Below are 62,703 nucleotides of genomic sequence, written 5' to 3' on the forward strand. Positions count from 1 at the left end.
TCGTGCGTCTAGTTGGCTTTTTAGTGAATTACTATTAAAACACTCATATTTCTATTGAAAAAAAAAATAAAATGGAATTATTTCACAGTAGCCATAAAATATTTATTTGCAAGATTTTTAACTGTTACCAGTGGTAACAGTGGTTACATGGACGCTTCGCCAGTTTTAGCAGCACTAAAATATCACAAACCTAACCACATCATGGATGTCTGAAGGCACAAAATCTCGGTCATAATGCTCAAAGCTATCATCGCTTACTAGAAAATGTTGCTTAATAGTGTGAAAAACGCCGTTACCTACTAAAAATATCAATGGAAACAGTAAAATCCTATATTTATTCTCCACCCCACCTTCTTGCAGTAATTTAACAAGCCAGATTAGAGATGTGGCAATTTCTTGAGCTTTTAGCGAGAAGTTACTTTATGCCAAATACAAATATAGGCCTCATTCGTATCACCAACATGAACTCCTAAGTTATAGCAAGGTAACTGCGAGAGATAGAACATATCGCTATGGATCAATGATGAAACAAACATATTGCTATCTATTACTATATCGGATCTACGGAGCTTTACCCCACTAATCAATCACCCTGTATGGATAAATAGATTTTTTTTATTTCAAACTATTTTAAAAATGTGACTAGTGCAATGATATTTTAAAGTACGTTAATAGATCTATATCTACAAATTGATGGTGCGTCAGTGGCATTAGACTGCAGATCGAGAGTTAGTTCGAACGCGGCTGATGCTTATTTTTTTAAATAAATTAAAAGTTGATATACATATTTAAAATCCATATTCTATAAGTTAATAATTATATATAAATATTATATATACCATTTTAAACAACCGTGGTATTATAAAAAGTACTTTTTATGCTAGTGTAATTTTTGGAATTATAATTTTAACAATTAATACACTCACTAAAAATTCATATTTTATTCTTTCGAAACATGTTGTGTCCTGTATATAACAAAACCGTGTTATTATAAAAAGTACTTTTTTATTATAGTGTAATTTTTGGAATTTTAAGCATTTTATATAGTCAAATTATTTTATATTCTCTCCTATAAATAAAAAAAAACGTTTTATTATAAAAAAGTTCTTTTTTATAAAAGTGTAATTATTTATTCTTTACTTCTTGGAATCTACGTCACTGCCTTGGACTTACATCAGACTACAGACAAGAAACTAGCCAATTATATTATCATAAGAAACGATAATGATTTTTTATTAGTTTAATTTTTGGAGAAGCCCTCATCATAAGTTGACGTTTTGAATTATATTAACAACAATTAGGAATTATTGTAATTTTGAATAATTGGATAACACGGAGTTTGCCTAGTCGTAATTATTGTTCGTGAAAATGAAAATCTTTTTTAAATCTAAAAGTGTGGAATAAAATAATAGGCCTGGATCCCGGGTACCAAAAAAAGTTGATTATTAGCCAGCTGAAAATTTGTTAATAGCTTAACGGTGTCTAGTCGGATAAACTTTGATATATGGGAACACTGGAACAGGCGAAGTTTTAATTGTGGAACAGGTTAAAAATTTGGAACGTCAGACTACGAAAACGTCCCATGTAGGTATTTTGTCGGATAGAACTTCCAATTGATTTGTTACCCTTTCTTTAAACTCTCATGTAAAAATCAGACTGATATTTATCACCAACTGGGCATTTTAAAGTCCTACACGTAGAACATGTCAAATGACAGGAATTATGACAGGTGATAAATAGCAGTCTGATTTTTGCATGAAAGTTTAATGAAAGGTTAACAAATCAATTGGAAGTTCTGTCCGACAAAATACATGGGACGTTTTCGTAGTCCAACGTTCCAAATTTTTAACCTGTTCCACAATTAAAATTTCCCCTGTTTCAGTGTTCCCGTGCATCAAAGTTTGTCCGACTAGACACCGTTAAGCTATTAACAAATTTTCAGCCTGCTATTAATCAACTTTTTTGGTATGAGGGATCCAGGCCTATAAGCAAATATGACAAAGGTCACTAAGGTGGAATCAATTAATTTCATATTCGTCTAAAATTTCTTTTGTTTATTTTTTAAGTATGGATGTGCTAAAGATCAATTTTTTAAATCTTTTCATATCTCTAATAAGATGAACATAATGTCTAGTGGAAAATTATAGTTGATTGGTACTTAATACAGCATAGTACTAACACGTGTATTTTTATAATTAGTAAATCGCAAGAGTACCTATATACAACAAAAAAAAATTTGTTGCACTTATTGTGCTCATAAAAAAATAACTAAATAACTTTACTGAGAATCAATTACAACGAAAGCATCATCATCATTCTCTTTGTTTTTATGCCTATACGCGGTCGGCTTCCCTAATTATATTTCTTCAAAGTTTCTCATCATCATGCATCATTCTCTTTGCCTTATCCCTATGCGAGGTCGGCTTCCCTAATTGCATTTCTCCATACAATTCTATCTTGGGTCATATCAATATTAATCCCCTTTACCAACATGTCCTGCCTAATCGTCCCCCCCACGTCTTCTTTGGTCTTCCTCTCCTACTCCTTCCAGGAATCTGCACTTCACCAATTCTTCGTATTGGGTGATTAGCGTCTCAACGTTGAACATGACCAAACCATCTCAACCTATGCTCTCTCATTTTGGCATCAATTGATGCCACACCTAGACTTTCCCAAATATACTAATTTTTAATTCTATCCTTTTTTGTCACTCCACTCATCCATCTAAGCATTCCCATTTCCGCCACATGCATTCGTTGTTCCTCTTTCTTTTTTATTGCCCAGCATTCAGTTCCGTACATCATAGCCGGTCTTATGGCTGTTTTATAGAATTTTCCCTTCAACTTCATTGGAATTTTGTGTCACACAGCTCACCACTCGCTTCCTTCCACTTCATTAATCCAGCCCTAATTCTACTGCATGCATCTCCATCTATTTCTCCATTACTTTGTAATACCGATTCCAGGTACTTCAAACTATTGCTTTTTTACAATCAGTTCACCATCCAAAGATACCATTTTATTTGTAGTAGCTCCATCTTTAAATGAACATTGCAAATACTCTGTCTTTGTCCTACTAAGTTTTAAACCTTTTTCCTCCAGAGCTTGTCTCCACTGTTCCAGTTTTTGTTCTAAGTCTCTTTCACTATTTCCTACTAACACGACATGATCAGTATACATTAAGCACCATGGAATGTTACCCTGTAGTTTCGCTGTTATCTGGTCCAAAACTAATGAGAATAAATACAGATTAAGCACCGAGCCTTGGTGCAATCCTACTTTCACATGAAATTTATCAGTCTCTCCTACACCTGTCCTAACACTAGTCGTTACTCCCTCATACATATACCTCACAATCTTTACATATTCACAAGGGACTCCTTTCTTATTGAGTGCCCACCACAGAATCTCTCGAGGAACTCTATCACTATCATATGCTTTCTCAAGATCAATGAATACCATATGAGCATTTGTTTCTTTACTTCTGCATTTTTCCATCAACTGCCTTATAATGAAAATTGCATCTGTTGTTGATCTGCCCTACATAAAGCCAAATTGATTCTCGGATATTTCGGTTTCTTCACGTATCCGTCTATCAATTACTCTTTCCCATATTTACATGGTGTGGCTAAGCAGTTTTCTGTAGTTTGTACATTGTTGTATATCTCCCTTGTTTTTGTAGACAGATAGTAGCATACTGCTTCTCCATTCGTCTGGCGTTTGTCCAACTTCCATAATTCTATTAAATAAACCTGCTAGCCACCTTGTTCCTGTCTCTCCCAATGCTCTCCATACTTCCCCAGGGATATCATCTGGTCCTACCGCTTTTCCTTTCTTTATTTTTTGAAGCGCTTGATCCACTTCCTCGTTTGTTATTTTGGTGACCATTGCTCCTACTGTCTCCGTTGACCTTTCAATTGACTTTTCAATTTTTTGATCAAGTTCATATATAATTATTAAATGTATCATAATACTTCAGGATTCATTATAAAGATTTTGAAGGTTTTTTTTTTAATAAAGAAAAGAATAAAATAAAACATAATATCCAAAACTCAATGGAAATAAATAACTATTTATTTTTTAATAGCGGAGGCGAAAATATAATGTTAGGCACATGATTTGTAGTTAAACAAAAAGCTAAAAAATCTAATCGTTGACTTTAAACCAATTTCAGAGAGAATATGCATACTAAGAATAAGGGAAAAACACAAAAAAATAACATTTATAAACATACATGCACAGACTAAAGAGAAAAAAGAGATAAAAGAAGACTTCTACAGTCAAATAGATACAGTATTCGAAAATATTCCCAAATACGATCTACAAATAGTACTAGGTGATGCTAATGCCAAAATAGGAAAAGAAGAAATATACACACCCACCATAGGAAAATATAGTCTGCATGAAACAACGAATGAAAATGTTCACTTCTTAATAGATTTTGCAAAACAAAGAAACATGATCGTTATGAGCACGTACTTCCAACACAAAAGAATATACCAAGGAACATGGACATCGCCAGATGGGAAAACCATAAACCAAATAGATCATGTGCTCGTCGAAAAAGACATGGAAAAATGTATAAAGAACATAAGAACATATAGAGGACCAGATGCAGACACAGATCACTTTATAGTCGGAACACAACTGAAACAGTTTATACCACTTCCTAGAAACCAACAGAAAAAAAGGTACAAAGTAACTAAACCTATTAGACTACTGTCAGAAGAAGAACAAAGTAAACATGAAAGACTAGTCAGTGACTAGAGATCTGGAAAATATTGCAGAAAATGGAAACATGGAACAAAAATGGACGCAAATAAAAGTATGTATGACCAAAGGAGCGCAAGACAGTAACAGAAATATAAAAGATGGATACAAAGAATAATTTGATGAAGAATGTAAAATAGAACTGGATGAAAGAAATAAGTTAAGACTCAAAATGATGCAAGTAACAACACCAGAGATGGAGATATAGTACAATGAACCAAGAAAACGAACTAAAAGAATCATAAGAGCAAGGAAAAAAAGGACAACGAAGATAAATTGAAATGCATAGAAGAAAACTATAAAAATGGAGAAATCAGAAACTTATATCAAGCAGTAAAAAATAAGAAAAAGGGGTACCTAAGAAAACCTGTACACTACAAAAGCAAAAATGGAAGAAATTTAATAAGCGACGAGGAAATACTGAACAGATGTAAAGAATACTTCGAAGAGCTTCTAAATGAAATATGTACCCACAACCGAATAAACAGAAGAAGAAGAAGAAGAAGAAGAAGAAGAAGAAGAAGAAGAAGAAGAAGAAGAAGAAGAAGAAAAAGAAGAAGAAGAAGAAGAAGAAGAAGAAGAAGAAGAAGAAGAACCGAATGAAAATATTGATCAAGAAGAAACACAGGAAAGACCGCCTAATGAAAAAGAAAAATGAAAAAATAAAAGAAATAATAGAGAAATTAAAGAAAAACAAGAGCCAGGTAAGGATGAAGTAACAGCTGAAATGTTTAAATATGGAGGGCCAGTACTAATTAAGCATTTGGAAAAGCTGATAAAAAAATTTGGGAACAAGAACACATACCAAAAGAATGGACGGAAGCCACACTGTGTCCAATTCACAAAAAAGGCGACAAAAGTGTATATGCCATAATTACAGGGGAATAGTGCTACTAAACGTTGCATATAAAATACTTGCAGTACATATAAAAGACAAGATAACACAAAAGATAGATAATGACATACGAGAATATCAATGTGGATTAAGAAGAGGACGCAGCACGGTGGATCAAATTTTCCTGCTGCGTGAGATACAAGCGGAGAGCTACGAATACGGGAAATCTACAGTGGCCCTATTCATCGACTTTAAACAAGCTTTCGATAGAGTTAACGGAAAGAAAATATACAAAGCACTATGTGAAATTGGAATTAGTGGAAAATTAATAAAGATGATAAAAGTTATACTCAGAGAAACAGAGAACAGGGTTAAAATAAATGGAAAGGAAACAGATAAGTTAAGGTCGGTGAAGGGGTACGACAAGGAGACCCACTCTCATCATTGTTGTTCAGTATCCTTCTTGAAATGGTCATCAGAAAAGCCGAAATTAACAGGACAGGACTTGTATACCAACAAAAATACCAATGTTTGGCATTCGCTGATGACATAGTACTGATAGCCAGAAGTAAACAAGAATTAAAAGAAATATTAAAAAGACTAGAGGCGATAGGAAGAAAGAAAGGAATACACACAAACGAAGAAATGAGTAAATATATGGAATGGACAGAACGAGAATACATACAAGGAAAATACCAGACAATAAACACAGAAGCAAATATATATAATTTCGAAGAAGTAGAGAGTTTCCATTATCTAGGAGCGGCATTCATTAGGAGATCAAATATAAAAGAAGAAATCCAAGCGAGAATTATGGCTGGTAATCGTTGTATCTTTGCTCAAAACAACTTATTAAGAAATAAGAACATATCTAGAGGGGCTAAGATATGAATATACAAGACAGTGATAAGACCTATAGTATTGTATGCCAGTGAAACATGGACGATGAACAAATCCGAGCAAGTCATGCTTAAAGTGTGGGAAAGAAAAGTCATAAGAAAAATATTTGGTGGAAAGATATGGAATGGAATGTGGATAAGAATATCAAATGTAGAACTGGAGAGGATGTATGGTGAAACGAATATAGTGGGATCATAAAATCTCAAAGACTGAGATGGTTGGGACGTATTCAAAGGTAGACCAAAAACCAGATGGAAGAAAGATGTTGAAAGAGACATAGAAGAACTTAAAATCACAAATTGGGAAAATAAAGCAGCAAATAGGAGAGATTGGAAAGGAATAGTAAACCAAGGCATGGGCCTTCTAGGCCTGGAGAGCTAAACTATATAAATATATCCAATTCCTTTAATAATCGAATCTATTATGTACAATTACGGCACTTTTGTGATTATAATGTACCAACCTGGATTCGTGTTAAAACAATTATTGAATACACGTATAGGTCTTGGGTACACACTTACCTCCCTCATGAGACTTTTGTTATTCAGTTATTCATATCGAGTCAGATAACTTTTCTATTAAAGAAAATTTTCGGTAGGGGGCGGTTCATAAATATAGAGGTTTCTAAACTTTGGTGCGTCCGACAACTGAAGTAGCCGTAAAAATGGGTCGGACAATATTACCAGCAAATCGTAAGTATTTTTATCAAACAATCCAAGCCCTAACGTCTAATTTCCCTTATTCATTCCATCATTGGAGCGGCACCAATGCTAGTAATAAAATAAAAGAAGGATTTCTGAAATAAAGTAAATTGAACCAATTTTTAAGTAACTTTATTTAAAACAATACAAAATAACATTTGCAGCGCTTTTATCGTTAAAACACGAAAGTTTGGTGACTCAGACATCACTCTGACATACACAACTTACGTAAATGCAAATTATTATATGGCTTCAAAAGAAATTTATAAAAAATAGGTTTACATCATATTTACAGTCGTAGGACATTTGAAGAACAGACAATCAGACAATTACATGATACGAAAAGTAATACTTTTAATTTACAACTAAAATGTATTTTCAGAAATTATCAAATTTACAAAGGTACGTATTTAAAAAAAAATTGAGCAATCAATATATACCAGAATTACCTAATGTAACGTAACTTATTCCAGCTACCATTATTGGTGACAATATTTTCGAGACCATGTTACCATACCTTTATAAATCGGATGAATTATTTTGGACCTAACAGCTAAAAAATATCATATTTGGTCTTGTTTAGTTCTGGACAGGCATGTTGACTGATGGTCTAGAGTCTACTTGTCCTTTTCTCCATAAAGAAGTAACAGTCTTTGTCTGAGTGTAGAAGTTTAATCCTTGTTTGCCGTAGAAGTGAAGATCTCCGTGGAAACTGCCTCTGGATCCGGTGAAACTGAACATCGGCAGTGGAACTGGTATGGGCACGTTCACTCCAACCTAAAAATGAAGAAAAACAATTAAGAAGACAGACAATTCAGATGAAACAAGGTGTAGTAAAAAACACGTGAAGAGTTTTGTCAGTTCCTCCATCGGGCACGTCCCCAGTCTCCGACCTAGCCGGAGAGTAGTGAGGAAATCATATACTCCCCGCGAACCAAGAACCAAAAACTGAGTAAGGGAACAAACCCTGCTAATTCTGGCCCTCCAGTAGGGGTTTTGCTATGGGCAAGAAACCTATACATGAAAAAAGGCGCTATGAATTTTATACTATTGCCTCAGAATAGGAAGGAAACACGTAGCAGACCTAAGCATCGAAAATAAGGATATTGTATCTAGGTAATTAGAACGTACCAAGCTGGTACAAACCAGGAATCGCGATATAAAACAGCTACAGAAATACAAGGGTGCAACAGCTTATTCAGGAAATGCGGTGGAAAGGCTGGGGTAGCCTGCAGATGGAATTGGCTTTTTAGTCGGGAGAAGAAAAAAGACATAAATATAAATGTGGTTTCGACGCAAATTGAAAATGGAAGTCAGCCATAGTATAATTCAAGCCAATAAACAAACGCATGACTATTTAAGACCGAAAGAAAAGTGGGAAAATCTAATTCAATATTAGTGAACATACAGCTGTTAGAAGTAGCTCAGCAGTACATCAGAGTTTCAAATCGAAACCATAGACCCGTTTCACAAGGTGATCCACTTTCCCCCTTGTTATTCAACATCGCTTTAGAGCAGGCAGTTAGGAAAGCACAATCAGAATTAACAAATGGCTTCACCATGAAATCACGTTAGGAAATAGAGCATTTTACTCCATAGCAATGCTATGGAGTAAAATTGCTTTAAATCAAAATTGCTCTCAAAGACAGCTAGAAAAAAAGTATAGAAATCTATAATTCGCCCCATAATAACGGATGGAAGTGAGAAGTGGTCACTGAACCAGCGCAAAACAACAAAATTATTAGTTTTAGAAAGGAAGATTCTCTGGACGATCTTTAGGCCTTGTAGAGACGGGAACACAGGAAAATGGAGACGAAGACACAACTAGGAAGTCAAGTACTCTATAGATATGAAAAAAGTACGATACATCAAGGCAAATTGTATAATATGGGCAGGACATATAGTAAGAGCGAATGATTAAAGACTACTAAATACAACTTTCTGGAAAAAACCCGATGGCAGGTCAGTTTGTTGCCCAAGAAAAATATGGAAGGGTGAAGTTGTAGAGGCAAGAAAAAAGAAGATGAAGATGTAAAAAATATGTGCAATAACATTACTAGATCAGTACTGTAGATCTGTATTTACAATTAAAATATACAGGAGAGGGAAAGTTAAATAATAATGAACCACCTCATATATTTTCGTAAACGGATAGAGAAAAGAATAGGGCTAATGAACAATAATCTCTATGATATTCGCAATTGGTGGAGTATTCACTCGGGAGTGACCACGATTACACAGTAATTACTCAATCAACGTACAACCTGTCAAATCTAGTAATTAAAAGAAAAATAGTCACAAAGAGAGGCGCAGGAATAAGAACATCGTGATTCAAAATCGTAAGTAAAAAGTCGGCACAAACTACCAACAGTTTTAGAGCTGCTAGCTGAGTCTACTAGTCCAAGATGAAAATAATCTATTGAAAGCAAACTCAAAATTACCCTAATAAGAGTAACTATCTTACCTGTCCAACATCCGTTTCATGTACGAACTGTCTGGCATGGTTCCCGTTGGTTGTCATAATGGCAGTTCCGTTTCCGTATGGATTGGCATTAATGATTTTGATAGCATCGTCCAGAGTGTCTGCAGACATAACGCAAAGAACAGGTCCAAATAGTTCTTCTTTGTAACATACTTGGTTAGTTTGGACGTCGGTCAAGATTGTTGGACCTACGAAGTTGCCGTTTGGATATTTCTCTACTTTGATGTTTCTTCCGTCCAATGCACATTTGGCTCCCTAAAAATTTATTGAACAAAAATGACATTACGTACTGATATAAACTAACAACAATTATTAAAATATAGGATAGACCCAAACAGTTAAAACATAATTATCACCGTTGATTAAAATATTAATATCAATCAACGTTATCACACAACATATATTGCAAATCGTGTATTCACCGAAAGTGATGCGTTTATATGCGCAATCCACTATTTCGTCAATCATTTATCTCATAATTTGCCTTTTTACTGCAGAAGAAACTGTCATGATGATATTTTTGCAGAATTGGCTATTATCAATGCAGTTTGAATTTTTTTTATTTCTCTTTCTCGACCCCCCCCCCCCACCCACCCAATGCTCTCTCTGTACATTCACAACTTTTTGTGGGCCCTCCTTATCTGTACGATTTGTCTCCATATACTTTGGTCCATCCCCATCATATTTCTCTCTAATTTTATATTCTCATGATATTTAAATCTTTTGGTATGTTATTCTTCTATATCCGTTTGATCAGGATTTTCTGCACATGTTTTGCCTACCTGAGTCTCTGGGCTTTTACCTCGTTCATTATACTTGGGTAGCCATAATATATGCTTTCCAATTATTCATTTGCGCTATCAAGTATAGGACCCTGTATTTTTCTCAATATTTTGCGTTCAAAATATCTTAGTTGATTTTATTTTATGATGGTCTAGGTTTCTAAACCTTACGCTATAACGAGACAAATCACTGTACTAGATATCCGGATCTTCGATATTGTATATAACATCGTTGATTTCAAAATAGTTTCTGTCCTTGTGGGATCGGTACTCACCGGAGGGACCGCAGACGTTCGGATAAAATTAGCGTCTCTTTGCAAAGACAATGACGTCGACTTTGCAAAGTAACAAGACACTTACTCAATACACATTACTCCCCTGAGTTAGTGATAAGTTATGGTCTAAAAAATCATTATGAAATTGACTGGCCAGTTGGTTGTGAAATTAGTGCCAATAAAACACAAAACGCACACACACAGTATTATGTATCTTCAAATAATGAAATTATTTCTCACATTCAAAATTGTATGTGTCCCTAGTTATATTTGACTCTATTCTGCGTCTGTTTGCTCTGCGATTTTGTGGTTGTACTCAATAAGAAAGAAATTTTTAGTATGTAAAGATTGCGAGGGACACGTCGGAGAGAATACCAACTAGTGACAGGAGAGGTGTGGGAGAGAGATGTGATAACTTTCATGAGAAAATTGGATTGCATCAGAGCTCAGTGCTTAGTCCTTATTATTCTCATTGGTATTACCTTAAATAGGAAAAATTACAGGGCAAACGTTACGTGATGCTTAATGCACTGATAATGTAGTGTTAGTAGGACTGACTGAAAGGGGGTTAGAACAAAAACTGGAACAGTCGACATAAGCACGATTTCTATGCTCTGTATGTATTCTTTATAATACATATTGAGTCCTATCGTATATATGCAATTACATGTTATACATTAAACCAGAAATGTATAAAAAAAAAGAATGTGTGTACTTTGTACGCACGTAAGAAGTTATACTTCTATTATATGATTTCAACGATATCAATATACTTTAAACAGTTTCTCTACTACTTTCCAAAATTTTTTATTAAAACAATACCAAAAATAAAAAAATAAAAGAATAAAACAAACACAAACACATTGAAAAATGCCACAAATGATTTCTGAACAATAATTGTTGCCAAAAATTTTAATTAAATACGTATTTTCTGAAAAAAATTATATAATAATATACTTACAATCATAAAATCTATAAAAAAAATAAAAAAATGATATAACATGCATTGGGCTTGAACCTACTTCCCTTGTATCCCGCCGTACGAGAGTCGATTCGATTTCAAACTGCACCACCTTCGCGTGTACGTCATGTGGGAATATACACAAACTGAACAACTTTTTGACATTTTGTTTATATGAATTTATATTAGTTGGATTTTTGTCAAATTAAAATACAACAATATATAAGTATGAAAACGATACATTAGATGAAAATTTGTAGAAAGTTTGTTCGTAATCAGATTATGTAAATTAAAGCATTGCCTACTAGGGGTATAGCATAGCAAGTACTAGGTAAATACATTATTTTTTTTACATTTTTCAAATAGGTATGAAGATAATTTTTTATTGAAATACAACTGAAACATTTAAAATTTCGTACCTGTGGCTTTTCAAAACTATTTAAAAAGTCACTATAATTATAAATTTGATTTTATTTCTGTCCTCACAACAATAAAAACTAATATACTATACAACATTTTTGTTTACCGATAACCTCCATATTGAACAATTATTGACAGATCATTTCAACACCCAATCAAAGCCCGTATAAAGACTAATAGCAAACTGTCGGTGTGCGCATGCGCGCAGATCAATATAAATTCATCCTCAATCTCAATCGCGCCTAAAGAAGTATAACTTCAAAAATAACACTAACCTGTTCAATGCCTTGGGCTACCAATCGCAAGATTCTTTCTTTAGCTTGAGGGCTGATGACAGGTCCAACATCAGTTCCTGGTTCATGTCCAGCATTTACTTTTAGTTGTTTAGCTTTAGCAACTAGGTCGGGGATCCATTGTTGAGCTTCTCCGACCATAATTACTACGCTGAGAGCCATACACCTTTGGCCAGCTGCTCCGAATGCTGCTCCGATGATTTGGTCCAATGCAGATTCTTTGTGAGCATCTAAACAATACATAAGGTGAGATATGTAGTTTTACTTCTTGTTTATACGTATCAAGAGCCAAAACATTGAAAATTTACAGACTATAAAAGACTATAAACAATGTCCTACTACTTTTCTCACAGTAAATGTGCATAATATTGATTCTGTCCACTGAAAAATGCTATATTGACACATTAATCACCGTATATTACCTGGCAGAATAACAGCATGATTTTTGGCACCCATGTTTGACTGGACCCTCTTTCCATTGGCAGTTCCTCTTGAATAAATATACTTTCCAGCTACATCAGATCCGACAAAACTGATCGCTTTGATATCTTTGTTATCGCAAATAAAGTCTACCGCTTGATGAGCTCCATGAATGACCTAAAAATAATATTGAATTCAAGAAAATATACTGTATAATTAAATTTTTTCATAACACTGTTGAACTTGACTGTTGTTACATAGGTATGGGATGGAAACCACGACGATTAACAAAAAAGATTAAGATAGCCTTCTGAAATTTGGAAGAAAAATAATGTGAACGATAATGGGCCACAATCTAACAAAAGAGGGAAAAATAAGAATGAAGACAAATACCGAAATTGAAGAAGAATTAATGGGAGAAAATATAGTCAGTTACATAAAATCTCTTCGCTTAAAATGGATAGGACATATACAGAGACGCCCACACTCAGACATTTTTTTTTGGTCCTTAGGAGCTATGCCCATTTAGCCAGCAACATGTCCTAAACTAAAAACTAACTAATCTTAAAGGCACCGAAATTATAACGAACCCAAAAAATACGACCAAGGATAGGAAACGGAAATAAAAACTTTTCACACCGATCAGGGTGACTAACTACAGAGTAGGTAGACCACGGAGGCAAGGGATATTATAACCAGGAAAAAAACAAAGGTTACTCAAAGCTAATCCTAAGCTAAAGTTTAAATTTACAAGACTTGAGGTACTCAGATATGCTGAAAAGGATAACTAACCAAATACCATTATGGCCCAGGTGTAGAGGAAGGCCTAGAAGAAGATTGCTGGATGATGTAGATGAATATATTAAGAACAATGAATACTAAAGACTCGAAAGTTCAGTACAAGGACAGGAAGAAATGGAAAAGGGTCACGACAGCAGCAAAAGCATACACATCAGGTCAAGGTATAAATGTCAAAGAACACTAATCCACCTCACCCACGAATAGGATTTTGAACGTCATGGCATTAGCTAGAATACCTAGGGATTGTAACGTTTAATGAATGGAATGTGGAATGAATGAAATTTTATAACAAAAAAAGTCTCTGCATTGAAATAGACACTGTAAAAGTGGTTGCCCCAATTGGCTTTTACAGCAGATTCAAAATGTCCGTGAACTAAAAATGGTTTTCGTACTGCCATCTAGTACAAGAATTGAGAAATGTAGTGTTTTATCTTATACCCTATTCATTACAAGAAGAGGCATACAATTTTGTTATAAAGTTGAAAACTGTTTTTGTAGGTTAGTCTTATTGCGTCTCGTTAATAATGAAGATAAGGGGTCATCCATAAACTACGTCGTTGAGAAGAGGGAGGGGGCTTGCTTATTACGACGGAGTACGACAGGGGGAGGGAAGGTGTGAGTGCCCATTCGACGTCGTTTAATATATTGGTATATTTAAATTTGTCGCTATTGTGTCTATAAAAATAATTTTTTACTAGCTTCTACCAGCATTAAATCAGAAATTCATATAAAAACGAATAGTTTTTGATATGAAATTGAAAATAAAACAAAACGTTTACGAATAAATATACCTTTGTTAAAATTAAAAAGAATAATTCTATTATAGATACTTTTATCGCATACTTTTCATTTCGTTTTTATCAGTCACGGCGTTAAAACAATATTAGTTAGCACTTTTGTACAGGACAACAAACAATAAGACATTGTTCTTTGGGTTTAAACAATCGCTTCTATATACAGAACAACGTCTGGAAACAAAAAATATTAAATTGTTAGTTCATTTATGTGCTGCATAATGTGTGTGAAACAACAGTTCTGAAAGAACGAATAGAAATAAAATATTGTTTTCTATTTAGTTAGTAAGTCGTATTTATACTTTAGAAGAAATGGCATCGAAATCAAAACAAAATAAATATAAAGATTTATATGATGCAGTTAAGAAAGCATACCCCGCAAAATCTTGGTCCAATGCTATTTAAATGCATTCATTTTTTTCGAAAACTAAGAAAATTAATAAAGATTTTTGAAAAAATTTAAACGCAGATTGAAAGACTGCATTATTGCCGAGGGCCAAAAGTTCCTGAAAACATCTATGCTTTTTCTCATGAGGATCTTTCAGTGCGTCACAGTTTTTCGATTTCTTTCTAACGCATTAAATTGCATGTGACAGAAAAAAACGCACATCGGTGATTACATTTCGTCGGTGACATTTATAACATTTATTCTAGTAGTCAATAGATGGCGCTATAATCGACAAAAAAATATTTACGAATTATATAATATATCTACGAATATATACAAATAAAAAAAACGAAGACTATACAAATAAAAGAAAATACCATTTTATAAAAATGCAATAAACACAATTGATTTGATTTTATGCCAAATTGCAAATAAAATGTGACAACTGTCAGATTTAACTAAAATGTCATGTCACTAAAATGTATATTATCACTGACTTACCTTTTTTCTATCATTTGTGACGCACTGAAAAATGCTCATGAAAAGAAGCATATAATGTTTATTTTAATAAGTTACAGGGGTGAAAAAAAAAGAGAAAATTTTGTCTGATTTTTCATTTCAAATATTTCATTCAAAAGAAACCTTTTGTTTATTCTACGGGACTTTCAACCCTCGGCAATAATGTAATCTTTTATTCTGCGTTCAAATTTTTCAAATATATTTATTAGTTTTCTCAGGATTAGAAAAAAATTAATGCATTTAAATAGCATTGGACCAAGATTTTACGCTTACCCCCTCATATTTGATGAAAAAAAAAAACAGAAATATTGATTCTTTTTAAATCAATGAAAGGGGGGTCGTGAGTTGCAACGACGACGTCGACATGGGGGGGGGGGGTCGTCTCTAAACGACGGAGGGGGGGTATTAAAAAGTTCAAATTTTTTACGACGTAGTTTATGGATGCTCCCTAAAGCCCTACACATTGCTAAACCAATATTTTGTTTGTATAAAAATCATAGAAGAGGCTAATAATCAAAGCTAAATTACTTACATTAACTACACCTGGTGGACATCCAACTTCGTTAAGAAGCTCTGCTATTAACATAGTCGCACCAGGATCCCTTTCTGAGGGCTTCATAATCATGGTATTTCCGGTAATCAGAGCTAACGGTATCATCCAGAGAGGCACCATAGCGGGGAAATTGAAAGGACATATACCTGCTGTTACTCCCAGTGGCAGTTTATAAGATACTACGTCCATATCCTTGGAGATGTTCTGGAGAGATTCACCTTGGAGGAGAGTTCCGGCGGCACAGGCGTGTTCGATGACCTCTAAAATAATAAAAGATGTTATACGCCAGATAAAATATAATGCTTGAAGCTCATCTTGTTATTATCTTAATAAGATCACTATACTCCATCCCACCTTGACTTTACAGTATAAGGAACATAGGCAATGCAGTCCTTATGAGAGTTTTTAGCGCAGTGATGCCAATTTTATCAAAAAGAATTTGTAATCGAACATTAGAGAGATTAAATTAAAATTATTTAAAAAGGCTATCTACAATTTTAGGATTCATTTGCGTTTAAGTTTATCTGATATACTATAGTTATTACGTACATATATGAATCCTAAAATTGTAGATCGCCTTTCTAACACAGTTTTAATTTAATCTCTCTAAGGTTCGATTACAAATTATTTTTGATAAAATCAGCATCACCGAGCTAAAAACTCTCATAAGGACTGCATTGCCTATGTTACTATGTTGACTGCAAAGTCAAGGTGGGTCGGACTTTAGATACAATAATTAACCCATTAACCGCCAAGCAAAGAAATACTGCAATAATATGTAATATATTTGATTAATTAGAGTAAAATAAACTTAAACATTCGTAAAAAATTTTTTTTACACTTTGATAATGGCAGGTGTCACAACAACAAAATGGTTCGTTTTCGAACCTTTGGCGGAAATGAGATATAAAAATTGAAATACACAATTTTATTTGTTGTGAAAAGTCTTAAAACATTTAGAGTCTAAATGGGCCTGGAAGTTTTCATAAACAAAAATAATATGGTTAGAACATTGCCTACACATTCTTCAGCTTCTTTGTCAAAAACGAAGTCGAACGGCCCTCTGTCCTTTTTAGAAATTATTTTAGATATTTCAAGTTTACACTTTCCAATCCTGTATCTTGCACTGTGCCAGTTGCATAAATTCGACAAATCGACATATTGTCTACTGTCTACAACACTACACAAACTCCCTTATGGAGCCCCCCGCCCCCCCCACTCTAGATTATAACAAAACTGAATACCAGAATACCCGTCTTTCTAAAGGTACGTATCCACTATGTTCGTAATATTGGACCACCGAGGCACTGCCGCACGGTCGGTCGTTGGCGCATTGTTGCACGGTCCGGGAGCGCCAACCATCCACTATGTTCACGAACCTCTTGCACTCCGCGCTCCCTGCAACTGCTCCAATCGATACGGTATGCGTTCCTCTACATATAAACCGACACCAATTGGAACGCCGAGGCGGAGCGCGCACTGTTGCACGGTCCGGGAGTGCCTACCATTCACTATGTTTACAAACCTCTTGCGCTCCGCGCTCCCTGCAACTGCTCCCATCTACATGCATGCGCTCCTCTACATATAAACCGCCACCTATTGGACCGTTGAGGCGGAGCGCACACTGTTGCATGGTCCGAGAGCGCCAACCATCCACTATGTTCACGAACTTCTTGCGCTCCCTGCTCCAATCGATACGGTATGCGCTCCCTTACATATAAACCGCCCCAGATTGGAGCGCCGAGGCAGATTGCGCACAATTGCACAGCCCGGGAGCGCCAAACGTGTCCACTATGTGGAGCAGTTGCAGGAGCTCGGAGTGCAAGCATAGTGGATACGTGTTTTTACACATAATAAAGAAATATCCCAACAAATTACTGCCTGTGCATCACCTTGAACTTATTCCTGATCAGACAGGATTATATGTCGACTTCCGCCAATGGTTCGTTATCGAACCATTATTTTCAAACACGAGATTTGATGACTCAGAAATTATTTTTTTTGTATTTTTATAACAATTGGTGTACAAATAGGTTAAAAAAATAATGTTTTAATTTATTTGACCACAAAAGTGTTATGCCGATAAAACTACTACAGTAAAAATAAAGTTGCGTCGAAGGATTGAAAATGTCGGACATTTAGAAAATATTTTTGTGATGAAAGCATGAGTTTCTAAATTAAACAAAATTAAATTTAGTTGCACTTATATCTTCTGGTTGCTTAAAAAATAGAAAGATTTAAAAAAAATTAACGAATTGCCAAAAAAAAATTCTACAAAAAAATGGTGCGTTTTCGCACCTTTGGCGCTAAATGGGTTAATCTCACACCGAAATAAATAGTTTTCGAATGGGATTAATTCCAGAAGAGGCTCACAGATATTTGAGTAAGAAAAACTACATTATTAGGGTTCTTCTTCTTTTTACGGTGCCTGTCTCTTCCGGATGTTGGCGATCATCATGGCTATTCTAACTTTGCTTGCTGCTATTCGGAATAGTCCAGTTGTAGATATATTGAACCAGTTTCTCAGGTTCTGAAGCCAAGATATTCTTCTTTCCACTGATCCTCCCTTTCCAAATACCTTGTTCTAATGAATGAGTTGCAACAAGTCATATCTCTCTTCATTCCTTATAACATGGCCAAGAAATTCTAGTTTACGGTCTTTGATTGTGTTAATAATCTCGCATTTCTTACCCATTCTTCGTAGGACCTAAACATTAGTCGCTCAGTCCACCTATGAAATTCTTAAAATGCGTCTATAACACCACATCTCGAATACCTCTAGTTTTCTTGGAGAAGCTTTGGAAAGTGTCCATGCCTCTACTCCGTATAATATAGTAGAAAATAAATGTGGTAAATCGTGACTTATGAAACGATACTTCATCATTACAAACGCTCATGTCGCTTTTTCCATGCGTTGTTCTATTTCAGTAGAGTGGTCCCATTCGCTGTTTATGTTGGTACCAAGGTATGTTTGCTGTCCAACCTGTCAATTGGTTATTGGTTAACCAAAAGCCGTGTAGGTACCTACTTAATATTTTGCGCTTACTGACTACCATGTACTTTGTTTTTTATTGAGATCAAGTCCATATTCTCTGTTTATATGCGCGATATTATTTTTTACAAACCATCTAAGCTATCTGCAAAAACTACTGTGTCGTCGACATATCTAATACTGTTTAGACGCACTCCGTTGACTAATACGTCTTCCTGTAAACCTCCCAGCGATTGCTCGAAGATATGTTTAGAGTTACATGTTAAATAAGGGGGATATAATGCATCCTTGTTTTACTCATCTATCTATGGAGATTGCCTCTGTCAATTGGTCATCCACTTTTATGTTGGAAGTTTGGATGTAATATAAATTAATATGATTCTCAAGTCTCTATCATATAATCCCGCTTTTTTCAAGATGGTTATGAGCTTATCATGTTTTACTCTATAAAGACTTTTTGTAGTCGACAAAATAAATATATACGTCACAAGGTTAACATTATTAAAAGTTACTTACGCAATCCTCTTATAACATCACCCTCAGCATCTACCAACGTCTTTCCTTGTTCCAAAGTGATGTTCTGGGCAATTTTTTTGAGGTCCCTTCTGAGGACAGCTTGGAGTTTTAACATCAATTGTTGCCTGGTTAAAACTGATGTTTGACTCCAACTCTTGAAGGCATTTTTCGACGATTCTACCGCAGCTTCCATTTCGCTAGCTGTGCTCTTGGGAACTTTGGTGACCACGTTATTGGTGGCTGGGTCGTGTAGGTCGATCCATTCCGTGGTTTTTGAGTCTACGAATTTTCCGTCGAGGAATAATTTTGTGGTGGGAGCTACGTTGGAATAGCTTCTTCGTAGAAGGGTAGCTACAGGTGATACCTGTAAACAAGTAAGTTAAGCTTTAGGATTTATCAAAACAACTTTTCTTTATGATTTCTTAAAAACACACTATGTAACATTAATCAGACATTACGCAGACGATGCAATATTGACAGCCCAAAATAGAGATACCCTTCAAAGATTAGTTGACAGATTTAATACAAGAGCAAAAGAATTTAACATGACGATTGCAACTCAAAGTAGTATAGTAATTAGTGTTGGAAAATTCTCGAACATGAAAAATCAGAGAATATTCTCGATATGGAGAATTTTCTGAGAATGAACCCTATGACGCACTTACGGATATTGTTGAAGATGAAATAGGGTATTAAAAATCATAAAATTACATACAAAATTATGACACTAAACAACAGTGTTCTTTATATATAAACAAAATACAAAAACAACAAAGAACACAAAATTTATTTGATAAAAAAATGAAAGTTTCTTCTTAACAACAAATAATGCAAGTAATGGACGTGGTGATTTAATCAGAAAAACATGAGGCCTCAGATTCAGAATCTATTTCTATCATTAGCTCATCCTGGGCATCTACATTCTGCATTTCAATGTACTGATGAGAAGTTGTGGAATTTTATTTTTCACGAGTCGTCAGCTCAGTCATGGATGGGTCGGTGCCGCCCAAAATTCCGACAGCCAAAATCCCGACAGCCAAAATCCCGATGGCCAAAACACCGACACGCCAGACTCTCGACACGCCAGAATCTCGACACGCCAGAATCCCGACACGCCAGAATCCCGACACGCCAGAATCCCGACATGCAACAATCCTCGCATAAGTAAAAATTCCGACTTTTATTTTTTTTTCCGATTTTTATTTGTGCTTCTCTATAGCAGAATTGGTCTGCTATGGCCATAAAAACCCTGAATTTTGTCGACCCATCGATTATTACCGCCATAAAAATATCAAAAAACATGTTATTTTTCAATAGTAAAAATTAGTGAAAACTGAGGCAATAAATCACGAATCCATAGATAAAAGGGTTAGGTTACAAAAAAACAGTTATTCTTTACCTCGTTCCAGTAAGAGCAGCATGACACGTTCATTTACATAGGCGGTTCTGTGGGAGTTGAATTTTCTGATTATTTATAGTGAATTTTTAATTATACATATTCTGTGATTATAAATAAATATAAACACAATGTGTAAATTATAAATACAATGGACGAACAACCGAATTGTTCTAAGAGCAGCACTGCATTTTCAGATTTAGACAGCGATTAATATTTTCTATTAGTTTAGTAAGTTTGTAGTGCTAAGTGTTTGTAAAATAGGAAGTGGTTGAATGCTCAATTATATTAAATTTACGGAAATAAAAGGCAGATATCGAGCACTGAGTTTTATTAAATCTTACCTAAGTATACTTTCGCTCCTAGAGCATTTTCAGGGGCATTTCGTTAAACAAGGAAGGTATCCTCGAATGTTATTAACATTAGTTTGAATTATGGTGGCATCTTATAACATATACATAGGTACTTAACATACACTAGACTAGAGGAAGAACAGATAAAAATTTATTGCCGGTACTTCAATATGCAGAAGTACCCAAGTACCGGCAATCAATTTTTATCTGTTTGTCCTTCGTCTAGTGTATGTTAAGTATATGTTATATGTTAAGTTAAGTTCCCACCATAATTCAGACAAATGTTACAATATATTAATTTATTTACATGTTTAACTTACTGACGTTTCGATCTCTACTACAGAGACTGCTTTCAAAGTTAAAAAAAAAATAGAAGATAAATAACATAAGAATATATAAATATATAATAAACAAATAAAATAAATATTACTATCATTTATATAATGAAATTAGTCTATCCACCATCACAGAAAAAACCCAGTACATTCTGCTCTATCACATAGGTATACAGGCAAGATATCAACAAAAATAGCCAGATACATAAAAAAGAAAGGAATAACACCAGCTTTCAGAACTAATAACAACTTAGGCAAATACATTAAGAACCATAAGAGCAGAAAGAGAAAGCAATTACAGAGTGGTGTTTACAAACTGGCATGTGGTGACTGTCTAAAAACTTACATTGGTCAAACTGGCAGAACCTTTGACAAACGAATAGCAGAACACAAAAGAGCTTTCAACAATAGAAAAACACATACTTATACATACGCACTTCACCTTCTAGATCTTAATCGTTCATTTAATGAACAGTGTCAAATTCTTCATACTCAAAATAAAGGCCTGATAAGCTATCTAGATATATTAGAATCTATGGAAATTAATAAAATGAAAAATACAGATATAATTCTGAATGACCAACTTGAGACAAATAGCCCCCCACTCCTCAACCTATTCAGTTAGACTTTAAAATGCAAACACATCGTAAAATAAATTACTTGAGAAAGGCACTCTGCTGAAACAGCTATAGTTACATAGTTTAAAAATAAATTTTGTGGAAGTAACGAAAACAAAAGTTGTCAGTGTTTTATTGTTAGATATCATTTATATCTTTGAAAACGGTCTTTGGATATAATAGAGATCGAAACGCCAGTAAAAACCTGTAAATAAAAATATATTGTGACCAATTTTAACAAATAATATTTAAAAAATATAATATAATTAACGTTGAAATAAAACTGAGTGTACGCCACTGGATCTTCATGCGTCTTTCCGCGCTTCACCACCTTTAAAGGATGATATCACTTTCCCAATATTCGTAACTAAAGCATAGTATTCTGCCTATTCATTTTTTCTGGGCGTTCTAATTTTTTGATTCTATTGTTTCTGACCTTCCTTAGATATTCTGATACATAGCTAAACTAATTTATTTCTTGTTTTCTTATATTTATTTAATGAAATTGTTGCTATTTTCATATTGTACTTCTGAGGCGATGTTTTGAATCTTTGTACCATTCGCTCGTATCTTCGTTATTTGAGATCAGGATTGCGTCCTATGCATAACGAATGATTTTTGTTTTCTGGTTAGCTTGTATCCGTGTCATGTGTTTATAATTTCCTCTGTCCACTAATAAGTGAAAGAATAAAGGATTTAAGCAATAGTTAGAGATATATATGCACTAACCTTAGTAACTAGATACTGCTTAAAAACATGTTTAATTTATTTAATACTTGTAGTATAATAACAACTGCCTAGTAATTACATATTATTGAACATAAAATTTGCTATCTAAGTAATACTTGCTTGCAGAGGTGTAATCAGGATGATCCTAAAGGGGGGGAGTTACATCTACTTGATGGTCTCTGGGGGGTATGGAAAAGTAATAAGGGTATAGAGCTCAAAGTACATCCAAATGGGGGGGGGAGGTTATAACCCCCAACCGCCCCCCCCCCCTAGTTACGCCTATGCTTGCTTGTGCTTTAATTTATTACTTAACTGTTAGATAAAGAAGATATCTACATATTTTTTATGTAGATATTTATTAAATTTGGTAATTTGTACTTAACTGATAAGAAGGATTATAAATAAAATTTACAAATCCAAGATATTTTTGTGATGTTGTTGATGCGATTTACGTCATATATATTGTAATTGCTGTTTATTGACCTTCAAAATGAACCAATAGCAGTCCTTATCAACAAGAGTTACTAGATTAATAGGTAAATATATGCTTAAACATAAAGTTCATAGTAATTATATTTACTCATATGTGCTGCTTAAGTATTCAATCGTCCTAGTTGGTTATTTATTAGGTATTTGCCTCTTCTATCATCTAATTCTGCTCCAAGTATAAACAAAATAATAGATGAATGATCCAAGGCACATAGCACCTCGAGATATAAAAACGGAGATAGGAAGAAATACGAAAACTGCAGGGGAATTAGGATGATATCATGTATGTGAAGGTTATATGGAAAATACTGAAAGAGAAACTGAGAAAATCTTGTAGACCAGTAAGGATCTGTTTTTAGGTGGATGTGAGAGGTGGCATTCAGATTTTTGCGGATAAAGTTAGGTGATAACTTCGTTAATATTAATTGATTTATACTCCTTCTCAAATATGCCCGGAACATTAATAAAAAAAATAAATTATTTAAAAATTTCAAAAAATTTCGTTTTTTTTCTACTTTTTTTGCTTATAACTTAAAAACTACTCATTTCAAAACAAAGTCCTGTAGGAATAAAACAAAGATAATTAAATTTTCTATCAGATGCGATTGGTCAAAAATGTCTTAATTTATCACCCTTGCTTAAAAATAGCAATAAATATAAAATAAGGGGGCAAAACAAGCCTGTCCTTATTCAATGATTTTCCATCACTTAGGTTACACTTGGAACCTTCCTAATTCGCTTAGAAAATTTTTGTAATGTGCTAAAACCGTACACCAAATTTCATTAAAATTGACTTACTAGATTTTGCATAATAATTTTGCAATCTAAACTTTTTTAAAAAATTAAAATTTTTTAAAATCTTGCACAACAAAAACTAGAACATACAAAGATTTGTCAATTTTTTTACATATAAAGAAGTACTCCACCTATCTAATGCACTTTACAGAATTGAAATCGGATTATTTAAGCAGCCTCAGCAATGTTTTAAATTTATAAACAATTTTTTGGCTTATAAACAAATTAGTGCTGTGGCCAGGAGGGGGTGCTACGGGCTCCTTTATTTAGATGGACTTACCCAAGTTTTTTATGTATTTTGACCCGTAGAACACGAATTTTTTGGGTAACAGTTGATCCGGATCTCGATAAGATTGTTATAAACAAAGAACTTGAGGAATTACATAAAATCGATTTTTCGCAAAATAAAACATTTCTTGGGTAATTCTAAGCAAAAAATGTTCTTACAAGTTTTTTCGTAGGATGCATAGTTTTCGAGATAAACGCGGTGGACTTTCAAAAAATCGAGAAATTGCAATTTTTGAACGCGAATAACGTTTGATTAAAAAATAAAATAGCAATTCTGCTGACAGCATTTGAAAGTTTAAGTCAAATTATACCGGTTTTAATTATTTGCATTGCTAAAAATTAATTTTTTTATTATTTAACAAAGCTATTTGTTTATAAGCCAAAAAATTGTTTATAAATTTAAAACATTGCTGGGGCCCCTTAAATAATCCGATTTTAATTCTGTAAAGTGTATTAGATAGATAGAGCACCTCTTTATACGTATATAAATTTGCCAACTTCTAAATGGTCTACTTTTTGTTCAGAAAGATTTTAAAAAATTTGAACTTTTTTAAAAACATTTAGATTGCAAATTTATTATGCAAAATTTATTAGGTCGATTTTAATGAAATTTGGTACACGATTTAAGTATGTTACAAAGAATTTCCTAAGCGAATTACTAAGGTTCTAAGTGCCACCAAAATGGTTAAAAAATATTGAATAACAAGAGACTTATTTTGCCCCCTTATTTTGTATTTATTGCTATATTGCAGAAAAGGTAATACCTTAAGACATTTTTTACCAGTCGTATATCATACAAAATTCAATTATCTTTATTTTATTTCTCTACGACTTTGTTCCAAAACGAATCGTTTTAAAGTTATAAGCAAAGAAAGCAGAAAAAAATCGATGTTTTTCGAAATATTTAAATATTTAAATTTTTTTATTAATGTTCCGGGCATATTTGAGAAGGAGCATAAGTCAATTATTATTACTGAAGGTGTCACCTAACTTTATCTGCAAAAATCCGAATGCCACCTCTCACATCCAAAAATAGACGTTTTCTCGCAGATCCTTACTGGTCTATTGGTAATTAAATAAAAACAGAGATGAACAGGTTAGGTATATTTACGACAGGAAGGTCCTGCGTAGACCACATTGATCCATCAATTAATTGAGAAAATAATGGAAAACATAGACTGGTATAGATAACGCTCACTGATTTAAAACGGGGGTGTGACACAGTTTCCAGAAAACAACTACGCAAAAGGATGAAAAAAATTGTGATAACTCAGAAGATAATAGAAACCGTAAAAACCCTATACAACCACCAACAACAGGATGAGTTAAAATCGACAATAAATACTCGAAAGAAATTGAGACCAGAAAAAGTTTATTACAGTAATTACATTTATTTGAATTATAGTACTCCCTATAATAATTAATCAAAATAAAATTCATTAACATTTTCTTTATATTATAATTACATGAGTATATTATAATCTTTAGAGTGGTACTAACTAATTCCATTACTGATAATTTTTATTCCATTTTTTCCACATTGTTGTGTAAAATAAAATATGATTTTAACATGTTTAATTTGAATTTCAAATAACTCTAAAAATAGCTCAATGTAAAGGTCACGATAAAAAAAGTGTAATAATGTTATCATCGTTTACCTTTTAATAGGTCAACTATTATAATTATTGTGCTTGGCTTGGATACAATGGTTTTAAACAATATGAATTTTAATAAGGATTTTTTGTCCCACTATTTTTCCTCGCCTTACCATATGCATTGTTTGAAGGTCTCATTGAGTCCTACAAATACGTTAATTTCTTCCTGAAAAACCGGTCAAAAGCCGGAAAAAAATGGGAATGATGTCTTTGGAGCTCAAAATAACCCTTTAAAACTTTTTTTCTTAAGGTGTCGTGTCTAGTCTAGTCAAGTGAAATGTTTAGATAATCAGGATTAAACTATTCTGTTTTTAGCTGCATTGCGAAGCATTCCATAGCTGTGGATTCCTGTCCATTGGAGAATATTCCATCTTTTTACGTTCTAGATCTCTCTTACCCTCTATCTTTTCTTCCAGTACCAGTTACTGAAAAATGTATTGTTCTCCTTCTAATATGTGCCCCAAGTATGCAGTTTTCTTACTTTTTACATAACCAAAAAGTTCCCTATCCTGGAAGCCCGCTCTTCTAATTCTGTTCATGATATTCTAAGCATTCGGCGCAGGCACCACATTTCAAAGGCTTCAAGTTTGTTAATGGGGCTCGCCTTTAATGTCCTCGATTCCATTTCGTACAAAAGAACAGGCCCAACGTAACACTTTAGCATCTTGTATCGCAGCTCATTACGAAGCCTCAAAAAACATTTCTGGCTTGCCTACTCTTCTGTATTTTTCTTTTGAGCAGACAACCCAAGTATTTAAACTGCCTGACTTGTTTGATTTCTTCTCCAGCGACATAGAACTTTGCGTTTGGGTAATTATTCCTATATACAGGGTGTTTCATTGAGAAACGGAAATACTCTAATGGTGAATAGAGGTCACCAAGGCCGTTCTATGTATACTAAATTTTTTGCTCTACCGATTTTTATATCCGAGTTACAGGGTGTTTTATCGATTTTGCTCATTTCTTTCCAAAGCCATCACTTTAGAACCACCCTGCATATTTTTTTAATATTCGGTACACATATGTCTCACTCAAAACCCAAACGACCCACATACTAATCACAAGAAAAATCCAGGTCCGGATTAACAAAAAATTATAAAGTAATTGTGACCTTAAAACAACACCCTGTATATTGAAATTTTGAAAATCTGTTTGCATATTAGAAAAGAGCACAAAAACTAAGTCTAATGGTTCGCTTCAATTTTTCGGCCAGAAAATTTTTTGACTTTAATTTTGAAATTATATTGAATTTTTTAAGAACTCAACATTAAAAAGCAGGTATTATTAACTTATAATTATAAATTATTAAAGTTATTGAATAAATACTTATTTTAAAATGAATCAATACTTATTTACCACATTGAAAAGACCCAATTATTAATCACAAGAAAAATCCAGGTCCGGATTAACAAAAAAAAAACATAAAGTAATTGTGACCTAGAAACAACACCCTGTATATTGACATTTTCGAAATTGGTTTACACATTTGAAAAGACCACAAAAATCCGAGTTTATCGGTTCACTTTGATTTTTTGTGCAAAAATTTATTAACTTTAATTTTGAAATTAAATTAATATATTCACATTTTTAAGAACCCTGAAATTAAAAGCAGGTTTTTAAAGAACTTTTAATAATAAATCAATCAAGTTAATGAATAAATACTAATTTTAAAAATAATCAGTAGTTATTATTTAATGCGATAGAGAAGGACTCACTTACTAATCACAAGAAAAATCCAGGTCCGTATTAACAACAAAATACAAAGTAATTGTGACCTTGAAAAAACACCCTGTATATTGAAATGTTTAAAATACGTTTGCACACCTGAAGAGAGCACGAAAAACTAAGTTTAACGTCCCGCTTTAATTTTTTGTGCAGACAATTTAATGACATTACTTTTGAAACTATATCGAAATTTTTATTATGAGTTCCCAGAGTTCTTAAAAATTTCGACATAATTTCAAAATTAAATTCATTAAATTGTCCGGCCAAAAAATTGAAGCGAACGATTAAACTCAGTTTTTTGTGCTCTTTTCATATCTATGTGCAAACGGATTTTGAAAATTTCAATATACAGGGTGTTGTTTCAAGGTTACAATTACATACTTTATATTGTTTTGTTAATCAGGACCTGGATTTTTGTTGTGATTTGTAAGTGGATCGTTCGAATGTCGTAAATAAGTATTAATTATTTTTAAAATGGGTATTTATTTAATACCTTTAGTAATTTATTGTTAAAAGTGCTTTAAAAATCTGCTTTTTAATTCAGTGTTCTTAAAAGCGACAATATATTTAATTTTAAAATTAAAGTCATTCAATTTCCTTCACAAAAAATTAAAGCAAACCGATAAACTCAGATTTTTGTGGTCTTTTCAAATGTGCAAACAAATTTTGAAATTTTTAATATACAGGGTATTGTTTCAAGATCACAATTACTTTATGTCTTTTTGTTAATCCGGACCTGGATTTTTCTTGTCCTTAGTAATTGGGTCGTTCCAAGGTGGTAAATGAATATTGATTAATTTTAAAATGAGTATTTATTCAATAGCTTTAATAATTTATAATTAAAAGGTAATAATACCTGCTTTGTAATGTCGGAGTTCTTAAAAAATTCAATATAATTTCAAAATTAAAGTCATAAAATTGTCTGGCCGAAAAATGGAAGAGAACGATTAGACTTAGTTTTTTTGTACTCTTTTCAAATATGCAAACATATTTTCAGAATTTCAATATACAGGGTGTTGCTTTAAGGTCACAATTACTTTATAATTTTTTGTTAATCCGGACCTGGATTTTTCTTGTGATAAGTATGTCGGTCGTTTGGGTTTTGGACGAGACACATGTATACCAAATACCAAAAAAATATACAGGGTGGTTCTAAAGTTATGGCTTAGGAAAGAAATTGGCAAAATCGATAAAACACCCTGTAACTCGGTTATAAAAGTCGGTAGGGCAAAAACTGTAGTATACCTAGAACCGCCTCGGTCACCTCTATTCACAATTAAAGTATTTCCGTTTGCCAATGAAACACCCTGTATATTATCGGTTTACAACGTTCTCCTTCTTCCAAATACCCGTTCGCCATTCCTCTCTGTCCGCACATTGATCTACTTGCAGACCTCTTTCATCCATGGCTTTGTTTATTCCTGCCTGCCAACTTTTCCTCGGTCTACCTCATCTTCTTCTACCTTGCGGTCTCCAGTTTTGTACTTGTTTTGGGATTCTGTCTTTCTAATTATTGCTACCTATTAATAATTGTTTTTGTCATCACTTGAAAGGCATTGAAGATCTTCGATGATATCAGCCACTATCGCTGTGTCATCGGCGTCATCACCTGATGTTAATAAATATGCCGTTTTATTTAATATCCTTATTAGAGTCTGCCACTGTTCCGCGAAGGCTTTTCTACGTATAAGTTAAACAACGTTGGAGAAAGTATTCAACCTTGCCTTCTTCTTCTTCACGTGCCATCTCCGCGACGGAGGTTGGCAATCATCATGGCTATTCTGATCTTAGATGCTGCTGCTCTAAACAGTTCGGTTGATGGGCATCCGTACCATTCCCTCAAGTTACGCAACCACGAAATTCGTCTCCTTCCTACACTTCTCTTGCCCTGGATTTTCCCCTGTATAATCAACTGAAGTATGTTGTATCTCTCATTACGCATAACATGCCCCAGGTACTGCAGCTTTCGTGTCTTGATGGTTTACAATATTTCCAGTCTTTTGTTGACTCTTCTCATGACTTCGTTGTTTGTTGTATGCTCGGTCCATGATATCTTCAGGATTCTTCTATACACCCACAGTTCAAATGCTTCCAACTTTTTAGTAGTCGATGCGTTAAGAGTCCATGCTTCTATCCCGTAAAGCAGAGTCGAGAAAATGTAACACCTTGCCAGCCTAACTCTCAAGTCTAATTTCAGTTCTCTTGCACAAAGTACCTTTCTCATTTTATTGAAGTTTGTTCTTGCTTTCTCTATTCGAACTTTGATTTCTTTGGAGTAATCGTTTGTGTGATTAATTATTGTGTCAAGATAGTTATAGTTTTCTACTTGTTCTAAAGTTTTACCTTTAATTGTCAGGCTTTCATCATTATTTTGGCCTTGCCTTACTCCTTTTTAATTGAGAAATCTTCAATTTCGTTGAAATTTTGAAGACGTACTGTTGCTGTCTTTGGCGACAACCTCCGGAAATGGTACTCGAAGAACAATATGATGATTTCCTTATGTTTCTTCTGCAAATTACAATTTTACTACATTACACATTCTCTTTTTCGCGCTAGCACTTTTTTGTGTAAATTCTCAGTCTCAAGAAAATAAAGATTTTTTAAAAGAGAAACTAGAAATTTGAGTGGCCTTTGTACAATTTTTTTTCATTTAATATTCATTTAAGGGTAGCTAAACCACAAGAAGAAAACTGCGGTTTTGCTACACCGAATTTTCATTAAAAATTAGGCATATAGAATACAGATCAATAAAAATAATCAAATAAAATCCTATAGAAAACCCCGCAATGTGTAAACATGCAAAACAAATATAGCACGTCACAGTAACGAATTAATTAACTTTGTTTGCTTTGTTTCCTCATGGCCTGCATTGAAATTTCATGAAAATTTTAACCATCTTGCCAATCAATGGATATGTTAGCTCTTTTTCGTAAATGTCACAGTGATAACACTGTATAAAACGTATTACAATAATTAAAAAAGCGGGTTGATATTACTATAGTTTTAATGATAACAATACAGTGTAAGTGATCCTAACTCACATTTGAAAGGGTTCGATCTTACTCCTATCAATTTTCTTGAAAGTTCATGTTTCAGTTGCCTATGTAGCAATGGGAAAAATCAGGGCATTGGCCAATCATATTTTAATTAATTCAGCTGGTGCGGTTCGGGCCATTCCTAGTACACGCTTCATTTTTGCGGAGCATTCGCCATTGTTGGTTATCATGGAGCCAGAGTATACAAATCAGTCTACTACTTCGACATTTTTAATCTGTTTCGATCTTGTGCCTCTTGCATCCAATTCCTAATTCCTATGGACTATATACCTATATTCAATATTCCTATGTTTTAGATTGCCAGTCCAACGTGTTGGTGTACGACTTCTGCTTCCGAAGGCATCATCTTTTGTTTCCATTCCAATATCCGATTTGTCCATCGGTTCTTTGTCATTCGAACCACATAACCTGCTCAGTTCCACTTCAGTGTTGCTATTCTCTCTACAGCCGTTGATTGAAGTAATACATCAATCAACGCTACAGCGTCAGCCACTCTTGATCTTCGTCGTAGCTGGCGATTCGGAATCTTGTCTCGCGGTGAAACGCACAACATAGCCACGCTCCATCGCCCTTTGAGACAACGTATTATGCAATGCAAAATTCGAGGAAAGCGAAATGGGGGAAGACGAAGAATATCCTGGCTCAAGAACTTAAGGGAACGGTTTGAATGTAGTAGTGCAGAACCATTTAGAGCGGTAGTCAACAGGGTCCGCAGAGCCACGATGATTTACAACCTGTGAAAGAAGATGGAAATTGAAGAAGAATTTCATTGCACCTCGATACCTGTTATTTCCTAATAATATAAGGAGATAAGGAGATAACCAATAGGTAGGTATATGCATTCATTGTTTCGACACTAATTGCTATCAGAATTAGCGTTACCAGGTGTCCCGATTTGCGCGGGACGTCCCGATTTTCAGGGGTCTGGCGACGCGTACCGATTTGTACCTGATCGGGACACTAAATGTCCCGATTTTCACCCACGAAAACCTATTTCAGGAGGACTTGCAGTGAATTTTATAACTATGTTATAAAAACAAGGCACTCCTAAAAGCGGCAAAATCGAATGAAAAATATAATTTTAATCTATGATTTTTTTTGTAATTTCGTCTGATTATTATTATTATGTAGGATTAAAAATACAGATTATAGAAACACCTTGTAGTCCAGTAAATGAACGGGAAATACGGCGATACCGTGTAATTTTCAGGATCAACTCTGAATTGCATGAAAATTTGGACGGCTTGTGCCGTTGGTTGCTTTTACTCGGGGGGTGATAGTCACCCCTAGTTGGGGGGTGAAAAACCGCGCGTTTAAAATAAGTCCGGAGATGGATAAATTGACTAATTCTAAGCAATTTTAGTTCTATAGAATTTTACCTTAGTTAATACATTTCGAGTTATTTACGATTGAAAATGTTTATTTTTCGACACAAAAATCACGTTTTCAGGCGATTTTCAAAATAACTCAAAAAGTATTTGATCGAAAAAAATATTCTTAGCAAAAATGCAGCATAATATGAAAAAATGAAAAAAAAAAAAATGAACTCGTAAAGTGTATAGACCCAGTAAAAGCAAAGGTGTAGCTCATGAAAAATACCTTCTTATTCGTCAAATTCCAAATCAAATATTTCAACGTGAAATAACCAAGAAATGAAGCACTTTTCAAGGGAAACCCAATTAAAACTTTTTTAATAAAGCTTTATTTTTATGTTTTAAAAAAGTTTCTAGCATCAAAACTAAGCGAGTTATGCTCAAAATCAAGTTGACTCCTTTTCTTTGGTAAAAAATAGTGATAATATCCCCCTACTTAGCACCCCAAATTAAATTAATCATTACCGCTTTACAAACAATTTAATTTACTTATGTATTTTTAACATTGTTGAAAGGGCCTGAACGAGTCACTAATCACGAGTGTATGCAAAATATGAACAGCCATATTTTAACCAATTTTTGTCTTACAGAAAAACAAAATGAATCTATCATATTTATAAAAGCAAAACCCACCTACTTTTTACTCCTTGAGATTTTTAGTATCGCTAATACTTTTTAAGTAATTTTGAAAAAAGGGCATTTTCCAATACTTTAGGAAATTTTTTATTATAAAACCATTTTTTTTTCAAAACTAAGCACTCCCAACTGGTAAACCTTTCAGAACGTATAAACAATACCCATATAAAGTTAATGGTAAAGCGGTAAAGATTAATTTTATTTACGGTGCTAAATAGGGGAAGATTTTCACGACTTTTTTATCAAAAAAAGGGGCCAACTTTATTTTGAGCGTAACTTGCTTAGTTTTAATGCTGGAGACTTTTATATAAACCAAAATTAAAGATTGTTTTAAACACTTTAAAAAATTATAATAAGTTTTGTCCGAAAATTGCTTAATTTTTTGGTTATTTCAAGTTGAAAAATTCGATTTGGAATTTGACGAATAAGAATGTATTTTTGATGAGCTACAACTTTGATTTTACTGGTTTTATAGACTTTCTGAACATACAAATTTTTTTTGCTTTTTTAAAAGTTACATTTTTACTAAGAATATTTTTTCTATAAAATTACTCAAAAAGTACAGACTTAGTTTAAAAATTATATAGAACAAACGTTTTTTAGAGTTAGTCAGTTGATCTATTTTGGGACTTACTTGAAACGCGCGTTTTGTTGCCCCCGAGAAGGGTAACTGTGTCTGTCACCCCCCAAGTAAAAGCAACCAACGGTACAAGTTTAACTTTGAAGTAGACAGTAAGTAGAACCTAAAACCACATTTTCATGCAATTCGGAATTGACTCTGAAAATTACACTCCAAAACGGTCATTTACTGGGCTATTGTTGTTTATTTGTCCCGATCAACAACCCTAAATCCCGATTTGTTTTTGCTTATGTACCGATTAAAAACAAATCGGACCTGGCAACACTAATCAGAATGCTCTTTATCTCTTCTTTTCCTTCTCCTCAAACGCCGTATTTTGTTGCCGAAAGTTGTTTGAAATTTAAAAAATCTGGCAATACACTGGAGGTGAGTTTCTATTTTTTGTGCGTGCAGCCATTGATTAATAACTACACATTGATTAATAACTACACAGTGCAGCGTACAGTTGATAATTTTTACTTCTGAAATTCCGTATCTTATCTATATTTTTCAACGGCCGCGCCGGTACATGTTTCTTTAAAAATCATTTAAAATTTCGTATTCTACAACCCACATAGTTCTGTTTACACGGGTTCAGGAGATTTCAATGAAAATTATTAAAATCAAAATTTCGTTTTGTGCGATGCTTTGAAAAATTGATATAAAAATAACTACTAATAGTGAAGGACATTATATTACATCAAAAATCCAGTCGGTAAATCGTGAATTTTATTCCAATTCAACTTGTTAAAATAAATTGATGAACATTAAAAGACCATCAAAATAATAAGTTTTCCATTATAGACCCATTAGACACGATTAATAAGCCCTCTTCGACTCCACTTTGTCTTTGAATTACACAAGTAAGGGCTTTTTATCATTTATCTTCATGAACATATTGTACTAAAATTTGATTTTAAATCAAATAAAATTTCTGAAAGTTTATTTTTATCGAAGGACCTTGACTATTATACATTATATTTATATTTCTGATATTTACTATAAAAATTTACTCACTGTTGATTTTATCATCGTCAAACCGGCCTAATGAACACTCACAAACTCACAGTCACAAACAAAATGAATTGAATTGAATCGCATCAGCTGACAGTGGAGGGGACTGGAGAACCCGAACCACGTTTCACGTTATAGTCCAGGCATATAATCTAAAAAAGTAGGTACCCTGTTTCATTGACCCCTCAAGGCAAACTGATTTGGTATTAACCCTTAAACGCCCAAGGGTGGGTAAAAGAGAATGTGTGTGTACTTTGTACGCACGTAAGAAGTTATACTTCTATTATAATATAATTTCAACGAAATAAATATACCTACTTAACAGTTACAATACAAAAAATTAACAATAATTACCAAAAATGAACCAAAACTTAACAATGCCAAATATTAAAAAAAAAAGAAAAAAATATGAATCGTCCGGGATTTGAACCCGCAATCTCGCGATTTTTTGATCTCTGGTCCAATGCTCTAGCAACAAGGCCATCAAGGCGCATGCTAGTTACCTTTCAGATATACATAATTATAAAAATATAAAAATAGATGTTTTATTATTTTACGCCCAAGGAAGACAAATCCAAAGACACAAAATTATAATAAAAAACCTTTTAAACCACCTTTTTCAAATTGCGCAAGTTGTATTATTAATATTAATGTTAATAAATGAAATATAAATATTTTGACGTTTCACAATTTGACAATTCACTTTTAACTGCAGTGCCTTAAAAATTTTAAAGCACTAGTGCCTTAAAGTAGCATTTTTAACGCTCCTATGGAGTCCTAAAAATTGCATTTTTAACACGTTTGTAGAAAAATATATTTAAAAACACTAATATATTCTTTCCACACTTTTCTGGACTGATACATACATAAATTAAAACATTGTGAAGAATAACTTCAAAAATATAATATGAAAACTATTTAAAAAGGCAGCATAACTATTAACTAACCTTTGTTGTTTCTCTTCCCACAAATTTTAAAACGCAATAACCATACATAACCAAACCGTCAACCGTCCAAACCGCAGCTGAGCTACAGCTGCCATATTGGATAATTTTTGACATGTCATTTGAACATTCAATCAGAACAAAGTTATAATGCGCACGCGCCGGGATCGTAGGTTTTAACATATAAAAATTCACCCTCATATCGCGCGTAAAGAAGTATAACTTCAAAAAAAAAAGAAAAAATATGAATCGTCCGGGATTTGAACCCGCAATCTCGCGATTTTTTGATCTCTGGTCCAATGCTCTACCAACAAGGCCATCAAGCCGCATGCTAGTTACCTTTCAGATATACATAATTATACATCACGGTGACAAGTGAAATATGAAAATAGATGTTTTATTATTTTACGCCCAAGGAAGACAAATCCAAAGACACAAAATTATAATAAAAAATCTTTTAAACCACCTTTTTCAAATTGCGCAAGTTGTATTACAGTAAAACCTCGATATAACGGACTAATTGGGGGGACGTGGTGTCCGTTAAAGCTGAAAGTCCGCTATATAAAAATAGGCTTAAAATAAATCAGACTATTCAGAAATGTGTCCTCATTATGCTATAATAAAAAGTTTATTGAATTTCTTTGTAAAATATAGCGTTTGGGACCCCGTTGTTATGCAATGTATCTTGGTATGGGCAGGGTTAAGTATGTATAATATTAACAGGAAGTTTTTAAAAAATTTACATTTGACCGTATTGTTTGTCCGTTATATCGGAAGTCCGTTAAATAGAGGTCCGTTATATCGAGGTTTTACTGTATCAATATTAATGTTAATAAATGAAATATAAATATTTTGACGTTTCACAATTTGACAATTCACTTTTAATTGCAGTGCCTTAAAAATTTTTAAAGCACTAGTGCCTTAAAGTAACATTTTTAAACGCTCCTATGGAGTCCTAAAAATTGCATTTTTAACACGTTTGTAGAAAAATATATTTAAAAACATTAATATATTCTTTCCACACCTTTTCTGGACTGATACATACATAAATTAAAACATTTTGAAGTATAACTTCAAAAATATAATATGAAAACTATTTAAAAAGGCAGTATAATTATTAACTAACCTTTGTTGTTTCTCTTCCCACAAATTTTAAAACGCAACAACCATGCATAACCAAACCGTCAACCGTCCAAACCATAACCATGCATAACCAAACCAAGCTGCCCTACAGCTGCCATATTGGATAATTTTTGACATGTCATTTGAACATCCAATCAGAACAAAATTATAATGCGCATGCTCCGGGATCGTAGGTTTTAACATATAAAAATTCATCCTCATATCGCGCGTAAAGAAGTATAACTTCAAAAACTCCCACCTAATGCGTATTCCCTTGTAACATATTTATTAGGTGTTTCAAAATTTTTCAAAAATTATTTATTGTTTAAAAGACTGCCCTTTATCGAATGTTAATTTATTTCTACCGATATTTTTGAAAATAAAAGTAATATTTTGAGTTAAATATGAATAGGCACAAAATGTCCACCCTTAGTAAAACTTGTTACTAGAGGTTTCTATATAATTTCTCGTTAACAGGAACATAATCCACATAATTATTGACGTATAATTACATAATCGATATAATTATCCGCCACACTAATGAAGAGGCTGAAAGGAAGAATGTGGAGAAAATCGACAAATCTGAATTACTGACTTTTACTGGTATTTTAATTTTGATGTACATCGTAATTTTGTTAAAGGTTTGTACATCGTTTATGTTAATATTTTAGAAAATGCTGTGTTTACTATGCATAAGATACTTAAGTTCAATCCATTTCTAACATTTGTATCAACTCTCAATAAATATATTAGCTATTTTCGAGGTGGACATTTTTTACCTACCCTTGGGCGTATATGGAACCTACAAAAGGTTGGGCGTTTAAGGGTTAATATGGACCTCTATATCAAGAAAGAACCAAAGAACCTATTATGTTTCCTACACCTAGTTAATTTTTTGGACTTAATGGGCTATTCACAAATTAAGGTCGAAAAACGGTAAATTTTCGCTTTTTTCGTCTATCAGCAAAAAATGAAGCATTCGAGAGTAAGAAAATTGCACATTTTAAATGTTTCTATCCTTATTATTTGTCGCTTAGAAAATTACAAAATAAAGGGGGGAGAGCCGTTTCGGATAACCAATTTTTCGGTTTAGCCGTCATATGCTAAAAATAGCCTAATAACACAGCGCATAGGGAAAATGAATTTACAAACAATGTCTCTATATACTGTAGTATGTACAGTACAGTAATACAGTATTTTATTAGAGCTATACAAAATATTTAAAATACAAAAATGGATTGGTAAATACATAGTAGGCTACTAGAGTATGTACTGTATAAACTGAACAACTTAATATTTACGTTCCGGTTGACCCGGGTTCCGGTTAACCCGATTTCGGTTGACCGGGGTTCTACTGTAAGTCAGAAATTTCGGTTTTTTATAAATGTTAATAACTTCTTTAAAAATGAATATAGAACCTTCATATTAAATGAAGTGTGTAATTTTAGGAATAATAGAACTGACGGCTTTACGATTTTTCTTAAAGAATTATATATCATTCAAAAATATTTATGTTTTAAAATTAAAATTACCTCAAATATTACTAAAAAAAAAAATAAAAAAACTGAAACAAGAACGTTTAAACAAATTATGATTTATGTGGTTTATTTAACAGTTTATTTATTTAAATACGGCATATTCGTAATCTATGCAAAAAATACATTCAAATTAAAAAAAAAGGAACGTCTGAATCCTCAGTTGCATGTTAGTTGACGTTTCCTCCTCCCTCTATCGTTTCCAAGAGTTTCAATGGCGGCCGATTTTGGGGACCACATTTTAAAGCTTTGATGATTCCGTTGAAAGGTAATCTTTTTCGAATTTGGCACATTAAAACTTTAAACTATGGTATTTCAATGACGCTAATTAAATCTCTTAATTGTATTATAATCAAAACTGCTGAGGATTATAAAAAAGAGACTAACTTCGTACCAAATTGTCCTAGGACAAATTTCTTTTTTTTATTTGTAAAAAAATTCAAGCTTTCCAAAGATGAAAAATAATTTTCCTGCAGGCAACGATTAAAAAGGTATTCTAATTGTTTATAAGGAAAAAGCGACATGTTTTTGCAAAATAATTTTGTAATATTTAACATTGTTTTTCTTAATTTTTTTAATAATATTAATAGAATTACTATAACTTTATTATGTTTTAGCATATTTGTAGCACCACAATACCCAACATTCCATTTAATATGAAGGTTCTAAGGGTATTTTTTTTAAGTTATTAAAATTATAAAAATCGAAATTTGTTATACATTTTGCGATTTTCTTAGTAACAAATAAGAATAGAAACATTTCAAAAATGCCATTTTCAAGGGTTTTATTTGACTTATAAGTTACTTATCCTCAAATTTGTTTCAAATGCTTCACTTGTTGCTGATCGAAAAAAAGCGAAAATTTATCGTTTTTCACCTTAATTTGTTAATAACTAATAATTAAGTCCAAACAATTTACTACAGGAAACATGTAAATAACATAATAATATAGGTACTTCTTGCTATAAATAGAGGTCCATACTAGTCAAAACAACTGTCATTTTTCTGAATGGGTCAGTGTTACGAGATAAACATTATTTTCCTGGACTATTATAGAACCCAAAATACAATCGTGAACTTGAATAAAAACGTAGAATAGGCACATGATTACGCACATTTTATTTTCGTTGAACTGTGATTCAGATTCCATATAGTTGACCAAATTCATTATAGAAATCTTTAGATTTATCAGTGAATGAAAAACGAGTTGGTTGACAATAAAAACGCATAAAAAGTGGAGAACTTGTTTGCTATTTACTTAGTCAATCTAGATCGCTGTAATAAAAGTTATTTGTATTTTTATTTTTAAAATCAATTACTAATAGGTGTTTTGTTTATCGGCAAGCAGTGATTCTATTTATACTAACAAGATCGTGTTTTTATTGCATCAAAATAGACTTGTTTTTTTCTAGGCACCTGTTCACCTGTTGCACTAATGTTGATCTAGGAATTCAGGGTGTGCCTTACATTCTTCGCAATTGTGTGAACCATAATATAGAAGAGTGGAAACTAGAAGACAGAAATGTTTAAGATACGAAAGTGCTTAGGAACCTTCCTTGAAAACCCTAGATTAGGCTCTTCGAGAAGACTATAAGTACCTTAGTTACAAAAGGTGTTCGGAACCGTGCTTAAAATTAAACGATAGACTGTTTATTGCTAAGTGTTTTAAGGCCTGCTACCAGTTTATCAGTGGGTGGTGGGTGCATAATTTAATATCTATTTTATCATTTTGTTTTTTTAGAGAGTGAAAAAATGTTCGAGACAAATCTCTGTCCTACAGGTTAAGCAGAACCGCCCTTCAGCCTAGGTTACGCAAGATTCATTCTACATTACTACTGATGACTCGAGATCTCACAGGTTGTTGCAGTTGTTGGGCCACCATCGCTGCAAATTTAATAAAGCTAGCTGCTGAGCTGAAAAAACAGCCACTTCAACCTTGAATTACCTCGATTGATCGGGCCTCCCTGTTCTGTTGTGTACTGTGTCTACTTGATTTGGTCGTATGTACGCTGCGTACTGAAGATAAGGTCCTTTCTGTCCCGTGCCACCACTAGCATAGAGAGGCCTTTCCGTATTCTTGGCTTATAAACTAATCATATGCCAAGTTTGACAGCGTGGAATCTGGGATCAATCACTGCCACTTCTACTATTATTTTCCTCTTTGGCAGATAACTCGAAACCACATCCATCAAGTCCTTTCGAACACGTCCTTTCTCGTAACGTCCTCATTACTTCTTTCCATTTTAACATATTGAAAGCATTGCTGACTTAAACCACCATAGGATCACAGTATCAACCTCAGTCATCACTCTTTTTGATTTAACTGCTTACTATCTATGGACCAATCAACAAAAATTTGGTATGAAGAGGCATATAACCACGAAATTTACCAATTATTCTAGAGAAGACCTATCTCTGAATTCGTTAGTTTCCAAATATTATTATCATCTACGAGCTGGTTGTTTAGTAAAAATGAACAATATAAAATTACAAACAAGACTTCAAAGATGGAACAGGGAAGTAGTCGCTGGTGGTCAAAATCTTTTGTGTGTCAGAACTTAAAGGCGAGCCTTAAGCCATAAATATGTCTTTCTGACTTATTTGTTCTGATTGTATCTGATATTGTTTTTAAGTACCATTATTGATTTAGAATAGGTGAAATTGACTTGAGAAGGGTCACTACAGGAGCAATGATCCCGTATATCGGAGTAACAGTAACCAAACCGAGGCATCTGATTTTATTTAAGAGAAAAAAACGGACCACCAGACAACGTTTAAGAGAGTGTAAAACAATCTTATTAACAACAAGCTTGTAGATGTCCACAGAAAGGGCCTAGCCGGGTAAGATGATGAAAAGTGCCCCCAACTCGATTCGAATTCCATATAGGTCACCGTTTAGCATATATAGTGAAACTAACTTTCTGAAATTTTTAGCCCCCTAGGTGGTCATGTGACCCACCTAGAGCCTAATTAGGCTCTTTATGTTTTTATTTTTTATCTCAGCCGCATCAAGAACTAGCGAAAAACTTTAAATAAAAAATTTGTAAGATTTAAAAAGTTCTGTGCGAAAATTTTTTTTTTAATTTTTGGAGGGAAATTTAAATTTTAGAACGATTTTAAAATTTTAAATGAGTATAAAAAAATAACTAAGACATTCGTTTTCACGAAAAAAATATATAACGTGTATTTTTGCATAATATTTCACTCTGAATTTTTTCAAATTTTTAAAATTGGTGAAACGCACCTTCAAAAATAAAAAACCGCATTTTTTCGGTTTTTCTTTTCGTTTTTTGATACAATTTTATACATATTTTTCAAAAAAGGTAACACGGTTATTGGAGCAGGTGAAAAATTTAAAAAGAATTGGGGTTTGCTTAATAAAAATTTTTTGTAACACCATCCATTTTCAAGATGCAGGGCGTTGAAGAAAACAAAATTTTACACATTTTTTACGATTTTGCCGAAACTACTGGCAACAATGTAATAAAACTTGGCGGGTTTTAAGAGGTAGTTATTGTGCATGTTTTGACCTTTTTGACATACAATTAAGGATTTAATATTCATCATGGGCGCGCTTAGGGGTAATGGTCTGAATTTTTCAAAAAGAAAAGATAGTACGCCACTGACATATTTCAAATTAACAATCATTTTTAAATTCCTCATTCAATTTGCGATAAAAAAACTATCTTATCATTTTTTCATACGAGGCGCCATTTTGCTGCAAAAAATAAAATATCTTAACGCTTCCAAAGTATTCGAATTAGTTTTTATAATGGACGTACGAGTTTACGTACAATATGTAGATGTAGAAACTACTAATAGAAGTTCGAATACTTTGTAAGGGTTAAGATATTTTATTTTTTGAATAAAAATGGCGCGTCGTATGAAAAAATAGGAAGATAGGTTTTTTGTCACAAATTAAACGAGGAATTCAAAAAGGATTGTTAATTTGAAATATGTCAGTGGCGTATTATCTTTTTTCTTTAAAAAGTTCAGACTATTACCCGTATACGCGCCAATGATAAATATAAAATTCTTAATTGTATGTCAAAAAATGCACAACAACTATCTTTTAGAACTCGCCAAATTTTATTACAATGTTGCCAGTAGTTTTGGCAAAATCGTAAAAAATGTGTAAAATTTTGTTTTCTTCAACGCCCTGTATATTGAAAATGGATGGGATTACAAAAAGTTTTTATTAAGCAAACCCCAATTATTTTTCAGTTTTTTACCTATTCTAGTGACGGTATTACCTTTTTTGAAAACTATGTATAAAATTGTATCAAAAAACGAAAAAAAAAAAAAACGTTTCACCCTGAAAAAATTCAGGGTGAAATATTATGCAAAAATACACGTTATATATTTTTTTCGTGAAAACGAATGTCTTAGTTATTTTTTTATACTCATTTAAAATTTTAAAATCGTTCTAAAATTTAAATTTCCCGCCAAAAATTAAAAAAAAAATTTTCTGCCAGAACTTCTTAAAGCTTACAACTTTTTTATTTAAAGTTTTTCGCTAGTTCTCGATGCGGTTGAGATAAAAAATAAAAACTTAAAAAGCCTAATTAGGCTCTAGGTGGGTCACATGACCACCTAGGGGTCTAAAAATTTCAGAAAGTTAGTTTCACTATATCTAAACGGTGACCTATATGGAATTCGAATCGAGTTGGGGGCACTTTTCATCATCTTACCCGGCTAGGCCCTTTCTAAAGATTTTTGTTTTATTATTTTACATGAATATTGAAGATTGCTGTATTTATTGACTATGAGAAGGCCTTTGATCGAGTACAACATCACAAATTAATTAAAATATTAAAGGATAAAGGAGTTGATAGTCAAGATGTACGAATCATAGAAAAATTATACTGGTGTCAAACAGCGACAGCTTGCATAAATGGAAAATCAACAGAAATATGCAAAATACAAAGAGGTGTCAGACAGGGTTGTATACTGTCCCCACTGTTATTCAATTTATATTCAGATAGAATATTTAAGGAAGCGCTGCATAATTTGGAATGGGGTATGTGAAAGTTAATGGAATTCTGATAAATACAATCAGATATGCAGACGATACAGTTATTTTAAGTGATGATATAAATGGATTACAACACCTTCTAAATGCCATTGACACAGTGGGAAGAGAGTTTGGCCTAAATATAAACTGCTCAAAACTTCAATACATGGTATTTAGCCGTTTGGCCCATCAAGATTCACGGTTATATGTTGATGGTCATATAATTCAAAGAGTACCTAGTTTTAAATATCTTGGTTGCCATATTACTGAACAACTAGATCCAGATACAGAGATAAAATGTAGAATCGAGATAGCCCGCACGACATTTTTAAAAATGAGGTCATTCTTCTGTAATGATACCTTGCAACTTCAACTTCGAAAGCGCATGATTAAATATTACATTTGGTCAGTCCTCTTGTATGGTGTCGAAGCATGGACATTAAAAATATCCACCATTAACCGTTTGGAGGCCTTTGAAATGTGGCTGCACAGACGTATACTGAAAATACCATGGACGGCTATGCTGACAAATGTGGCAGTCCTTAAGAGAGCAAATGCTACCCGCGAGCTGCTTGATAATATCAAATATAGAAAGATGGCCTATTTTGGACACGTAGTAAGGGGAGACCGGTATAATATTCTTCAACTTATTATGATGGGTAAAATCGAAGGACGCAGAGGAATTGGTAGAAAGCAGGCCTCTTGGTTGAAGAATATCCGGGAGTGGACAGGAATAAAGAAAGCAGAACACCTATTTAGATTAGCTCGAGACAGAGACAGTTTCGCCATGTTAATCGCCAACGTCAAGGGGACTTGATAGGGCACGTTAAGAAGAAGACATGAATATTGTAGGTACCTACATGAATAATCTCAAGTAATCAACAATTACATAAAGAAAATACGCAAAAAGATGTATTTCTATTTCTTATGTAATGATACAAGTGACAATGGATTTATTACGCTATATATTTTATTTTATTTTTATTTAATATTATGTTGTCTTTTCCCGGGTTTGGGTTTACAAAAGCATTGGTAAAGGTGGTTGCCTACATTCATGTACGTCTGGAATCACAGAGTTCTATTAAATAAGTCAAACTCCTTATGATCGTATTAAGAGAGAATTGAAGTAGATGGCGTTACTATTCGGTTGAAAAAAATAAGGGGGCAATAATTTGAACATTATAAAATTACACTGACTGCATATAAGGAGATTTTAAAAGCACTCGTTTATGTTAGCTTTATTTATAATTTTTATCATTAAATAATGTAGTTTGTGGAAAATGGAAAGATACATACCAGGAATAAGACTTGCGGATCGAGTAGAAATAAGGCAAAAACGGGTGTGCAAGATACCATAGAAATAATTACCAGAATAAAATGGAGTTTCGCCGGACATATAGCGAGACTGCAGGATGACAGGTGGACAAAAATACTGTTAGAATGGAAACCTCGCATGGACAAGGGAAGCAGCGGCAGACCACCAACATCTGGACAGACGACATAAAATAAAAAGAATAGATGGTAGATGGATGCAATTAGCACAAGATCAAACTTCCTGAAGACGTGCTGAGGTGGCATATATGTCCTTCAGTTGACAAGAGAAGAAACTGGATGATAATGATGAATGTAGTTTGTGACTTCTTTTATTAACATAAAACTTCTAAACAAGCAACCAGATTGTTTATTGTTTTATGCCATAACAATTGTTACACAAAATATATTCCAGGGGTATAATATTACACTTTGTAGTAAATAATGTTGATCGTTGAATTTGGATATTTATGACCTATTCTTATATATTATATTCCACTAATTCATTGAATAAATTTCTGATAAACATCAACAAAATCAACAATAAAGAAGAATCCATCGAACTCACCATGGAACAAGAAAACAACTATTCACTTCCTTTTCTGATGTGCTAATTACAAAAGAAGACACATGATAATATACAACATAAGTCTACAGATATCCATGCTGTGACCAAGGGCTCCCATATAAAAATTTTTAGGGGGGGCCAAACGTGAAGATGTTGCACATTACATTTTGTATATTTCGGATGACCATATATACAGTAGACTCTCTCTATAACGAACACGGATATAACGAGGTTTCGCTTATAACGAGGTACATTAGGTGTCCCATGAAATTCCTATTGAACTATAATGCTCTATAACGAGGCATATTTGGTTACAACGAGGAAAATTGAAATCGAAGAATACGTGTCTTTACCTGTTTTTAGCGTTGTCATGGTCATAAATAAATAAATGCCCCAACTGCCTGTACATAGAAATTCCCAACATCTGTCTTATTATCGAGGCCAGTGCTGTAATAAACTCGGCCACCTGTAATAAACTACTGCCTGTTTATCGACCGATATTGAATATTATAGGAAATTTACAATTTATGACGGCGAAGTCTCATTGTTCACCGTTCAGGTTGACCATCGACACCTAATAAACTACGTAAGAGGCATCAAAACATTTCAATATTATTGTTGTTTGATATAACGAGATTCGCTTATAACGAGATAATTAGTCCACCATTTCAGTTCTCGTTATAGAGGGAGTCTACTGTAGTTTGAACCCTGTTGTGAGGAATTATTCATACATTTAAATACTAGACCAAGTTTTTAAATGGAAATGTCATGGGTACCACAAAAGTTGCGCCGCTCTTTAAAACCCGTTTGAAAAGAATACAATGCTTGCAAAGCCCTGCCTTCAACTTTGGCGAGTAGACTAACCATGAGTATGTGTCGAACCAAGTTTTTACTTTAAAATCTTAAAAAGAAGCCCCCTTTATTTTTGCAGATTTAGAATCCTTATGAAACATAAGTCACATATATTCCAAACATTTTTAGAATCGTTGATAGATGGCGCAAATAAATCGCATTTTCCGATTATAGCGCCATCCTTCAACAATTCTAAAAAAAGTTTCGAATAAATGTTACTTATTTTTTGAGGAGGAAACTCAATCTGCAATAAAAAACGGGGGTTCCTATTTAAGATTTTAAAGTTAACTCTCACCCCACCTCCAGAGTGTGGAATGAAAAATCCTGTTTGGTGTCATTATATAGATTTTTGAAAAATATTAAACACGTGTTTTTTAGTTTTTCATTTGGAAGTATATAGGGTGAGGCAGATAACTGGCCTATTAGAAATATCTCGAGAACTAAAGGCAACAGGATCATGAAAATTGGAATTAAGGGGTTTTGAGGGATGATCTATTAAATGAAAATATTTTCATCTCTTTGCAACTTCCGGTTATACCGGAAGTTGCTTATAACTTGGTTTTTTAAATGGGACACCCTGTATATTTTTACATTTTTGGATTCTCCTCAATATCTTCTTTATTAAAATATGAGATTTTGTAATATTATACAGGGTATTTTAAAAGATATTTACGTTTTTTTAATAATTTCGTAGCAATATTCACACCCTGTAGAATTGTAATACATTGACATTAAAAACTCTGCTTACGTTCAAGTGATTTTTAATATAGTCTATTATCGTTAAGAATCATTAGTATAGCTAATTTTGAAATATTGGTATACAGGGTTGGTCGAAACTCGGAATGAATATTTTCTGAGTTTTCTTAAATAGAACACCCTGTATTTTAGTATTGTAATGAAATGATATTTCATAGTACTTTTTTATTTTATAAGTATTCCCTATACCTAACTGCTTTAATTTGTGAGTTATTGGTGATTCAAGCTAAACATTAATTGCAACAAAAAATACGTAAAATTTTATTAGGTTGGCCATGAAAATATTCAATCACAAACAATTTTTCAGAAATAAATACATATTAATCCAGACCGATCCTTAAAATTACCAATAATGGTTTAGCTATCAAAATATCTACGTAGTTAAAGTTGTTGGTGCGACTAACAATTAAGCACAAATTAAAGCAGTTAGGTATAGGGAATGTTTAAGAAATAAAAAAGTACCATAAAATATCATTTCATTACAATACTAAAATACAGGGTGTTCCATTTAAGAAAACTCAGAAAATACTCATTCCGAGTTTCGACCAACCCTGTATACTAAAATTAAAAATTTAGCTATACTAATGATTCTTAACAATAGTAGACTATATTAAAAATCATTTGAATGTAAGTAGAGTTTTAGTTGTCAAACTACTACAATTCTACAGGGTGTGAATATTGCTACGAAATTAATAAACAAACGTAATTATCTTTTAAAATACCCTGTATAACATTACAAATCCTCATATTTTAAGAAAGAAGACATCGAAGAGAATCCAAAAATGTAAAAATATACAGGGTGTCCCATTAAAAAAACGAAGTTATAAGCAACTTCCGGTATAACCGGAAGTTGCAAAGAGATGAAAATATTTTCATTTAATAGATCATCCCTCAAAACCGCTGTATTCCAATTTTCATGATTCTGTTGCTTTTAGTTCTCGAGATATTTCTAATAGGCCAGTTATCTGCCTCATCCTGTATTTCTCGAGATATTAGACCGTTTCTATAATTTTGCTATGGTATCATGATATATCGTTTTTTCCGATTATAGCGCTATCTATCCACAATTCGCAAAACGGCTCGAATAAAATTTGCTTATTTTTACAAGGAAAACCCAAATCTGCAACAAAAATTAGGGATTACATTAAAGATTTTAAATTTACCCCCCGCTTCACACACAGGGGTTGAAGTGGTGAACTTGTTTAGTGTCATCGCATAGATTTTTGAGAAATATTTAACACATATTTTTCAGTTTTTCGATCCGATGTTCATTTCGCGAATTATTCGACCTTTCCGCTACTTTTGGGACACCCTGTATATTATGTAACACTCATTCGTCATGAAAGATCACCTGTTGTTAATTTAAATAAAATTGTTCTGTTCATCATAATGTATACTTTAAAAATAATCTACTTACTAAAAAAATACTTTTGCAAACTAAAATTTGACTATGTTCAATAAATTTTAAAAATTATTTATTTTTCAATATGAATTTATTTCTGTTTATGAAGATGGTTCTGTGCGGTGTACACAAAACTTAATAGAAAACAAATATAATCACTTCACAGATTTTACACTTTATCTTTATAGTGCCAGTTCTCAAATACAAATGGCTCATTAGTGATTATCGGTCAGAGATCGGATTTCTTGCTGATAAGAGTTTCTTTGCAGTATTCTAAATGATAAAATGATTCATTTAGTTTGTAATTTTGGGTGTCGATTACAGTATATATTATGTTCCCACTTCCCACGTTTCTAATCTCTTTTAATATTTTTGTTAATAGCACACCGTGACTGTGCGAAATGTGTATTATGCACATTCCATATAGACCGCTGTCGCAGACACACAGACACACAGATTTTCTGTTAAACTATTAATTACCCAATATGGGAATTTTTTTATTAATAAATATTTTTTTGACAAAAATACGTTTATGTAATATAAATTTAATTTTTGTTCTTTCCCGAAAAGCTAGGGGGGGGCACGGCCCCCCCCCTGCCCGTATGCATGGGCGCCTATGGCTGTGACCTAAAAGATCGTGGCTTAGAAGTTACATCTTCCCACAATTTTTTAAAATAATCTTTTTTGAGAACGAGTTCCGGAGTGAAAATCGGAACGTTAAACATTAGTTAGTTAAAAAATGTAATTTTCGTTACAACCAATAATATTTTGGCTTAAACCCATGTAAACATAATATTTAATTAGGGCCTCTTATAATTATTTACATAGCATTTTGGGGATACGTAGTCGAATAAAAATAAATTATAGATTTAATAGATTTTAAATTTAAATTAAATGAGTAGGCGTATTAGAAAAACAAAAAAAGAGTGCATCCCTGCTGATTCCAGTTAAATGACAAATAACAAGAAAAGAAAGAGAAAGTACAAGATGATATTCATTCACTTCGCAGAAACAAATCACACCTCATAATATTATGACGTGTTTCGCTATTTATTAAAAACTGCAGATAGCCGAAGGCTAAGATGGTTCTCATCGCTTTTTATAAATCCAGAAGCGATTGATCAATTAAAAAGGTATAAAACGGCTGACTCATCTATTAATTTATAAAAAAAACATTGTAATATGCAAAGAAAGTTCTAATCAGAACGCTACTTATCACATTTAATAACAATAATGACAAAACGTTTGAAATTACTATTTCAAAATTCCAAAAAAGAGATCAAATTATTGTTTCATTTAAAAAATATTGGGTAAAGATGAAAGAATAGTATTATATTTATTAAGGATGAGGAAGAAAGACGAAATACTGATCAAGAAAAGTAAAAATGAAGGACATAATTTAAAGAGTTGTTAAATCAAAAGAAAGATAAAGAACGCGATCATCATCATCATCATCATCATCATCAGTAGCTCGACAACCCTTTTTGGGTCCTGGCTTGTTCTAGGATTTTCCGCCATTCTGTTCTGTTCCTTGCTTTGTTCTTCCAGTGGGTAATCTCAAGTGTTTTCAGATCTTGTTCCACTTGTTCCATGTATCTAAGTTTGGGTCTCCCCTTTGACCTTCTCCATACTGGTGTTTGCTTCATTATGCGTTTTGGTGTTTCGGTCTCCAACATTCGTTCAACATGGCCCATCCAGCGCAGACGTCCGATCTTTCTGGATGTTATGACGTCGGGTTCGTTGTATGCTGCGTATAGTTCAAAATTATATCTTCTGCGCCATACGTCATTTTCTTTCACCCCCTTATATATGTGTCTAAGGATTTTTCGTTCAAACGTACTTAATAAGTTCTCATCGCTTTTCGTCAGTGTCCATGTCTCTGATCCATACATAAGGACCGGTTTTATCAGGGTTTTGTATATTTTGCATTTGGTTTTTCTCGTGATGTTGTTAGATCTTAGATGTTTAATGAGTCCATTATATGTTTTATTAGCAATATGTATTTTTCTCTTCACTTCTTCGCTGACATTGTTATCTGCGGTAACTAGTGAACCTAGATATGTAAAATTTTTTACGCTTTCGATGTTATAGTCTCCTATTGTCAGATTCTGTAGGTTTCTTTGGCCGTCGATTTGCTGGCCTTCATGTATTTGGTTTTTATTTCATTAATATTTAGGCCACTGTTTTGTGCCGCTTTTTCTATAGCATTAAATGCTTCTATCATTTCTCTTTTCCTTCTAGCTATGATATCAACATCATCTGCAAATGCCAATATTTTTACACTTTTTGTTATTATTGTTCCTCTGGTGTTGACTTTTGACTGTCTAATTATTTTCTCTAATGTGATGTTGAATAGAATACAGGATAGAGCATCTCCCTGTCATAGGCCCGTTCTAACATGGATTGTATCTGTTAGTGCATTTTTAATTCGAACCCTGCTTTGTACTTTAAGTGTTTCTTTTACTATTTCAATGAGATGAGTTGGAATATTAAACTCTTTCAGGGCGTTGATCAGAAATTCTCGATGGATACTATCATAGGCACTCTTAAAGTCAATGAAGAGATGATGTGTTTCTATATTAAATTCACGCGATACTGAACACAAATCATATAAGAGCATGACATAGAAATACATGCATGTACATATATTCACTAGCTAACGAGGAAATTTAAGATATGGAAGAATACTGTTATAACAACACACATTGCTTGAAAGTTCGTTGCTGAAAGACCTGAGGAGATGGTTTGACTGCTCATACGCAGAAATCTTTTGTGCAGTAGTCTCCAAAGCTACAATTATTGCCATTAGATCATAGATCGTCAACTTTCGAAATGAAACGGCGCAACAAGAAGAAGACGGGTTATCACGTATCTTCATTTTCCTCAGGTATCAGATAATTTTCCTACATATCTTAATATTAAAACTTGTTTGTGATAATATCGGTAAAATAGACTATGATTAACTTACCATAATTTTTCGTGTCTGGATCCGACTACAGTTTTTCTGCCCAATACTCTCAGCGTACACTAAACTCTCAGTCCGAGGGTGCATTGGTTGATCATTGGTGTATATGTTAAATAGGGACGGCGCCAGAACGCTTCCTTGAGGTAGGCCATTTTTTTGGGTTCTCCATCTGCTCTTCTTTCCATTTAGCACAACGTAGAAGCGTCTATTACACAATAGTGATCTAATGATATTTACCAGGTCATAGTCAAGCACAGTGTTATAGATCTTAGTTAGCAAGGTTCTGTGGTTTATCGTATCATATGCCGCTGTGAGGTCTATCAAGGCTACTCCTACTATCTCCCTCTGCTCAAATTCCTCCTCTATGTGCTCTGTTAGGTTCAGCACTTGGTCTGTGCATGATTTACCTGGTCTGAAGCCTGCTTGTTGGGGGATTAGTTTTGCATCTAATGTTTCCTGGATGCGGTTAAAATGATGCGTTCATGCAATTTATATAAATGACATAGAAGAGATATCGGACGGTAGCTACTCGGTAGTTCAGGATCTTTACCAGGTTTCAGAAGGGCTACTACTTTTGATTTATGCCACATTTGTGGAATCTGGTAGGTAGAGCGACATGTTAAATAGATCGAGCACCCATTGTCTCGCTTTTTGCCCGAAGTGTTTTATCTGCTCTGTTAGGATTTCATCCACCCCAGGGGATTTTCCATTTTTCATACAGTCAATACCATTTTTAAGCTCTTCGATGGTAAATCGTTTTCGCAAGAGAGTTGTTTCCTAGTCTCGAGTTCTTATAATGTTTGGCGTTCTGCAACGATTGTTTGTTTTGCCATTCAGAAGCAGTTGGTGGGCTATCTGATTTGGCGTTATTGCACATGGCTCTTTCACCTCTGTGGGATCACCATTAAGTTTTTTGATCATATTCCAAGCCTGCTTACTACTGTGCGTCATATCCATTTTACTTAAAGTCTCGCTCCACCGGTCTTGTCTGGAGGCGCTTAGTATTTGCTCTCCCCTATCTCTGCCGTAACTTCGCTAAGTGGGTCTTTACTATATTCTTCGGTGTACTTTGTCATAATGTCTTCTGCTTCATCGTTTAGACCAGATATGTAATGTTGTTGACATCCTTTGGGTATATGTTTACATGAGGTTCGTTTTACAAGTTTGATGAACGCATCATAGTTTTTGGGGATCGGGACTATATTTTTCACTTGTGTTTCCAATTCATCAGTATATTTTTCCCAGTTAGCTTTTTTGAAATTAAACCTTCGTTTAAAAGGGATTCTGGGAGCTTTTATAGCGCTGTATACGGATATTCCCACGGGCCTAGGTTGTGTCTTTGGTATAGGCTTATATATCTTTCTGACGCAACGGTCCTCTAAAGACATGCTGATGAAGGTAAGATCAGGGCTGTAACCTTTCTTCCATATTTTGCTTTGGAATGAATATGGCAGTTTTGGGTCATGCAGCAGTGCCAGGTTGTTTTGTTGATGATGAACAATTTGATCATATAACATAGATGAATAACTATGATTAACAATTTGATCATATATTTAGTACGTCAAAAGCTAAGTTTCGAAAAACGATAATTTTGTGATTATTTCTAATATACAATTTATAATACAACAAATTTAGTATTATTATATCAGTAGGTGGATGTGGTTAGGCGTATACATGATTTATGCTACATAAACATTTAGAAGCCACAGATATCAGTTTCCTTAGTATATTTCCACTTTAATATACCTACGTATTAAAAGCTATATCATCTTTTTTAGAACGTTATTTATACAAATTATATTTCCATTATTTACAATTGTTGATTAGAACCACAATATTACGAGATAGAAGGCCAAAGTGGTTTTCGTGCATACAATTTATATACAGATATCATCTTGGTATTGCAACAACTAATAGGAAGTAAAATAGGATTATTGAAAAACAGCTTATGTTTCATTTCGGTTCAAAGATGATCCACCATCCCCATACGTACGTTTCTGTCTCTCCAGACGTCTTCAGTGGGGCTAGTGAACACCTCTGAAAGGAAATGAAACCAAGCTGCCTATTTAAGATTTTACTCATATTTTTTCATACTACCTCTCAATTGTTAAATGAGAGCAAGTAATTTTATTATTAAAAAAGACTAAAGACTAAGTTTTTACTCCAATGGCATATAAAACAACATAATGTTACTCTATATCCCACCAGACTGAAAACAATGGGAACCTTCTCTGGTTACACCTCCGAGGCTTCTACAATTTGCAAGCCATACGGATGCTGAGGCTAGGGAAGATGAGGGAATTTTACAATTTATAATTCACGTCCCATCTGCTCAGCGCGGTAAAGTTCCAACGAGAATGGTTTCCTTCGTACTCTATGCCATTGGAGTGAAAACTTAGTCTTTTGCTAGCAGTTACCGCTAGGGCATCTATGCCATTTCGTTCGTTGCAATCCGTGACTGCACGCCGTGGTTTGTTTTGGTTGGATCAGAGAGAGCAGCATATGTGCCTCCTGATGAGAGACTAATAAGTTTCGAAACCGGTAGAGGTGCTTGCTGCACTCTCTGATTGGACTAGAATATGATGCGGCTGTATTTTCGTTTTGCAACGAAATTGAAAATGGCTATTCAATTTTAATTTTATTATTGTTTATTATGTATTTACCAATTTTGTACTAGATCTTATTTTGAATTGTTTTTCTAGTTTTTGTGAGATTTTAATTGTATTATGTACTAATGGACTTCGGTCCGTCAATAAATAATAAATAAATATTTTGAGTACACGGAATAAATGTTCGTTGGATTTTTTTCTAGACCAGTGGTCGGCAAAATTTTTAGCCAAAGAACCAAATATGAACATTACAATTAAAGAAAATTGGGTGCTAAATCTGCTTGTTCAGCAAACTTTTATTACACTAAATAAAACTGAAGGGTCCAGTCGGTTAATATAGATGAAAAATGCTCCCAACGATATTCCAAAAAAAAAACCATATAATATTCTATATCAAAAAGTATTCGACCAAAAAATTTTTTATACCTCTAGCCCCATCCATTACCCCCCAAAAAATTAAAAGGTGTTTTTTCGTTTTTTAGCGATATCTTCGTTTCTAATCATCGTATAAACTTCTATTTTCATTCGTTTTGTAAGGTTTTATTTACTACAACACTGTATTTTTTACAAAATTTTTGGCGCAAAATCCATTTTTTTAAGTGTTGATATGCAGAACCTGTAAGGGAAAGAACAGCAAACGTGAGCCTTTTGAGCTCATCATAAGAATCAGGAATACTATCCCAAGCGTTGAAAATGATCATGTCTTCCTTCTCCAGGTGATTCAAAGCAAACCACTTGTGTTGTGAAGATTTTTTTCTTCTCCAATATTACCAATTCAACACAAAGACGTTCGAATTTAGAGCGCCATACCTCCTTGTTCTTAAATCCAAAAATTGTATTTCAAAGCTAATAATGCAAATTTCAAAAGGAGAAAATTTCAACTCGGTTATCGTAGTATTAAGAGGATTTTTGACAAATAGTAAAGTTTGTAAGTCCGATTAAAGCTGATTTATCAGAATAAGATGTAGGTATCCAATAGTAGATCCAATAAGATCAACGGCGTAACCAGGATGGCCCTAAGGGGGGGTTACAAGGAAGGCCCTAAGGAGGTGGGGTTACAACTACTGGAAGGTCTCTAGCGGGTATGGTGTTAAGCGTATAGACTTCAAAGTACATCCCAATGGGGGGAGGTTATAACCCCCTAACCCCCCTAGTTACGCCTATGAATAAGATGTAAATTAGAGCTGGAAGGTCAGATAATAGAACAAGTGATGGAGTTTAAATACCTAGGAATCACACTATCTAGCTACGGAAGGCCCGAAACAGAAGTGGAAGATCAAGTGAATAGAGCAAACAGAGCAGCAGGTTGCCTGAATGACACAATATGGAGAAATAAATATATCGGAAAAGAAATGAAAAGCAGAATTTACAAAACAGTCATCAGACCAATAATGACTACGCGGCAGAAACACGACCCGACACAGAGAGGACAAAAAATTGCTCGAAACAGTGGAGATGAAAACCCTTCGAAAAATCGATGGTACGACTCTATGGGACAGAGCTGGAAGTACAGATATACGACGTATATGCAAGGTGTATAACATTAATAACTGGATTAATAGCTGAATGACAACAAATAGGATAGTCAGGACAGCGAGAGACGGTTCCTCAATAGGAAGACGATCAGTGGGAAGACCACGAAAACGATGGAACGACAATTTACTAGAGGCACATTGAAAAAACAGACAGACTCATGTCTATACAAAAAGAAGAAGAAGAAGAGAAGAAGAAGATGTAGATAATCTTTTTCCTAGTAAGTTTTTGAAGTTATACTTCTTTACCGGCGATAGAGGGTGAATTTTTATATGTTAAAACCTATCAGCCCGGCGCATGCGCATTATAACTTTGTTCTGATTGGATGTTCAAATGATATGTCAAAAATTATCTGATATGGCAGCTGTAGGACAGCTGTGGTTTGGAGGTAAAGGTAAAGGTAAACAAATGTATAATATATTAGTTTTATTGTTGTGAGGACAGAAACAAAAAAGTTTATAATATTGTAGTGACTTTTAAATAGTTTTTAAAAGCAACAGGTACGTAACATTTGTTAATGTATCATGGGTATAAACCTACCTATTTGACCTGCCAAAATACATAGTATGTAATAATTTTATTTATATAATTTGATTACCATCAAAATTTCTATCAATATTCACCTAATATATTGTTTTCTTACTCTATGTTTTGTTGTATTTTTTCAATTCTAAATCATTTCAATTCAAAATTAAAATAATTTGATCAATTTTCAAAATATCAAAATATCACAATTTTAATCCGTTTAGTTAGTCGATCTTCGTAAATAATGACACATAGTGTCCGTGGCTAAGCGTTGAAGGCGAATGAATTCTAATACCAACCGCGCTTATCAGCGCTGGTTCGAGTCCCAATAGAAACTTTCTTTTTTGTTTTTTTAATACATTTTATGATTGTAACTATATTTATTATATAATTGTATTTTCAGAAAATACGTACATATTTAGTTAAAAAAATTTTCGACAGTTAATGTTCAGGCATCATTTGTGGCTTGTTTAATGTGTTTGTGTGTGTTTTATTCTTTTATTATTTTAATTTTTGGCACTGTTCTAATAAAAATGTTTGAGAAGTAGTAAGTATAAATTAGTTTAATATTTAAACAAAATATAAATAAAAAGTATATTAATTTCGTTTAAATCATATAATAGAAGTATAACTTCTTACGTGCGTACAAAGTACACACACATTCTTTTTTTTCAATGAAAATATAATTGCGGTTTTCGTGAATATTTGTGCCAGAGCCGCATCTAAGGAGCCAAAGAGCCACATGCGGCTCTGGAACCGCACTTTGCCGATCACTGTTCTAGACGAATAGACGGAATGTGTCTGCATGTTGTATAGTCCCTTTTAGATATTACCAGAAAGTGGTTCCACGAGCATTTTCAGATTTATTGTTTAGATCTGGGACTTCTCATTTATCTTTAACTCATGTCACTACCGCTACAGCGGCCGATACGCAGAATTATTTTCATAATTCTACTTAAATACGCAGCTTAGTTTAGTTTCGATTCAGAGGTGTTCATGTATCCCCATTGAAGAGGTCTGGAGAAATCAAAACGGACATATGGGTATGGTGGATCATCTCTGAACCGAGATGAAAAGGCTGCTTTTCATTTTTCATGTTACTCATATTTTGAGCACAAGGAATAAATTTTCTTTGCAATTTTTCCTATACGAATAGACGAATTGTGACTGCTTATTGTAGAGTCCCTTTTGTCTCGTTTATTTGTCGTCTCCTTGCCTTATAAATTGTAAAAGGCAGAGATTAAGGATGTTACCAGAAAGTGGTACCACGATAATTTTCAGATTTATTGTTTTGATCTGGGACTTCGCATTTCTCTCAGTAAAAGGCAGATATGGAGCACTGTAATTTATTAAATCTTGCTCAAGTATACTTTCGCTGTCAGAGCATCATCAGAGGCCTTTCATCAGAAAGGAAGATATCCCGGAATGTCGTAGACATTTGCTTAAAATTAACGATAAAACTAACAAATAACACACACTGGACAAAGGACAAATAGATTAAAATTTAAATGCTGCTACATTATTAGAAGTTGGAGGTACATTGACTTAGAATGAGTAGGTACTGATGAGAAGCGGTCTAGAGTATATATTATCACAGGGCCGTAACAAACGTGATCTGGGGCCCCCTACCGGGGGTCTCGGAGACTTACCCCCTAGAGGAAGGGGCGGGGGTAAACCCCCCATCTCTCATCTGGAAAACATTGGTCTTGTCCGTTTGCATTCAAAATAAAATCTTGTTGAACAATTTGGTACGTATCTAACACTGCTTTCATTCCTTGAAAGCGAGTGTCTAGCTGATGGCATAATGTGTCGATCATTGAGTAAAACACGGTTACTCTAAAGCATAACTTGGGATCTTAAAGTCTTTCATCTTCGCACAGTTCATCGAAATGTTTTTTCGTCTTCTGCATTATTTTTGGAGCGAACCCTATCGGTATTTCCCAACGTTGACACATATTTGAAGCCACTTCAAAGAAGGTTTCAAATTTGTCCTCTCATTTTAGTTACTTTTAAGAGGCTCTCTTCAAGTTAACTGTAAGTTGTTAACAGGTCCAAAAATTTTGATTGCAATGTTTTCAAGACTATATTGAGGATTTCAAGGATTTTATTTTGCACAACTAGTAACAATACAAATTTGGATGATTCTAGTTTCTTTTTTTCAGTTGTGCTGGTTCGTCTCTTTAATTTCTTTTGTTACTTGTCAGAACTAGACTGGAAAAGCACTTCAAAACATCGCAAAATATGTGTTTCAATGTATTGACTGCATCAAATCTTCCAGCCCAGCGTGTTGGATTGAGAGGTTTTAGCGTCACTTTTGAGGAACATCTTTCAGATTGGTATGAGGACCTCAGAGCCCCCCATAGAAGAAACAGAGAATTGAAAAGGTGGAAGACAGTGTTAAAATTCGATATGGAAAAAGTGGAAGCAAAATTGAAGGAGATAGGAAAATGTCAAAAAGTAGGAGACCATCGGGAAATAATTGTATACAGCTTTAATGGAAGCAGAATCCAATTTGACGCCGATATTAGAAAACGACATCCGGTACCTTTCATTAAAATCTTAAAAAACAATGTGCACAACTTGGAAGACTGCAAAGAAATTATAAAAAGCCATCTAAAAGACGGAGCTGCTTTGTCGTTTGAAAGCAAAAAAAATGACGTGACTTCATGGAGAGATTTTGAGACTAAATTTTTTATAATGGTGCAGGTGAAAAAGGTTAAAATCGATAATTGAAGTTGTTACAATTAATAAGACGTGTTGTACTGAAGCTATTTCCTTGTGGCATTTTTATGATTAATTATTTATATGGGAAATAAGCATGGGACAATGAACATAGAGTTCAGTGGAGAGATTCAAGTATAGTCCTGAAAGAATCAGATAGTAAAAAGAGGAAAATCAAAGAAGCGGCTCTAATTATGCTAAATGAAACCAATTGTGTCGCAAATTCCTCGGTAGAATGCAGTAGGATGTGGTTACCCATACTGAAAGAGGAAGTCAATAGAAAGAAAATACCAAGATTAGTAAGTCAATAATATCGAGCTAGTACATATTTTATATTTTAGTATTACTTATATATCTAGTATTATTAATATGATTTTTAATTTAAACATGTTACCAAGTCAGAATTTGGTATTATTTTTTTTTGAGAGTAAATTAAATGTAAGACCAAATACTTACAATGTCGGGATAGTATCACAGGGTTTTTCCTGGTTTTCCCTTGTGATTTACTATGAAGTCTCTAACGCGAGAATTTTACTGTCGTTGCATTTGGTTGTCTTTTTAAAGACAGATCACATGCTATAATTTTTTTGTGACGGATATTTTTGAGTTGGGATTGATTTCATGTAAACGAATGAACTATCTTTCAGTAAATCGTCCCAGGAACGCAACCCATAAATATTGGCAATATCATTTTAAAGTCTTCTACTTTAAAATGTATAATATATGTCTGAATTACCAATATAAATGAGTCAGATTAAATAAATTATTAGAAGAATTTTTTACTTAGCAACAACATTTTTGTTTATTTTAGTAATATTTTGTATTTTGACAACGGCACCCGATTTGGGCGTCGAAACGTTAATAAAATTATTTTTTTTCATTTTAATTGTGGCTTATTTCCCATATAAATAACTAATCATAATATGACGTGTACTTATTACCATCGGACAACTCGAAGTAGAACTTCACTGAAAGTACTTTAAAAAGTTTATTTGACCTCGTTACAATCTATGTACGGCCAATCAAACGGATGCCCCTGAGGAGGCCCTGGGGCACTGCCCCGGTTGCCCTAATGGTAGTTACGGCCGTGGATTATCATATATTTTTTTCGAAAAATTATTTTTAATTGAATATTTTCAATTAAAAATTGAATATCTTGTCGATATAATACTACTGAGTTTAATCCTGGACACTCACTGAAGCGATGGAGAAAAAACTTAAAGCCTTCGAGATATGGCTATACAGGCGAATCCTAAGGATATCATGGACGGACAAGATAAACAAAGAGACCGAGCTGCGGCAAAGAAACAGAAGTGATGTATACGATTAAAAGAAGAAAGTTAGAATATCTCGGACACATAATGAGAAATGGCACTAAATACAGATTCTATCTATCTATCTATCTATTAGCATTGCGACATCCAATATTGGACATAGGCCTCCCCTTCGCTCCTCTATCTTTCTCTATCCTGAGCCATGTGCATCCATTTTGAGCCGGCTTGGTGTTTTAGGTCATCTATCCATCTCATCTGTGATAAGATACAGATTACCTACTGAAAAAAAAATCTTTATGGCAAAGTATTAGGAAAGCGAGAAATTGCGAGAAGAAGAGCATCATGGTTAACAAACCTGAAGAAATGGTGTTCCACAACAATAACACGGTGAGTGGGAAGGAACGCACCAAACTTTAAGACTATATAATATTCGTAAAAATAATCAAAAATAACTTATATGTTGTTATTCGATTTTCATTTGTTTCCGAGATACGGGCTGTTAAAATTTTTATTACAAACTGACGATTTATTTATTGCTCTAAAGCCGGTTGAGGTGTGCAAATGAAATTTGGTGGGTTTTAAGACATAGTTGGTGCACATGTTTTGGTACACAATTAAGAATTTTATATTCAGCATTGGCGCGCGTACGGGTAATAGTCTAAAATTTTTGAAACGAAAAAAATAGTACGCCACTGAGATATTTCAGATTAAAAATTTATTTTTGAATTCCCTGTTCAATTTCTGACAAACAATCTATCTTCATGCTTTCATACGACGCTTTATTTTCATGCAAAAAATAAAATATCTCAATACCTACAAAATATTCGAAGTAAGTCAGTTTCTACATGTGCATATAGAAACTTCGTCGAAAACTTTGTAAGCGTTAAGATGTTTTATTTTTTGCATGAAAACGAAGCCTCGCATGAAAAAAAGGGAAGATAGATTTTTTGTCACAAATTGAACGGGGAATTCAAGATTTTTAATTTGAAATATTTCAGTGGAGTACCAATTTTATCTTTAAAAAATTTCAGACCATTACCCGTACGCGCGACAATGGTGAAAACAAAATTCTTAATTGTATGCCAAAACATGCGCAATAACTATGTCTTAAAACCCACCAAATTTCATTTGCACACCTCAACCGGCTTTAGAGCAATAAATAAATCGTCAGTTTGTAAGAAAAATTTTAACACCCCGTATCTCGGAAACAAATGAAAATCGAATAACAACATTTTGATTATTTTTACGTATATTATACAGTCTTAAAGTTTGGTGCATTCCTTCACACACACTCCTAATAAATATTTTTGAAAAATTTGAACCCAGAATGAAAGACTACATTATTACTGAGGCCGAAAGTCCCTGAAAACTTCTATAATGTTTATTTTAGTAAGCTACAGGGGTGAAAATAAAAGAGGAAATTTAATGTGATTTTTAATAATTGCAAATATTTAATTCAAAAGAAATTTTTTATTTATTTTAAGAGACTATCGGCTCTTGGAAATAACGTTATTTTCATTCTGCGTTTAAATTTTTAAAAAATACTTATTAGTGTTCTCAGGATTCGAAAAAAATAAATACATTTAAAACACATTGAAAATTTTACCTGGCGATATTTTACGCCTTTTGCCATAAAAATATACATTTAAGTAATTAAACAATAATATCTTATCATTTCAAAGTTTTCAAACAAATTTTATACAGGGTGTCTACATAACTAGGAACCATATGGGAAACTGTTTTATTATTAATTTTACGAGAAAAAGTTATTCTTCATAAAAAATTCTGCATTTTCTAGAACTCAGAATGCAACCATCAAATATCAAATTTTATGAATCTTATACGAGGTATGTCAAAAAATATCACTTTCGATTAAGAGCAAAGTACGTTTAGTTTTCACAATATTGAAAAGTTGTTATGAAAAGTTGTTCAGCATTAAAAACTATGTTTCTATATGCAATTACATCCTTCTAATTGAAATATATTGTGATCTAGAAAGGCACTTTACTTTTAATCGAAATTCATATTTTCTTACATATACATATCTCATATAAAATTGAAAAATATTGATAGGATTTAGTCACCCGTTTATGACTTTTCAAGTTGAGTTGTTCTTTAGTAGTATTGAATTCGGCAATTTGTAGCAGGTTGTTATTCGAAAGATATTTAGGCTCAAAGTGTGATTTCCTTCTAATGGGGTGGTAGTGTTTGTGCCCAGTTCGTCATTACACATAATATTCCCCAGCTCGCCAAAAAACATCAAATAAGGGAATAAAGACCCTGAGAAAAATGGTTTGATGAGGTAGAAGACGACATACGCGAAGTGGAATCAATTTGTGATGAAAATGTTGCCAGTGACTACCATTGCTATACTGTAGTACCTGTCAGTTTTTTGTTTTATTTTTTTTAAACCTTTTTATTTTCATTTTTTTTACTCTTTGTTTAACTCGATTATAAATTTTTATTAGGATTCTTTAATTTGTTTAATTTTTATCACACTTTTTTTCGGGAGTAAAAAGGTACACAAATAATCCTTCCATTCTTGTTATAATGTTTTTTATATTAATAAATACAGAAAAACTAGATTAATTACTGTGTTTTTTAGATAATCAATACTTTCAGTAAGTCATCGAGATATCTTTTTGCATTAAAATATTTAACAAAAACAAAAATTACCACTAAAATGCTAAACCCGTCTGTCAGACGGTTAGTTAGTGTTTACGTCATTGATTTAAGATGTTAGTACTTAAGCGCTAAAATAAATATTTCTTATTTACCAAACCTTCGGTTTGGCGCCCCTTTGGGGTTACGCCCGCGTGCGCCGCACGCGTTGCACGTCAGGTTACGGGAGCCCTGGGATATTGAGAACATCAGAAATGAGAACGTTGAGGTCAATAACTGGGAAAACACCGAGAGACAGAATACCGAACGACAGAGATCTCTGTAACATACAAGACATAGTCCGGTGGGGAAGACAGAAAAGACGAGAGTGGAATCAGCATGTGACGAGAATGGGCAGAAAGAGAATAGCCCGTATAGCCAGAGATTCAAAGCCAACAGGTAAGAGACCAATAAGAAGGCCCTTTAAAAGG

At 33.5% G+C, this 62,703-nt stretch overlaps 1 protein-coding gene across 1 annotated transcript; it reads right to left on the reverse strand.

Moving 5' to 3' along the window:
- Positions 1-7,321: 7,321 nt before the first annotated feature.
- LOC126886359 (probable methylmalonate-semialdehyde dehydrogenase [acylating], mitochondrial) lies at positions 7,322-34,603 on the reverse strand. The gene is made up of 7 exons (XM_050653245.1): positions 34,485-34,603; positions 19,402-19,765; positions 15,873-16,153; positions 12,841-13,015; positions 12,401-12,648; positions 9,670-9,942; positions 7,322-7,982 (listed from the first exon to the last, which is right to left on the reverse strand). The coding sequence occupies exons 1-7, from the start codon at positions 34,497-34,499 to the stop codon at positions 7,785-7,787; spliced, it is 1,554 nt and encodes a 517-aa protein (XP_050509202.1). The 5' UTR covers positions 34,500-34,603; the 3' UTR covers positions 7,322-7,784.
- Between the last annotated feature and the right edge of the window lie 28,100 nt (positions 34,604-62,703).

This window comes from Diabrotica virgifera, chromosome 1, assembly GCF_917563875.1.
Source record: "Diabrotica virgifera virgifera chromosome 1, PGI_DIABVI_V3a".
NCBI classification, from domain to species: Eukaryota; Metazoa; Arthropoda; class Insecta; order Coleoptera; family Chrysomelidae; genus Diabrotica; species Diabrotica virgifera.

Excerpts from the sequence above, each read along its gene's own strand:
- LOC126886359 (XM_050653245.1), bottom strand. Across the intron at positions 16,154-19,401 it reads TGATGTTATAAGAGGATTGC|AGGTCATCGAACACGCCTGT; the intron begins GTAAGTAACTTT and ends TTATTATTTTAG. Across the intron at positions 12,649-12,840 it reads TCATGCTGTTATTCTGCCAG|ATGCTCACAAAGAATCTGCA; the intron begins GTAATATACGGT and ends TGTATTGTTTAG.